Genomic DNA, 72,089 nt, shown 5'->3' on the forward strand with positions numbered 1-72,089 from the left:
TCACTTAGAATAATAATTTCCAACCCCACCCAGGTTGCGATGATTGCCATTAATTCATTTTTTTACAGCTGAGTAGTGTTCCATCGTACATATATTCCACAGTTTCTTTATCCGCTCATTGACTGCTGGGCATTTGGGTTGGGTCCACATTTTTGCAATTGCAAACTGTGCTACAATAAACATGCTTGTGCATCTGTTTCGTATAACGACTTATTTTCCTCTGGCTAGATACCCAGCAGTCAGATTTCTGGATCAAATGGTAGTTCTACTTTTAGTCCTTTAAGGAATCTCCAGACAGTTTTCCATAGTGGTTGTACTAGTTTACATTCCCACCAGCAGTGTAGAAGTGTTTCCTTCAAAAAAAAAATTGTCAGCCAGGTACGGTGGCTCACATCTATAATCCCAGATCTCTGGGCCAAGGCAGGCAGATCACCTGAGGTCAGGAGTTCAAGATCAGCCTAGTCAACATGGTGAAACCCTGTCTCTACTAAAGATACAAAAGTTAGCTGGGTGTGGTGGCACACACCCATAAGCCCAGCTACTCAGGAGCCTGAGGCAGGGAAATTATTTGAACCCGGGATGTGGAGGTTGCAGTGAGCAAAGATTGTGTCACTGCACTCCAGCCTGGGTGACAGAGTGTGTCCATCTCAGGGAAAAAAAAAAAAAAGCTGTCTTACAAGTAACAATAGTTAATATTTATATGGTATTTATAAGTCATACAGTATTATAAGTGTTTTGCATTTATTAACTAGTCTTAAAAATAGCTGTATGTTATTATTAGCCCAGTTTTAAAGAGGAAGAAACTGAATCTCAGAGAGGTTAATTAATTGTCCAAGGTCACACAGCTGGTAAATGGCAAAGCCAAGATTTGAATGTGGACAACCCATCCTCGAGAGTCAGTCTGCATACTTAATGGTCACAGTATGTTGTATTATATTGCATATCAAAAATGCACAGACTTTCAAACTCCAACTCCTCTTTCAGGAAGTTATTCAAAGGACATGATAAAAGGTGTGTATAAAACTATTATCTACAAGGTATTTATTATAGGATTAATAATAAGCGTTCAAATGACTTAAATATTCCATTGTAAAAGATTATGACATATTCAGGTGGCAAACTGCTATTAAGCCATTTTTAAATGTTAATTTTACTAAAACAGAAAACGATTATGCATAGGAAAACCTTGTGCTGGCTTTTCACAATTTGCACTCCTCCACAACTCTTTGCCCTTCTCTGTGTTCTCAGAGGCTAACCCTGTCACCTGGGCTCCCATCAAGGCTGGCTTCCAGCTAGGTTCTGCCAATAAGATGACCAAGAGGATCCTAAAATGAGAGGAGGGAAAGAGAGTTGGAGGTCAGGTTATTTCTCTTTCCAGTCTTGCTCTGTGCCTGTGGCAGTGGTTGCATCCTTTTTAGACTACAGTTCCAGGGTGAAACTCCCCCTCCAGGATTCCAGCTTTCACTGGGCTTCACTGACATTATTTTTTGCCAGACCCTCTCAGGCTAGGGTGGTAATGGCTGCCATGTCAGTTTCTTCATGACTCCACCCCCTGCCTGCTGGCTTCTGCAGCCTTACCCACACTCCAGCAAATCATCCCTTCATTGAGGTCTCAATTGAACCATCTGATTGGAATTCTGTTGCTGACAGAGATCCTAACTGTGAGAGGTGGGGAGTAGGAGTAAGATGGGACATTTATTTCAGCGTTTAAAAAAGTATAAAATGTATTAGAAAATGCCGCCACTGTTTGCCTCTGGGTGTGAGATTATGAGTTATTTATTTTCATCTTTGTCATAGGCTTTGGGGAAGAAAAGGGCTTCAGTCAAATCCTGATTTTAAAACTTCATGTTGAACACACTGGACAAATGTCACATAGTCACTTATAAAACAAATATAATAATGTCTACCTCTTCGAGTTTTTGTGGCTATTAACTTAGATAGTCCATGTAAAGTCCTTGCTGTACAGTAGGTGTACATAAAGTGGTTTTTCTCACAGCTTCTTAATACATGATTATCTGGAAGATGAAATTGCTTGACATATGATAAAAGTACATATCTAACAATGTTGAAATTACTAAAAGCCATGTAAATATATGTTTGGAAATTGTACCATGAGAGAAAAAAAAATTCCATGCAATTAATAATAATTTGAAATACTGTGGTTAGTGTTTTGAAATGCTCATACGTTACCGATTATCATATAGAATGCAGGTGTGAAAGGAAAGGAACAGAAAGCCATTCTTTGTTTGCATAGTTAGCTAAGAGGAAGTTCCATAGAGAAACAGAATTTTCTTCCAAGCATTCCAAACACCATTTCCCAGAAATGAATGTGTTCTTGATGGGTATTAGTATGATTGTCACAATGAGAACAAAAACCACATTCCAATGTATTCAGCAGAGACACAGTCCCTCTTTTGATAATAAATGTAATTTTAATTTCTCTTTGGAACTATTCACAGCCAGACATGCAAGTGCTCATCTTCTTGGTCCTGTAGCCCGTGTATGATTCACAGTATTCTTTCTAGCACTTTTCCCCACACACCCCCACCCCAATCACTGCTGGGTGACATCATTTAACCCAAAAAGACCAAGAGTATGAATGGTAACTTTTCCAATTGCTTTCACTAACAGTGAGCGACTGGATAAAATAATCAAAAATTTCACAATAAAAACAAATAAAATTAATAAGTCCTCCAAGCTGAAGTTTTGAAAAGAGCCAACACCACTGAAATGTCTGAAACCATGAGAGTTCACAAGTTCAATCATTATGTGAAACTGAAGGAAATGTGGCCAGACCCGCTGTCAGTTTAAAGAGTTATCACTACAGCTTTGCAAAAATGATTTATGTTCCCATTCAAATATACCAAAAGCTATTGAACTTAATTTCCTTTTTAAACATGTATTTTGCTGTCCTCAAATGCAAATGGGTGGGGAAATGCTTTAACCCACAGGGCATTTTTGGTTCACTTACAAATGTGTTTGCAAGCATTAGACTTTTCCCACAGATATGTGTTTATGGGTAAGATCTCAAGTAGACTGTCATTTCAAAGTTCTTACTTCTCTTTATTCATTCTCCTGTTCAAGAATCCAGCCATCTTCCCATCCCATCTGTCTCCTTCCTCATTATGTGACACTTTGTGCTGCCCTCCTAAAATCTTCTATGATGATTATCTTGATCATCAAAACTCAGTGCTATTCATTATTTCTTTAGTTGAATCTTTTTATGAGTGCTTTGATTTTTACAGGCATTTTTAGTCTAACATTGTGCAACTGACTTGCTATACTGACTTGAATTTACTCTGCAATACCAGCCAAAATCAGCTCAGCAGCAGAACACCCGGCTTAGCACCCAAGACCTTCACACTTCACTTAATTCACGGTCATGGGAATCTCTCATCCACAAAATAAAAGTCAAAAGTTACTTCCAGGCTAACTCTAAATAAATCTACCAGGGAAAATCAGCTTCGACTCTTATATCTGGCAATTGGTAAAGACTAAATTCTCCAAAACACCCAGGGTAAAATGGAGTGTCTGTTTGCACTGTTTTCCTGCTTTTTTGTTTGTTTAAAACTAATGGAAACAAGGTAGGTTAATATGGAAAACTTCCATGCCTAATGAAATATATAGTATGAATTCCTACGCATATTTAAAGATACACAATGTCTATGTGCATTATAACATCTTAATTATGAACTACTGTAGAAGATAACACAGTTCAGCCTCTAGCAGTTCAATGGCTTATAAGTAACTAAATGTCAGTTGGATGGAACAATTCTCTAATTATCTCTTAATGTGCATTGGAGAATATCAGAATAAAGAAGTTACAGGAGAGAATATGAATATAATTTGATGAATTCTAATTATTGCTGTCATGACTGATTGTTTTTCCTCCAGTCACGTAAGCTGATTCACAGCTAGTTTCTGTTACTTCTAAACTGCATATTACTAACAGCACATACTCCAAGAGGCCAGGCACATGTCAACCAACTGTAAGTACAAGGAACTCTAGTCCTAGAAAAAAAATAATAAAAGGCATAGTCTCTTGTGCTCAAGGAGAATTTTCCTTTCTAAAAGTTGTAAGTATAAAATATAAATTTAGCCTTCTTAATTCCTAATGGAAAAGCAAATACTTAAACTCCAAGACACAGTGATAAAAGGATTACTTTGTCACTGTCATTCCTCCCTCTCTGTAATGCTAGGTTGCATTAAGCCAAGAAGAAATATTGACTATTTGGTTCCAATTCACTTCTCTGCTGTAGTATTTGCTTAGACCATGCTCATGTTCTGTTACTATTACCTGTTCCCCTCAGCTACTGAATCAGATTTTAAATGACTTGGAATAGTGTAATATCACAGACAGAAGGTACTTACATATTTACTCAGTGAAGGAATGAATGACCTGATTGCAAATTATTAAATGCAAGAAAATAAGGGTGAAAACTATTTAATACTTTACAGGAAAATCCAAGTAACCCATTTCCTATATAAACATTGCTAGTCTGTCTTTCATATTCAACGTTCAGTTATTAAAATACAGCTCCCTCGCTCTCTCTTATCACTATGTTATGTACGCTTTCTCAGATCTAATAAGGTTTAGGAATATCCAGCACACTCTAGCTATTTTGTTTTCTACTTGGTATCCCTGAATTTGTTTTGCAGCTTTATCCTAAGGGCCAAGTTGAAAATAGAAAGAGAAAAAAAAAAAAGACTCAAGGTTTTAGCTACTGTTAATAACCCTATTTTCACATGTTCATGTATATTCATATTTCCTGGAAGCTGCCACCTACACAGGCTTCAGTCTCTTACAGTGCTGCTAAGTGAGTAAGTGACTACATGAGACAGAAATTCTTATTCTGAAAGCATTCATTGAGAAAGCTTTCTACTGTGCCATGTATTATTAACGTTCTGCTTCTAACTTCAGATTGCATTAAAAATCATCTAAAACCCCTATCTTTTATTTTTATCTTTTCTATCACAGCCAAATATAGAGAGAGCTAGTTGTTGCATATATAAGACAACCATAAAAAAACACAGACAAGCTTCAAAAAGCTGGTGGTGAATCTGTGCGTACATTCAAGCCCTAATGATGTCTCTTGCTTTCCTATTAGGGTGCTGCACACACTAGGCTCTCATACCTGACTGATTCTGTTTTACTCCCCCAAACTTGAACTACATGACCTGGTCTCAAACGCCATTTACCTTAACTCAAATTTAGTTATAAATATTTCCAAGTTTCAAAGAGCAGCTCAGATCTGGTTTGAGCCAAAATTGGTCTAGCCTTAGAGAGTATTTCGCCAGGTCCAAAAGGTGATACAAAAAGTTGGGGGCAGGAGGTGCATACTTGTGTGCATTTGCACAGAAAGTGCCTCAGGAAAATCTGTGTAAAAAAAAAAAGGCCAGTGGATTTTGCAAAGGGTTTGAAAACTATATCATTATCAACTTCCACTAGCAAATAACTTATCTAAAATGTGAGAGATTATTTTTCTTGTTTATGCTTGGTATGTATGTTTTACCACATTAATCAACATTCCTCATTGACTCTGAAATGTACAACAGTCCTTAGAATCTCAAATCTGAGAAGCACTTCTGCTCCTTAAAGTTCTGATAATAAAAATCTGCTGTATTTGTTTACATACTTATCCTGCTTTATCATAATTATGCAATTTAAATTTATAAATGATACAATGTAAATATGAAAAAACATTGAAATATGAGGGTTTTAAAAAATATGATAAAGATTAGTTGATTTTTTAAATTATTAATAATTTCTACCGAGATAAACATAGGTAAGACAACACTAACTTTTAAGGAAAAAGAAAGATCCTGAATTCCTATTACTCTAAAAATGCATTTAAGAGCTCACTCCACTTTAAAAAAAATAAAATTAGAAACTGCAGACTATGAATAATCACCTATTCAAAAACTCTGAACTCCAATTAATCGATACATATTGATAGGAGAAGCTTGACAATATAAGAAAATATTGCACAATGAACCAGTATGCACACGCACACTTGTGAATGTGTGTGTGTGACAAAATGAATTGTTTGATGCATTTACTATCAATTTTGCATATCTAGCTTTTTTTTTCAATGAGCTAATCTAGGCTTTGATAACAGGGCTCCATTATATGTAAAAGACATTTCTAAATTGTAAAACATCTATTGGCTTTAACAGCCATTCTTTTTTCACTCCTTTGCAATAAAGATTCCAGATCTAAGACAAGAGGTCCTCTGAAATTCTAACCTGGACCAATCAAGTTCAGGACAGTGTTTTTACCACTGCTTTAGGGAGTGGAGACAACACTATGTTAGGTTTCCACACTTATCAGAGCAACACTCTTTTTAGAGTGTTTTCCTTCTAGAAGCTCCGGTGACTACAACAAATCCCAGGTTTCATTCACCATCACAACAATGCCTATGTCTTTTCCTTACTCTCCCGGCCTCTTGTTCTTCCACTCATGCAGCCAGAATGCTAATAAGGCCAGTGAGAAGACCTAAGCACCCATGCCTTTGACTTCACTTTCCAATTCTCTTCTTTACAAGGGGGTCAGAACAGGTTGAGTCTAAGCTACCCTAAAGACCCAGTCATCTTGCTTTTTGTGAAATCTTAATGCACTCTCTCTCACTGGCTAAGGCTACTCCAAGCTTAGGAAAACCCCAGGCCAGCAACCCAGACCAGCCAGGGCCTATGCATATGGTCAAATGCTTTTATTCACTCTTTGTTTCCTATGGTAGTTGTAGGTGTGTTTTCTTTTCCATTAAGATGGTAAGTTTTTGTTTTTGCTTTTGTCTGAGACAGTCTTATTCTGTCACCCAGGCTGAAGTGCACTGGTAGAATCTGGGCGTACTGCAAACTTCATATCCCCGGCTCAAGTGATCCTCCTGCCTCAGCCTCCCGGGTAGGTGGGATTACAGGCATGTACCACCAGGCCTGGCTAGTTTTTGTATTTTTAGTAGAGACAGGGTTTCGCCATGTCGGCCAGGCTGGTCTTGAATTCGTAACCTCAAATGATCTACCTGCATCGGCCTCCCAAAGTGCTGAGATTACAGGCAGAAACCACTGCACCCAGCCCACGATGATAAGTTTCAAAATTTGTCATCATAAGAGTAAAGGAAAATAGGGAAAGGTCTATTGTCTGGCTTTGTAATAGTGTTCTTTAAGCTCACCTGGTATAGAAAGCAGAAACCTCCAGTCTTGCTTAATAGAGTCCTACAATGAAGATTAGGTCCAACATTAAGCCGATAATAAAGTTATTTTACCTTGCTCTTTTGAGGCACAAATTTCCCTCCGAGAATTCATACAAAAATGTAAGCTCAAGAAAAGGAAGGATCTGCATATTACTGTGGCCAACCACAATCACAACATACTATTTTTAAAAACAATCTCAGCAATCATAACCAACAGTAATACATACATCATATCTTATGACTTTTAGTTAAGTTAGCATTACCCTGCCAGGAGTTTGTAAACCTATCATTGATAGATTATAAAAAGCATACTTGATCACTGATGAATGTGTTAGCATGCTAATATTCTAATCCTTTAACTTCTGAAAGTGTTATCACCAGTATAAAAAAGCGAAAACGCAAACTTCAGAAGAAAGTATTTTGTGTATTTCTTAATGCAACTGTATTTTTATTCACTTTCTATGGTAACAGCTACATGACTGTAAAGCTAGCAAATTTTGAACACTTACTTACAGGGCCATTTCATAACTTCTAGGACTTTGAAAAACTTTTATAAAATTCACCATTTCAAATATAGACTATAACAATTTCTCAAATTGCCTATGTAATATTTTGAGGAGTTCCTATGTGCCAGATACTTTTCTAAGTGCCTTATCTATATGTATCAATTTAATCTAGAGCAAATGGCCATTTTAAATATTAATAAAAGAAGGCAAAAGAGTTTCAGCAAGTTGCCCAAGATCTCAAGCAGTAAGAGGCAGAGGTGAGAATCAAACCAGGTACTCAGGGTCCCAGAGAGCCTGCTCATACCACTATAGTAATCTACAGCACAAAATTAATCAAAACAATGTTTTGTTTCCCCAAGTGTATGTGCTAGGCAAGGAATTAAGTATGCCATCAGTAAAATTACAATTTAGTTGTGGAAAAGTGTAAGTCATAAGTGATTGAAAATTAGGTTCGACTTAATTGAAATGGCCTTGAGAAGAAATTTGTCTGATTATTGTTTACTCTCAGTCTGTTTTATAAAGTCTTTGTAAAAATTTAGAGGAACCTATATAAAAAACAAATACTTACATAATAAGAGTAAGAGAAAGTACCAATCACAATAAAAGCTCAATAAGGTTAAGAACACAAATAATAGGCTTAATGCACTTACTATTAAACTTTATTAAAGTGAAATTCCTGGTGGCCCATAAAGAAAAATTATCATTTACAATGCTCCCATTATACAGAAAAAGAAAACATAACCACCTCCTACATGTTAAAGAAAATGGCATTTGGGATGGTTTTTGTTCAACTTCAGAGAATCACAGACTCCTTAATGAAAAAAGTAGTTCGGTGTGATTTCAGCGACAAAAGAAGTATGGGCATGGTCGTTCTGGGCAGTGAGGAAAGAAGTTCAATAGGATCAAAGTATGAAATACTTTTGCGCATTTGAGAAACTGTAAATAGACTGTCATGGTTGAAGTAGTGTTTCCTAAGTAATCGTCTGTGAAATGCTCATCCAATAAAGAAGAAAAGGTTTCTATTATAAAAATAAGTGGAAGAAATGGTAGGTTAAGAAAACCAGTAACTGGAGGTTTCTTTCTTTTTTGTGGCTGTGATAAAACAGCTTGCACCAAACTAATCTACTTCAAAAACAGAAAAAAAACAATTAAAAATATATATATATATATATATATATATATATATATATACATATATATATAAAGCTCCTTGAAAGCATTGGAAAGCAGCCAAAGCAACCAAGATCTAAAGAGCCAAACTCCTAAAGGGAAGGGACTAAATAGAGGGGAGCCCTACCTTGGCCTACTGCTTTGGTCCTTTGGGAAATTTTCCACTTCATAGTTTAAAAGACAGAATCAAAACAGAGACAAGTGGCTTAATACTTGTCACTGTGCCACTAAATGGAAGAAACAAAAATAGGAGTTCAGAGACACCAACACAGCCAGGACTTGAGGGGCCAAGATACCGAGGAAAAGGGAACCATGCAGTAGTGACCTCAAAATTCTATGTGCAACTTCCACTTCAAATCATTTGCTGACCCTTTTGCTTATTTTTATTTTTTATTTTTATTTTGTTTTAGAATCTAGTTCTCACTGTTGCCTAGTCTGGCCTTAAACTCCTGGGCTGAAGGGTTCCTCCTGCCTCAGCCTCCTGAGAGCTCAGACTAAATCTGGCTATGTGCTGACTCTTTACGAGTGTAGTGCAAGCTGCTGAAGAAACAATCAGAAAGATACTGCTAAAATGTTAAAAAGTAGAGATGGTGCCATCTGGGGAAACATTAATTTGGGTTATGGGGTCTTTCTATAAAGAAGGGCACTGATTTAAAAAAAAAAAAAAAAAACCCAGGCTTTTTGCTGATACCTCTGAAGGAGTAAACTCCTGGAAAAAGGTGAAACTGAAATTGGGACTCAGTCAGATCAAGGTGATTTTTCTGAGCCTCATCTGCCTTCTAGAAGAAAATTAAAATCTCTCTGAAAGGATAAAGCATAAGCCAGAGCTTCTAGAAAAATTTATACAAATGTCCAGCATTCGTTTAACAATTACCAAGAGCCAGAAATCAGAATCATGAGACCAAAAATTGGGGTGAGTAGGTGGACAATATAAAGTTGACCCAGATAGTGAAATTATGAAGAAAAATACTTAAAATACCAATAATATGCTTAAGAAAATAGAGACAAAGATAGATAATTTGACCAAAGAACTAGAGTTAAGACGGATATGAAAGAACTAGAAAGAAAGAACTAGAGTTAAAGATAAATTTTAATCCTAGAAATAAAAAATAACCCAAACTAAGAATGGGACAGATGAATGTAACAGCAAATTAGACAAAGCAGAGAAAAATAATAGTGAACATAGGTGAGCAGAAAATATCAAGATTAAATATAGAGAAAAGAGCATGAAAAAATACAGAAAATAGCATAAGAAACATATGAAACCAAGTGAAAAAACCTAAAATGAATGCAATTAGAGTCTCAGAAAAAGCATGAGAGACTAGTCATTCTTTTTCTAGATAAAGCAGTATCTGAAGAAGTTCTAAATAACAATTTTGTAAAACTTTAAAATCTTCAGACAATGAATTCAAAAGTATTATGAGATTCAAGCAGTTCAAATATAAAGAAAAACACCAAGAAAAGCATACCTAGGCATATCCAACTAAGAAAATTCTTAAAAGCAGCCAAAGGAAAGAGGCACACTACTTTTAAAGAAATATTGATAGCACCAGGGCTGATGAATAAATTTTCAGTAAAAATGATGAAGGTCAGAAAGCAACATAACATTTGTAAAGTCCTAAAAGAAAATTATCATCAAGCTATTACTCTATGTCCAGGGGGAAAAAAGTCATTAAAATACATGGCAATCATAGCACAAAAGAAGAAAAGTGATGGTAGATGAAATAATATGTGCTATGATTTCAGGATTATTTTGGAAATGAAAAATATACTAACTTAAGGTCTCTAAAACATTAAGTATATGTATTGTATATAGGGGTTGAAATAAACAATATATTTTTAAATAATCCACGGGTCAACAAAAAAGCAATTTATATAAATAATACTTCCAACTAAATGGTAATAAGACATCAGAATTCTTGGGATACAGCTCAATCAGTTACTATAAAAAATGTACAGCCTTGTAAGACTGTTTAATTTTAAAAAGAACAAGTTATTACTATGAGGCATGAGAAAAGAAGACATCACTACAGAATCAACATATAATGTAAAGAAATGTACATTTACATGTTCTGTGGTATCTATTACAACTTAGTTCAAATCTGGAATTCTATATTAAGTAAAAGGTACAGAAAGTACAGCCTCACAAGTTTTATAAAGACGTACTTAGAGGGGATAAACTGTTAGAAAAAGTGCCCTTGAGGACTCAACTTACGATTACATTTGCATAGCAATGCTCAGTTTTCATTTATGTGAATTTTTATTTGGGATGGCTGAAACCTACATTTGCAGAGCAAGAATTGTGTTTTTACTTAGAACATGTATTTATTTGAATGATGGTGATTTGGAATGTGAAAAGCTTCCCTGTGGCCACTCCCCTTTTCTCAATATCTACATTAATGTGTTTATGAGAGAGTTTCAAGCAAAGGCAAAAATAAAATCAAATAAAACCATCTATAATGTTGTAATAATAATACTGTGGTGAAATTAGCAGCTTTGCATGTTTTGTTATCTGCCACTAAAGTGTCAAAGATAAAAGCAGTCATATTTTTACTCCAATGGCTTTAAAAAAAAAAAAAAAGCAGGTGAATACATCATGAATTAAGCATGACCCCCTGTTATTGAAGCTCATTTACATCTATAGTTTCTACATGAGGTGTTATTATGGGGTCTGTGGTGAACTGAAAAACAGCTCCCCAGATATATTCACATCCTAATTCCAGGCACCTGAAAATGTCATTTCATATGGCAAAATGGATCTGAAGATGTGATTAAGATAATGATCTTAAAATGAGATTACTCTGAACTACCTAGGTGGGGTTAATGTGATCACAACGGTCCTCATAAGAGGAACACAGAAGTGAGAGTCAGAGAAGGCGATGTGATGAGAGAGCAGAAAGTGGACTGATGCACTTTGAAGAGGGCAAAAACAGGCCACAAACCAAGGAATACAAGTAGCCATTAGAAGAGAAAGAGGCAAGAAAACAGATCCTCCCTTCAGAACATCCAGAAGGAACCAGTCCTGCTGACACCTTGAAGTTAGCCCAGTGAAACTAATTTTGAATTTCTGACCTCTAGAACTATGTAAGAATAAATTTGTGTTGTAAGCCATTACATTTGTAGTGATTTTTTTTAAAGCAGATATAGAAAACGAATAGAGCAGCCTAGTGAAATGGCTATCAAATCTGGTGCACAGCAGAATTTCATCTAGGAAGTTTGTGAAAAATATAGATCCTTGGATCCTATTCCTAAAGATTCTGATTCTCTATGTATCTGTGATGAGCCACAGGAATCCAAAATTTTTAAGAAGTTTCTCAGATGACTGCTGTGCTGCAAACCAGGGTACAAGTCAAAAGAAGGGTGTTTGGGAACAATTCACTGCCTGAATTAGTTGCCTTGGGCTGCTATAACAAATTAATACAAACTTGAAATCTCAAAACAACAGAAATGTATTCTCTTACAATTCAGAAGACCAGAAGTCTGAAATCAGTTTCACAGAGTGAAAATCAAGGTGTCCACAGGGCCATGTTCTCTGCAGAGGCTCCAAGGGAAAATTTTTTCCTTCTTCCAGTTTCTGGTGGTTGCCAGCATTCCTTGACTTGTGGCCACATCATGCCAATCTCTGCTTCTGTGGTCCCACTGCCTCCTATTTGTGCAGCAAATCTCCCTCTGCCTCTGTCCTACAAAGACACTTGTAATTGGAATTAGGGCATATCCAGTTACCAGGACCATATCCCCATCTCAAGGTCTTTAGCTGAATCACCTCTACAATAACCTTTTTCTTTATAAGGTCACATTTACAGATTCCAGAAGTTGGAATCTGATAGTTCACCTTGGCAATTTTTCTTCATAGTATAGTGCCTTAGTGCCCTTCAAGGTTATTTAGGGATTAAGACAGTAGAGCTGAAGAAACTTTCTACAATCTTTTCATATTCATATCCTTTTTGACCCTTTACAAATTATAATTATTCTATTAAAAAACAACCAGTCTCACTGGACTATTCTATTGATTAATGAGGGTGATAAGCAAGGAATCTGGGGATTATTGGAAAAAGTAGGTTCCTAGAATTGAGCAGCATTTTTATTACAAGTTTATACTCCCCTTTAAAATACTGGCTTCTCATAAGGGTGTTCCTGAACATGAAAGTACTGCAATAAAGGAATATTTATTAAAAATTTCTATCCCAGAGGAATTTACTGCATGTACTACAAACAGACTATAGGAAAACTTGGTTGGGAAGTTATTTTTAATGCAAAAGTTTATTTTAAATTTAAATAAATCCAAAGTGACTTTACCCTCTTTTTTACCTGTAAGCAATCAAGAAATTTAGACTCTATGGTTCACTGACATGAGCATTCTTGTCCTGATTGACTTTTTAAGGTTTTTCAGGTATATAATACAGAAGAGAGATGAGCTAGAAGTCTAAGAAGGATACAACAGAATTCAAAAGGCGGGCAAAAAAAGATGTATATTATAGTGATGATCCAAAGAAATAGTAATAGTATAGATTTTACTTTTTTAAAAAAGGCCTCTTTCAGAAGGGCTAATCCCCCATTCTAATATTTTTAACATCTGAAGAATAAGGCTTAAGACCTTTCCCAAGTGTAAGATGGTATCCCTTTTTCAAATGTACATTTTTATACCCTATTCCCTTAAAAACAATTTATAGCTCCACTTCCTTTTACTATTCTCTACGGAAAATCTAAGTAATTGTCTCCTTAAAACATTTCATGGCATGGCTCCCAATAATCTAATTTTCATTTTAGCAGGTCATTATTCCACCCTGAATAGCTTTTAGACAAAAATTTCTAATCTGTCTCACCCAAGGTTGGCCACACTTTTATTCTCTCTGTGTCCCTTTGATACTAAGGTATTTTACAGGATGCCTACGTGGTATTGTTCACTTGCCTGACTTCAGTCGGTAGAACGAGCTTCCAAGTGGGCTCTGAGCTGCTGTCAATCTACATCCTCTAAAATCCCCAGAGCAATCCCTGTTGGCTAAGAACTACCTCAGCAGAATGACCTAGGAAGCTTGCAAAAATGCAGATTCCAAGGCACTACCTCTGATCTACTAAAAACAATTTCTGGAAAAATAACTTGGACATTTGTACTTCTCACAAATAAGTCATTCTTTTTCACTCCAGAGCCTTGGGCCACTCATCAATTACAATATGATTAGAACAGTCTAATCATACTGGAAATACCTGCTTCATGAACTCTCTTTTGCTCATAAGCACCCAGGTTTTAATGGTTTGATGGCACTATTCTGAAGGAATAAACTTGTCTGGGTTGGTGCCATTAAGTTAAGCAACATCAACAAACCACTCAGAAACTGTGACGTATCATTACCGCACTTTAATGCAAACGTCGTTTTTCATTCTTGAATTCCTATCCAGTTTTATTCCTTCTTTTCAAACATTGTAACTCCATCATTTCCCAGAGAAATCCACTTTATCATTTCCTGGAGAAATCCATCCTTACTCTTCTTTATGTTAGTGCTCAGTTTCACTGTCTATAAGCTTCTCCCTCATGTCCTTATCCCAGACCAGTAATCCCTTCCAGAAAAAGTAGGAGGGTGATTAGACAAAGAAAAATCAAATTTCTAGAGGACGTATTATTTGAAAACTTTGTTCTGACAAATGGAACAAGCAAAAGTAGCAATTTACCTGCTGTGAGCATATTTCAGACCACAGAACTTACCAGCAGGACCTAATTTCTTCTTGGTTAGCCTAATAGAGAAAGCTAATTACAAGGGATTATTCTTAGGAAAGTAAAATCTAGTTCTGTGTTGTGTGTCACAGAGAAACTCCTAGCTGCAGAGATTTTTGGTCGATATAGCAACATGAGAACAATTGAATCTTGTTTTGCTCTACTGAGAATAAACATTTTTTTTCCAAAACCAGTTTAATTTTGTCCACCACTCTACACAAAATGCCATTGACAGGAATAATTACTGTCCACGCTCGTCACACACAAAAATACTGTGACCTCTTGAGCAAGACACTGAGAAAGAAAACCCAGTCATAACTGGGACAGAGAAGACAACTCTGCCTTAACACAAAGTAAAGCTCCTACATACAAATGGTCTCAGTAAAGTGCTTCACGGCAGAATATTTTTGGCCAATTTACATGGCATTTGGATTTGAAGTTATATGTCATTTGGGGAAGATTACTATAATTAGAAAAATGGCCTAATTACTTTTCTGGCAACAGTGAAGAAAGAGAACAGACTTTTCGGCTTATAGCGACAAGTCCTTGAGAAACCTCAAAAGGTTTTGGGATCCTGTTTGACAGGAAAGAACATCTCATCTGAGCCTCTTGGATCTGTTGAACAACCAAGCTAGAAAGCCAAAACCACAAGAGAGGAAAAAAGAGCAAGAAAACAAAAAATCCTTCTTCCTATTGGATTTTGAAACGGAGCCGACGGAAATGCTCCTTTCCATGACATTGCGAAGCTTCACCTGCTGTGCCCTGTAAGATGCACAAATGGAAAACAATGGAGTTGGGAGGGAAGCGTGGATTTTCACGGCAATGAGACTTGGAGGAAGGTTTCATGCTAGTGTTGTTTGATGGCTATGTCTGTTCTAACTGTAAATAATATGACAACATTCAAGATTCAGAAATTGAAAGAGTGCCTGTTACTTGAAGTCTCAAGTTAACATTCATGATATAAAAGGCAAAATCATACAAAGTTCCTCTTTTCCTGTGCTGAGGAAGAGAGACCCTGCGGCACTGAAGAAACACCCGTTCCCCAAGCCTCAGCTTCACGGGACATCGTCTTTTACCCAGAAGGAAAATGGGGATAGCAAGAGCTCCGTTAGAGAAAAATGACCCTGGGCTTTCACTATTTAGGTTCTGTTTCCTGCATTTAGCAATCGGAACACCTGCACTCCAACAAATATGTCTTCAAAAAAGTACAATTTAAAATGGTCATGAATTTTTAAAGGATATAAGAGTAAAATCAGGATAGTGAAGCAACTTCAAAATGTACGTGGAAGAAAGAAACAAACCACACCATCAAAAAGTGGGCTAACAATATAAAGAGACGCTTCTCAAAAGAAGACATTCATATGACCGGGAAACATGAAAAAACGCTCAACCTCACTGATCATCAGAAAAATGCAAGTCAAAAGCACAAGGAGATACCATCTCATGCCAGTCAGAATAGTGATTATTAAAATGTCAGGAAACAGATGCTGGAAAGACTATGGAGAAATAGGAACGCTTTTACACTGTTGATGGGAATGTAAATTATTTCAACCATTGTGAAAGACAGTGTGGCGATTCCACAAGGATCTAGAACCAGAAATACCATTTGATTCAGCAATCCCATTACTGGGTATATACCCAAAGGAATATAAATCATCCTACTGTAAAGACACATGCACATGTATTTTTATTGCAGCACTATTTACAATAGCAAAGACATGGAACCAACCCAAATGTCCATCAGTGATTGATAGACTGGATAAAGGAAATGTGGTACATATACACTGTGGAATACTATGCAGCCATAAAAAGGAATGCGATCATGTCCTTTGCAGGGACATGGATGAAGCTGGAAGCCATCATCCTCAGCAAACTGACACAGGAATGGAAAACCAAACACTGCATGTTCTTACTCGTAAGTGAGAGTTGAACACTGACAACATATGGACACAGAGAAGGGAACAACACACACCAGGTCCTGTTGTGGGGTGGGAGGTGAGGGGAGGGAACTTAGAGTAAGGGTCAATAGGTGCAGCAAACCACCATGGCACATGTAGACCTATGTAACGAACATGCACATTCTGCATATGTAGCCTGATTTTCTTTTAGAAGAAATAAAAAAAAAAAAAAAAGAATCATCACTTAAAAAAAATGCACATGGAAGAAGGATGGTGGGGCTGGTGGCTGGAGAGAAACAGAAAGAGTTATTAAATGATTGCTGCTTTCAAGTCATGAACTGTCTAATGAAAATGTTCCCTTGGTAAATGTGGCTCTCATTATCCTGTTTCCTATCATTAGTGACTTCTGAAGTGTCCCCTCCCCTTCCTAAGCACTTTATCTAACACAGAAAGGAGAAGCTGCACTTCAAGCTGTGCTAAAAGTGAAACAGCAGCTCCATCCTTCACCACACTTAGAAGAGTCATCATAGTAAGGCCCCTTTGATCTAGAATTCTCAGGGTTTGTTTTTCATTTGTCAGGCTAAATGGAAAACGTAAACACACATAAAAGCATTACCCCCTCCACCAAAATAGTGATTTTTTAAAAATCTTTTTCCAATTTCAACCTAGCCTTTAAAAATCATTTATTCAATTACTTTTTACTTTGTATCATCCAACTCGTGACAATTTTACAGCATGAATAGTCTCATTCCATTCCAACCACGGTCTCATTCATTTTATTTGTTTTCCAGGACAAAAAGGATTTGGTACACAGTATCAACATATTAATCAAGTAAATCTGGTATTCTTCCTTCAGTGGTAATCAATTCTTCCACAGTTACAAATCCCAGGTTAATGTTTCATGAGTGTTAGAAATGTTAACTAACTGAAATATAATCTTTCAGTGCAGTTGGAAGGTGTCTACTACACTGAATGAACTCTTTATAAAAACACAAGTTAGGGAATGCTGGGAAGATGGCCGCCTAAGAACAGCTCAGGACTTCAGCTCCCAGTGAAGGTGCAGAGGGTGAGTGGACGCCGCATTTCCAGACGAACTCTTATTGCCCACAGACCAGGAGATACCCAGGCAGAGGGGTCGCCAGCGTCGCAATCCCAGCCGGTGCGGCTGTTTTGGCCCCGGTGGGGCTGATTCCGCCCGCGCGGCTGCTGTGACCACGCCCTGTTGCTGCGGTTCTCCGTACAAAAGCCACTGGTCTGGGAGCCCTCTTAGCTGGCGAGCAGAGCCTTGAGACGGCAGAATAGCCCATTCATCTGAAATAGCGAGCCAGGCCAGGAGATTCCTAGGCAAAAAATCCGCCAGGAGCCGGCTCCGCAGTTCGAGCCGACTCCGTGAGTCGCAGTACGGGAGATCCCGGCGCCTTTTCAACAAGCGACCAGAACGCGGGGTCGTTCAACTTAAAAGACTCTGAGTCAGGGAGCCAGGTGATCAGGCTCGGTTGGTCCCACCCCTCCACCCCCAACAACAACGAAAACAAAAACAGTAATTGGAAACCCTCTGGGTTGAGCCCTTCAAACCAAGCACAGCTGAACCGGGACAGTCCGGCTCCGTGGGGGAGGGGCTTCCGCCATTACTGAGACTCTCCAGTGCTACAGAGGCAGGCTGCCGTTGCCGAGGCAACCTGCCACAACAGAGAGAGTCCCCCATAACAGAGGCGGGGCCACCATTGCCCAGACAGTTCTAACTACGCCCTTATAAAAAGGACTACAGGGAAGAGCTCAGGGCAGCTGGGCGGAGCCCACAGCAGCTCAGCAAAGCCCCTGCGGGCAGGCAGAGGCTAGGCGTGCTGCTAGCTGGGCGGGTCCGACCTGAAAGAAAAATAAAAAAAGGCAGTAGTGCAACGGAAACTCATAAAGCTCCAACTCCCTGGGAAAGAGACAGACAACAGGTGGATAAACCCACAAAAATGGGAAGAAACCAGCGCAAAAAGGATGAAAACTCCCGAAACCAGAACACCTCTCCTCCTAAAAGTGATCACAACTCCTCACCAGCAAGGGAACCAGACCGGATGGAGAAGGAGGGTGATGAAATCACAGAATCAGACTTCAGAAGGTGGGTAGTAAGAAACTACAATGAGCTAAAAGAACATGTTCTAACCCATCACAAAGAAAATAGGAACCTTGAAAAAAGATTGGACGAACTGCTGACGAGAATGGACAGCATAGAGAGGAGTATAAGTGAACTGATGGAGCTGAAAAACGCAACACGAGAACTTCGTGAAGCATGCACAAGCTTCAACAGCCGAATTGACCAAGCAGAAGAAAGGATATCAGAGGTCGAAGATCAACTCAATGAAATAAAAAGAGAAGGCAACAACAGAGAAAAAAGCGCAAAAAGGAATGAACAAAATCTTCAAGAAATGTGGGACTATGTGAAAAGACCTAATCTACGTCTGATAGGTGTACCTGAATGTGATGAAGAGAATGAATCCAAGCTGGAAAATACTCTTCAGGATATTATCCAGGAAAACTTCCCTAACCTAGCAAGGCAGACCAATATTCAAATCCAGGAAATACAGACAACACCACAAAGATATTCCTCAAGAAGAGCAACCCCAAGGCACATAATCGTCAGATTCACCAGGGTTGAAATGAAAGAGAAAATGCTAAGGGCAGCCAGAGAGAAAGGTCGGGTTACCCACAAAGGGAAGCCCATTAGACTCACAGCAGATCTCTCAGCAGAAACCCTACAAGCCAGAAGAGATTGGGGGCCAATATTCAACATCCTTAAAGAAAAGAACTTTCAACCCAGAATCTCCTATCCAGCCAAACTAAGCTTCATAAGTGAAGGAAAAATAAAATCCTTTGTGAACAAGCAAGCACTCAGAGATTTCATCACCACAAAACCTGCTCTACAAGAACTCCTGAAAGAGGCTCTACACATATAAAGGAACAACCAGTACCAGCCACTCCAAAAACACACCAAATGGTAAAAAAGCATCAACACAATCAAGAATCTGCATCAACTAACCAACAAAACAGCCAGGTAGCATCAAAATGACAGCATCAAATTCACACATAACAATACTATCCCTAAATGTAAATGGACTAAATGCCCCAATCAAAAGACACAGACTGGCAAATTGGATAAAAAGCCAAAACCCATCAGTGTGCTGTGTCCAGGAAACCCATCTTACATGCAAGGATACACAAAGGCTCAAAATAAAGGGATGGAGGAAGATCTACCAAGCAAATGGAGAGCAAAAAAAGGCAGGAGTTGTAATTCTCATCTCTGATAAAATAGACTTTAAAGCAACAAAGATCAAAAGAGACAAAGAAGGACATTACATAATGGTAAAAGGATCACTGCAACAAGAAGAGCTAACGATCCTAAATATATACACACCCAATACAGGAGCACCCAGATACATAAGGCAAGTTCTTAATGACTTACAAAGAGACTTAGACTCCCACACAATAATAGTGGGAGACTTTAACACCCCATTGTCAATATTAGACAGATCAACCAGACAGAAAATCAACAAGGATATCCAGGACCTGAATACAGACCTGGAACAAGCAAACCTAATAGACATTTACAGAACTCTCCACCCCAAATCCACAGAATATACATTCTTCTCAGCACCACATCACACCTACTCTAAAACTGACCACATAATTGGCAATAAATCACTCCTCAGCAAATGCAAAAGAACAGAAATCATAACAAACAGTCTCTCAGACCACAGTGCAATCGATTTAGAACTCAGAATGCAGAAACTAACTCAGAACCGCACAGCTTCATGGAAACTGAACAACTTGCTCTTGAATGTTGACTGGATAAACAATGAAATGAAGGCAGAAATAAAGATGTTCTTTGAAACCAAAGAGAACGAAGACACAACATACCAGAATCTCTGGGACACATTTAAAGCAATCTCTAGAGGAAAATATATAGCAATGAGTGCCCACATGAGAAGAAAGGAGAGATCTAAAATTGACACCCTATCATCAAAATTGAAAGAGCTAGAGGAGCAAGATCAAAAAAACTCAAAACCTAGCAGAAGACAGGAAATAACTAAGATCAGAGCAGAAATGAAGGAAATAGAGACACAAAAGACTCTTCAAAAAATCAATACATCCAGGAGCTGGTTTTTTGAAAAGATCAACAAAATAGACAGACCACTAGCCAGATTAATAAAAAAGAAAAGAGAGAATAACCAAATAGATGCAATAAAAAACGATAAAGGTGATATCACCACAGATTCCACAGAAATCCAAACCATCATCAGAGATTATTACAAACAACTCTATGCACATAAACTAGTAAACCTGGAAGAAATGGATAAATTCCTGGACACCTGCCACCTCCCAAGCCTAAACCTGGAAGAAGCCGAAACCCTGAATAGACCAATAACATGGTCTGAAGTCGAGGCAGCAATAAAGAGCCTACCACCCAAAAAAAGCCCAGGTCCAGATGGGTTCACAGCTGAATTCTACCAGACATACAAGGAGGAGCTGATACCATTCCTTCTGAAACTATTCCAGACAATCCAAAAAGAGGGAATCCTTCCCAAATCATTTTATGAGACAAACATCATCCTGATACCAAAACCCGGCAGAGACTCAACAAGAAAAGAAAATTTCAGGCCAATATCCATGATGAACATAGATGCAAAAATCTTCAATAAAATACTGGCAAACCGATTGCAACAGCATATCAAAAAGCTCATCCACCATGATCAAGTAGGATTCATCCCAGGGATGCAAGGCTGGTTCAACATACGCAAGTCCATAAACGTAATTCACCACATAAACAGAACCAAAGACAAAAACCACGATTATCTCGATTGATGCAGAGAAGGCTTTTGACAAAATTCAACAACGCTTTATGCTAAAAACCCTCAATAAACTAGGTATTGACAGAACGTATCTCAAAACAATAAAAGCTATTTACGACAAACCAACAGCCAATATCATACTGAATGGGCAAAAACTGGAAGCATTCCCTTTGAAATCTGGCACTAGACAAGGATGCCCTCTCTCACCACTCCTATTCAATATAGTACTGGAAGTTCTAGCCAGAGCAATCAGGCAAGAAAAAGAAATAAAGGGTATCCAAATTGGAAAGGAGGAAATCAAATTGTCTCTATTTGCAGATGACATGATTGTATATCTGGAAGACCCCATCATCTCAGCCCAAAATCTCCTGAAACTGATAAACAACTTCAGCAAAGTCTCAGGATACAAAATCAACGTGCAAAAATCACAAGCATTCCTATACACCAGTAATAGACTTCAAGAGAGCCAAATCAAGAACAAACTGCCATTCACAATTGCTACAAAGAGAATAAAGTACCTAGGAATACAACTAACAAGGAACGTAAAGGACCTCTTTAAGAAGAACTACAAGCCATTGCTCAACGAAATAAGAGAGGATACAAACAGATGGAGAAACATTCCATGTTCATGGTTAGCAAGAATCAACATCGTGAAAATGGCCATACTGCCCAAAGTAATTTACAGATTCAATGCTATTCCCATCAAGCTACCAATGACCTTCTTCACAGAACTGGAGAAAAACACCTTAAACTTCATATGGAACCAAAAGAGAGCCCGCATAGCCAAGTCAATTCTAATCAAAAAGAACAAAGCAGGAGGCATCACACTACCGGACTTCAAACTATACTACAAGGCTACAGTAATCAAAACAGCATGGTACTGGTACCAAAACAGAGATATAGACCAATGGAACAGAACAGAGGCCTCAGAGGAAATACAACATACCCACAACCATCTGATCTTCGACAAACCTGACAAAAACAAGCAATGGGGAAAGGACTCCCTGTTTAATAAATGGTGTTGGGAAAACTGGCTAGCCATGTGCAGAAAGCAGAAACAGGACCCCTTCCTGACACCTTACACCAAAATTAACTCCAGATGGATTAAAGACTTAAACATCAGACCTAATACCATAAAAACCTTAGAAGAAAATCTAGGCAAAACCATTCAGGACATAGGTGTAGGCAAGGACTTCATGACCAAAACGCCAATAGCAATGGCAACAAAAGCCAAAATAGACAAATGGGACCTAATCAAACTCCACAGCTTCTGCACGGCAAAAGAAACAGTCAGTAGAGTGAATTGGCAACCAACAGAATGGGAAAAAATTTTTGCAGCCTACCCATCTGACAAGGGGCTGATATCCAGAATTTACAAAGAACTAAAGCAGATCTACAAGAAAAAAACAAACAAGCCCATTCAAAAATGGGCGAAGGATATGAACAGATACTTTACAAAAGAAGACATACAGGAGGCCAACAAACATATGAAAAAATGCTCATCATCACTGCTCATCAGAGAAATGCAAATCAAAACCACATTGAGATACCATCTCACACCAGTTAGAATGGCGATCATTAAAAAATCGGGAAACAACAGATGCTGGAGAGGATGTGGAGAAATAGGAACACTTTTACACTGTTGGTGGGAATGTAAATTAATTCAACCATTGTCGAAGACAGTGTGGCGATTCCTCAAGGACCTAAAAATAGAAATCCCATTTGACCCAGCAATCCCATTACTGGGTATATATCCAAAGGATTATAAATCATTCTACTGCAAGGACACGTGCACACGAATGTTCATTGCAGCACTGTTTACAATAGCAAAGACCTGGAACCAACCCAAATGCCCAACGATGATAGACTGGATAGGGAAAATGTGGTACATATACACCATGGAATATTACGCAGCCATCAAAAACGATGAGTTCACGTCCTTTGTAGGGACATGGATGAACCTGGAAACCATCATTCTCAGCAAACTGACACAAGAGCAGAAAATCAAACACCGTATATTCTCGCTCATAGGCGGGTGTTGAACAATGAGAACACATGGACACAGGGAGCGGAGCACTACACACTGGGGTCCGTTGGGGGGAAATGGGGGAGGGGCGGGGGGTGGGGCGGTTGGAAGAGATAGCATGGGGAGAAATGACAGATACAGGTGAGGGGACGGAAGGCAGCAAAGCACACTGCCATGTGTGTACCTATGCAACAATCTTGCATGTTCATCACATGTACCCCAAAATCTAAAATGCAATTAAAAAAAAAAAAAAAAACACAAGTTAGGCCAGGTGCAGTGGCTCATGCCTGTAATCCCGACACATTGAGAGGCTGAGGTGGGAAGATCACAAGGTCAGGAGTTCTAGACCAGCCTGACCAATAAGCTTAAACTCTGTCTCTACTAAAAATACAAAAATTAGCAGGACATAATGGCATGCACCTATAGTCCCAGTTACTCAGGAGGCTGAGGCAGGAGAATCACTTGAACCTGAGAGGTAGAGGTTGCAGTGAGCCAAGATCATGCCACTGCACTCCAGCCTGGGCAACAGAGCGAGACACTGTCTCAAAAAAAGAAAAAAAAAAAACCCACAAACGAACAACAAAAAAAACCTACAGGTTAAGAATTACTTTCAATGGAAAGCATACAGGCCTTTTTTATTGTGTTGCTATAAACAGGTTAACCAAAGATGGGTTATCATCCTGGGTCAGTAACTTTGAAATCAAATTGTTATTGTTATAAGTTGAAGTGAGTGTCTTCAAAATTTATATATTGAAGCCCTAACCCCCAGTACTTCAAAATGAAATTGTATTTAGAGATAAGGCCTTTAAAGAAGTGATGAAGTTAAAAAGAAGGTTTGTTGTTTTTTTTTTTTCTTTTTTATGGTAGACCCTAATTTCGTCTGACTGGCACCCTTATAACAGGATATCTGAACACACAATAGAGAACCAGGGATATTCGCGCTCAGAGGAAAGACCATGTGAGGACATGGTAAGAAGGCAGCCATCCGCAAGCCAAAGAGAGAGGTCTCAGGAGAAACAAATGCTGCCAACGCCTTGACCTTGGTCTTCCAGGCTCCAGAACTGTAAGAAAATAACTTTCTGTTGCTTAAGTGCCTCAGTCTTTAGTACTTTGTTACAGCAGCCCACACTGACTAATATATAAACCATCAAGTAAAAAGAGTGATCTGGAAGCAAGGCCTTAATACCAGCTTGGAGCTGACAATACCAAGAACTAGTGTAGAACAGACAGCAAGAAATAAAGTCAATACACAGGAGATGAAGGACACAAGACACAGTTCTTTTCATGGCTGCATAGTATTCCACGGTGTTAGGGAATCAAAACAAGAGACAAAAGAAATATACCCCTTGGCCTCCAATCTGCGAAGGGACAGGGTGGGAAACCTGGCAGTTTCTTCCATTAAACAAGGATTCTATCAAACACAATGCTAGAGAGTCTTCACTTCACTCTGTGCAATATAGTAGGAATGTGATCCATTCTGGATTTTATGAGATGTCGGTGAGATAAGAGTATGACCTGTTGGTATAGCAGGAGATTAGGCATTAGATTAAGATGACTTAGGTTCTAATTAAGGCATATTTCGAGACATCTCAATGGTTATAACAGGGATGGAGGCTGACAGAATCAACCCAATGAGGAAAATGAGAGAAAAAGAGAATGGACTAAGAAAGTAAGTGAAATACAAACCTGGAACACTGAGAAATCCATTAATTTGAGCTTACTTCAAAGTTCCTTGATGACTTCTGTGTCTGGAAGAATAGCACTTGGAAATTAAGCTGATTATAGGACTCTCATATTACACTGACTGATGCCTGAGTCTGTCTGTGAAATCTGTTTATCTCTTTGGCTAGCCTCTGGCCTTGCATGGAGTGCTCACTCCACAAACACTGGTTGAGTGCTTGAGTGGGTGCAAGAATGTGGGGAGTATCAGTAAGAAATGCAAAGCTAGCGGCTTTGTCACAGTGAGTTTCAAAACGAAGAAAAATGAACTGATATGAGTTGACTGTTGATAATGTTATTTCAGTATTATTTGAAAAGCATGTGAATTCAATGAAAGGCAGAGATGAGATGTGCCTGCAAGTTGAATCCTGGCCCTAGACATACACTTGACAGGGTTGACTCCCTGTGTTGACTGTGCATGTCTTAGGGAAGAAAATCAAGAGTGTCTTTAGCCATAAAGTCATATGTGTGTTACTGGGAAGGGCAGGAAAATACTTAAATTAATTAACATAAAGTTATGTGAATAATGTGAGCAGAATTGAGACCTTAAAAATAATCTATAAAGAAGCTCTCCATTTCCCATTTTCCTCCTTTTCTTGGTTTCTCTCTCCCAAAGGGTGAACCCCCATTTTTTTAATCCTGGTAGACTCTTCTCAGAATCACCACATTTTCTTTGTTAATCTTTGAGGCTGCCATCTATAACACATTAGTTAGGGTGAAAAAAAAATCGATTGAAAATTGTTTCTCATTATTCAAACAATTAGACATTATTTCACAAAATATATCTTCTTCATTGCAAAGAAGATGAGAAGCTCATTCTTACCTACAGGCAGCCTCAGATGACTAGTAACACCAACTAGATTATTTAGAACCTGTGTTTCTGTGGTGGGTGAGTTATTCACAAGCAATTCAACAGAGTACCTTCTTTGAGCAAAAAAGTATACCAGGGACAGTGGGAGATAGAAAGATAAACGAGATATGGCTTCTGACCTGCAGGGGCTGACAATCAAGAGAGAAGACACATATACAAATATTGCTAAAACCAATCAGATGATGAAAAGCACCATAGTCTAATTCGGGCATGTGCCGAAGGCATTTAAGGAGGCAATGATCGATTCTCAATGAGGATGAAGGAGCAGCTTTCCTGAGGAAATTGTATTCAACTGTGAGAATTCTACTTGATAGGGCAAAAGTCAATACCTGATGAGAAACCTGTTTTCATATTGGTTTGAAATTCCTTTAGGAGCCTGGTCAAGAATGAAAAACCTTCAGTTGCAGAGGAAACACATGAGTGTCATGTTAACTTATCTTGATGCCTAATTCTTTTGAAATTAAAAACCCAGAGAGGCATACATATCCAGGATTTTTTTTTTTTTAATAAAGCCTCAGTGACTCATGAGTAGTTTCATTCCACTTATTTTTTGAAAGTCAATTTTAACGGAAATATTACAAGATAAATATTAAGAGATTGCTTCAGGGCATCCCGCCTCAGAAGTCTGAAGCTGCCACTCTCAATACGTCAGACATTGCCTGCTGTGATTTTGAAGCAGCCATAGCCTTTTTATTTTTTCTTTTTTTTTGGTGGCTGTTATGTACTGTACTAACATTGTTCATTGAGTGCCACAGAACACCCTGTACATGTGCATATGTGTGCTCGTGTGTGCACACGTGTGGTCTGATACAAGATTTGAATCTGAATGGAAAGCAGTGAACTTCCAACAATAGCCTGAAGAAAAGATAAGACTAACAAGGAACAGTCTGATTCTTCCTGACTTAGAAATTGGCTATGACTGTTAAACTACATAGGGATCCAGATGAGCCAGCTAAACACATATTTGGAATTGTTTTCTGCAGTCTCCATGGCTACCCCTGGGGTTGCCTAGTCTTCTCAGAACCTTGTTTTCACACACATGAAGGAGCGCAACCACACCACCCACAGACTCCAAAATTTACACTGGCTCCTCATTCAGTTAAGGATCTTTCCTAAATTGCCTTCCTTGTTATTTTGAATTTTCTCCTTGATCTTCCTCCAGTTCCCTGAAATGGCTTCACCTCTGTCAGCTTCTCCCTCACTCTGTGGCTTCAGTATCAACCATCAAGACCCAGAGAGGACTGGCTTCCTGTTCAGCCAATCAATCCCTGTCAGCTGACATGGGGGCATAGCGACAACTCTCCTTGCTGCCTTGTTTCCCAGCCCAATTCTTCCTGCTCATCCCTACCAAACTACTTTTCTCACAGAGAGGTTTTTATGACATCCTTGCTCTAAATCTATTTACAAGATTCAGCTCAAAATCATCAGCTGGATATAATGGACCCCCTACAATCTGGTATCTTAAACCTTATCTACTGCAATTGCTCTTGCACCTTGATTCCAATTAGAAATGTCTATTCTCCAGCGCACGCCTGTAATCCCAGCAATTTGGGATGCTGAGGCAGGTGGATCACGAGGTTAGGAGATCGAGACCATCCTGGCCAATGTGGTAAAATCTTGTCTCTACTAAAAATACAAAAATTAGCTGGGTGTGGTGGTGCGCTTGTATTCCCAGCTACTCAGGAGGCTGAGGCAGGACAATCACTTGAACCCTGGAGGCAGAGGTTGCAGTGAGCCAAGATTGCACCACTGCACTCCAGCCTGGTGACAGAGCTAGACTGTCACAAAAAAAAAAAAAAAAAAAGAAGAAAAGAAAAGAAAAGAAAAAAAAGTTTTCTATTCCCTATTTTAAACAACCATTAATTTCTCCAACTCGATTCATCTGTTCAAACTATTTTCCTTGCCTGCAATGGCCTCCCAACATTTTTCCACTCCATTTAAGTACAGTTATTTATTGTTATTTGTGGTAGTTATATGCTATAAAGTCACCTTGAACACTGAATTAGTGAATACTAAAGCATTGCTCTTAGGGGAAATACAGGGTTTGGTTCCCGCCAGCCTCTGGTCACAACATTTTTGTCAATCGATCAATACATAATCTTGTTTTATGTTTTTTGTTTAATGACGTCTTATTTAACATACATAGTGTTGTCTCGTTAACGTTGATCTTACAACCAACAGCACTGTGACTCATGACTGAACGAAGCTTAACTAACACCGTATTTTCTCCAGAAGACACATCACAGCCCCCTTGTGGTTAGGAACACTAGACAGCAGCCCAACACTATGCTTGGGGGATGTTTAAACAGAGAAATCATCAACAAAAAGTACAAAAATGCTAAAAACCTGGCACTAAGTAGACTGCAAGAAGGACACTTGATTATAGCATGAGAACAGAAATAAGCCAGAGTGTCACCTTATTTAGCCTCAGCCAGGAGTGTGCCCCTTGGGCGAGTCAACTCTTTCGCCCCTCTGCATATGACCTCAAATGACTGCAAATGGGTCACAAGTATGGATTTGAGGATTGCAAATAAACACGAGCAGTAGGCAAATTTCAAATAATGAGGATTAAGCATATTACCTATTTATTAAGGAGGCCCGAGAGCTGCAGAAATGGTCTTGGACTTTAAACGTAAAACTTGGATGTGAGGATTCCTTACTATCGGTATGAAAATTAGCCAGTAATTCCTCTCTCGACGCCTAAGTTTCCTCAACTTAAAATGGCAGTAATAACGTGAAACTCAATTAAGAGATGATGTACGTAAAATCCACGTTTCCATGAGGCACTATATGAATGTGAAGTGGTATGGAAGGAAGGCCCGTCCTCCACAAAAACCTTCCTGATTAGCCTGATGGATTTCTACCTCCCTTGAATCCAGAGCAATTATTACTTAAAATGCTTTTGTCATTTACTGTGTCTGTTTCGCATTTTACACTTCCTCAATTTGTATGATTATTTCAATTTTTACTTCTCAAGCAGATGCCAAGTTTCTTGAGGACAAGGAACTGTTGTTTGCCTGTCTCACCCACACCTGAGCAATTCTATTCATAAATGAATGCATGAACACAAAGCACACGTAAACCACTCCACAGACTTCTCTCGGAATCCCGATGTCAGGAGAATGGGGTTCACAGATAAGCGGCATCCTTCATCATGCCAGGCTAGGGCTCTTAGCATCTAACTGGCGAGCAGTCAGACCATCAAACTTTTGAAACCTACTTGCAAAAGAGCTTATCTTTCCCCAGAGATAATTACCTGGCACTGAACCAAAGCCATTTATATATAAGTTAAGAAAGTTGAGTTAACTTTCTGATAACTTCCATACTTCATTCAGCTTTTTATTTTTTAGGAGACAGGTGTCTACACTATGATACCCAGGCTGGACTGGAACTTTTGGGCTCAAATAATCTTCCCACCTCAGCCTTCCAAGCAGCTGGGACTACAGGTGTGCACCACCACACCTGGCTTGCTTTAGCATTTAGACAGAGACGAACCCCAATTATGCTAAACTCAGAAGAGCAAATCTTCTCATAGTGCAGATGACCTAGAAACCCTAGTGAGACTTTTACCCCTCATGAAATTGCTATGCAGTTTTTTTTCCAGATATTAAACATTTATTAAGCTGCCTCTGATTTAAATTAATGTTTGGGTGTTAATTAGAACCCAAACATTAGGATATTCTCCCCTTTTCTAGTAAGTTATGCCATCTTCAACCCCTTCCAATTCTTATTCACAGGAGCCCACTTTCGCAAAATTCCATGATGGAAAAAGCTGGAGAGGGGAAAAAGAGAGGTGATATTCAATGGAAAGCCGTCAGTCTGGTATAATAGGGGACGATCACATCACACGGACAGCTTGTGACATGCTCTTGGCTGTTAGTCTATCCTTCTACTTTCTCAGTGATTTATTCAAGGGCTCTGCTTTGTTTCACTTGCAAACTATTTTAACATTGCTGTGGATAAACAGAGTGTCACCAGATTTCCCGTCTTTCCTGGGTCATTTTTCCTGGTTATATAAATGTTTGTCTTAATCCTCCTTCTTCCTCTGCACTTTTCAAAATGTTTTTTTATGCTTCTAGTCTGCACAGGGTCAGTGTGCTAATTACCAAATGAGATGAAGATGAAAGAGTCTCCATATTCACAGGCCAAATAGCTGGCTGTAGTCTTTAGGCAGCATCATATTTTTTAAATAACATTCATAGTTATCCATCCAGGCACCCTTCACCCTCACATGTTGTTTCAGATCCTTAACTGACAGCTCCAAATGGGCTCAGACCAGAAAACTCCACGTCAAGGATCCAATAATGCCAGCCTCTGCTTTTGTGGTTTTCAGAAGTGGAGGAGGTGGCAGGCAGGTATGCTGATTTATCAGCATGTTTTCTTCATCTCTGAACTTGCACACTGGGGGAGAAGTCTAGGTTAAATGTGAATGCTTCACAGTTTTCCCACCATCTGAACTGTGTTATATTTGGCAAATCGTTTTCTGGAAGGGGAACAACGCGTTAAGCTCTGGCCATGACAGAGTTTGTGATAAGCTTAACTGAATTCAAGAAGGAACGATCTATGCCAACTGTTCTTACACTCTTTCAATTTCTCATGCATCCAGGGAAGAAAAAACTCAAACAAAGCTTGAATATTTCAAAAGAAATTTGACGTATTAACTGTGTTAATTAATCCTGACACTGTTCTGAAATGACTTTATAATTATAAACAATCTTGATTATTTCCAGAGAGAAATATTTAGACTAAAATTTTCATGCTCAAAACAGGTTAAAAAATTCCATAAACTTGGGTTTTAAAAAATATTCCTTTCAACCCCAAAGTAGACCAAAAAATAGGCCATTTTTTGCTGTAAATTAACATAGCAGAAATAATCACATGCATTAACTTTTGTTTCTGAGAACTGCTTATATTTTCGTCAGCTTCACTACCAGAACATTTCTATTTAAAGTGTTTAATGATAGAGACTAAAAATTCTATAACCTAAAATCTAGCAGCTTCCACGTTTTTCTCAACTAAGCACAGCATACCTTTTGCTATGGGGAATAATTCTAGCTGTAAGGAGATGATTCATTCATGAGCAACCAGCCTCGGCATTCCATTTTATCTTTAGTGAGGCTGACAGACACCTGATCTTTACTCAACCATGTTTTGTACAAGGAAGAAAATACCTATAGAAACTTTTCTTTTTTATTATTATTATTATTATTCTGGCCCATAGCAATATTATTTCAAACGATTTTAGACTATCTTAGAAGCAAGGCCAGATATCAAAAAAATGGCACAGGCCAGTTTACATTAATCAATTTTTTTTCATTTACCATTAGAGTTGCAGTGTGCATTCCATAACCAAGAAACTCTTAAAGGTAGGTAAGTGACCAGATACCAACTCAGGTAGGACTTAAGAGGTGTAAGAAAGACCTTTGCTTTCCCTTGGTCAGCATCAAGTGCCTAAGTAGTATTGTTAAACTGATATTAGAAGGATGGGCATTAAAGTGAGTATGAAGGTAAAATGCCTTTGAGATTCTCATAAAAATAATGAACTTGCTTTCTTAAAAAGATGATTATATGTACAATTTGGCAAATGTGCAGATGATTTTTTAGTTCACGAAACTCATCTATAGGATTGTAACAGTTGATGGACCTCAAAGTAAGAATCTGAGAATTGAGGCATTTTCCTCTAGTAAAAAGCAAACGTTTCTAATATCCAGAATCTACAAGGAACTTAAACAAATTTACAAGAAACACCACCATCAAAAAGCAGGTGAAGAATATGAACAGACACTTCTCAAAAGAAGACATATATGTGGCCAACAAACATATAAAAACAAGCTCATCAGCACTAATCATTAGAGAAATGCAAATCAAAACTACAATGAGAGACCATCACATGCCAGTCAGAATGGCGATTATTAAAAAGTCAGGAAACAATAGATGCTGGACTGTGGAGAAATAGTTGGTGAGAGTGTCAATTACACTGCTGGTGGGAGTGTCAATTAGTTCAACCATTGTGGAAGACAGTGTGGTGATTACTCAAGAATCTAGAACCAGAATACCATTTGACCCAGCAATCCCATTACTGGGTATATACCCAAAAGATTATAAATCACTCTACTATAAAGACACATGCACACGTATGCTTATTGCAGCACTATTTACAATAGCAGAGACATGGAACCAACCCAAATGCCCATCAATGATAGACTGGACAAAGAAAATGTGACACATATACAACATGGAATAGCATGCAGCCATAAAAAATGATGCATTCATGTCCTTTGCAGGGACATGAATAAAGCTGAAGGCCATCATTCTCAGTAAACTAACACAGGAACAGAAAACCAAATACTGCATGTTCTCATTCAAATGTGGGAGTTGAACAATGAGAACACATGGACACAGGGAGGGGAACATCACACACCATGGCCTGTCAGGGATGGGGGCAAGGGGAGGGAGAGCATTAGGACAACTACCTAATGCTTGTGGGCTTAAAACCTAGATAATCTGTTGATAGGTGCAGCAAACCACCATGGCACATGTATACCTATGCAACAAACCTGCACACTCTGCCTATGTATCCCAGAACTTAAAGTAAAACTTAAAATAAAAAGCAAATGTCATTGAATGAAGCAACTTCAAATTGTTTGAATCATCTGTACACATTGTTTGTTTTCCAGTAAATTCTTATTAAGCACCTACCCTCACATAAAGCACCATGCAAAATGCTGTATACCCTTAGGTTGTCTCAGTTAGCAGAACCTCAACATTCAAAAGCAGGCTTGGATAAGGGGCAGTATATTGCTTTACAGGAACAGAATTATTGTAACCAAAGGGTTTTGTTGTTGTTTGTTGTTATTGTTATGCTCAAATTTAACTTTTTACATGCATTTTTTAAAGAAAGATTTCTTCAAGTCCAAAAAACATGTTAACTTTTAATTATGCAATCATTCACTGACTCAGTCAAGGGAGCATTACTATCAGTTATCCTTTCATATTCATCAAGGTTCTCCACAGCAACAGAATCAATACATAATATATCGATATACAGAAAGAGAGGTACTATGAAGAGTTGGCTCATGAGATTACGGAGGCTAAGAAGTCCTACAAACTGCCATCTGCAAGCCAGAGGCCCAGGAAAGCCAGTGGTGTAGTTTTGGTCCACACTCAAAGGCCTGGGAACCAGAGAAGCCAATGGTCCATGTCCTAGTTTGAGTCCAAAGGCTCAAGAACCAGGAGTACCAATGTCCAAGGCCAGGAGAAGATAGATGTCCCAGTTCAAAGTAAATTCACTCTTCTGCCTTTTTATCTAATCTGACTCTTAGCAGATTAGATGATCACCACCAGCATTGGAAAGAGTGAGTCTTTTTTGCCTTTTCCAATTTAGCTTAAATTCACAAGGGTATGATCTTTACTCAGTTTCCTGGTTCAAATGCTGATCTCTTCCAGAAACACACTTACAGGCACACCAGAAATAATGTTATAAAAGCTATCTGGGCATCCCTTAGCCCAGTCAAGTTTTCACATAAAATTAAGCACCACAAAGTGTCTGCAAAAATCCTAACTGACTCAATATGAGGAACATTATTATCAGTTACCTATTCCAAAGTCTGGGCTCAATCCTCATACAATATTGCCTTCAGCTGTACAGTAGTACCCATAGTTCTGTTGGAAGCATAGTCAGAAAGAGGCTTTCAGAGTTTCACTTACATCAGATACTTGACTTCTGGTGCTGCAATACAAGCAATTTTAGAGATTAATGCCTATAATTAAAGGGACTAAAAAAGCTGCTGAATCCTAGCTGACTGCAAAACACAAATTTAACACTTAACATTAAGACCCTTTAGCTGAGAATTCCCAAGATTGTTTCAGCTGTTTCTGCTATCTTTGAAGATGGAATTTCAACATAAAAAAGCATTTTTCAGGTAGGTGAGTTTGAATCCTGTCTCTACATACTATTTCCTGGCTCTGTAACCCGGGCAAGGCAGTCAACACTTCAAACCCTATAGGATCCCTATCACGGAGGCTCTAGTAAAGACTAAGTCTTCTAAAGGGTTTAGTGCAACATCTGACAAAGAGAAGCATTCTACAAATAGAAATTTTTTCCTTATGTTACGTTATCCCCACTGATCTTTCCAACCTCTGAAACTGAGATAGGATCTGGCTCAGGAAAAAAAAAAAAAAAAATTGCTCAAAGTCACATAGCTAACATTTCTAGAAGCTAAAACTGGACACTAAGTCTCTTTATCCTTTATCAGCAAGCACACTACTAAATACAACGTGGGTGCATATATAAACATGTGAACAAGCCAACTTGTGAACATTGCTGGTATGGTCATAAATAGGACAGGGTCTTTGTTTTCAGGATGGAAGAGAGTCCAATGAGAGAAATCTCGGACATGTACATTTATGTATATAACGTAATTCTTCAGCAGTAAACACAAGCCCATGATACTCTAGGAGAGAGAATATGGAGGACTGGGTTGGCAAAGTTTTCTACAAACAGTGACACTTGATCTTGGTACATCCTGAACACATCTGAAGTCAGGACACCAGGATAAAATTAATCACTTACAAGCAATGAAACTTTAAATTCCTTAATATTTTCCAAATTATAGTTTTTCATTTGAAAAATAGGGGTAATAACCATCTCATAGAATACCTGTGAGTATTAAATTAAGTAATTTTGGCTAGAGCCCTTAGCATCATATAATTCATCATCCAGGCCAGGATTCATTTAAGAATATAAGAAGATACTATTAAAAATTACACCAGGACAAGGTGCAAAAACCTAGACACATGGGCATCCAATTTATCATGGTATCTAATACACAGATAATATTCAAAATACATCAGTTATTTTCTTTGTTCCTGAGTCTTGAAGAATGTATAGTAATTTCTCAGGCAGAGGAGAGGGGTAAAATATGTAACTGACAGCGGAAACTCAATGAACAAATGAATATTCTAATACAAAATGTTATGAACAGTTTCATCAAGTTTACTCAATCACATAATTATAAAATATTACAGCAGGGAGGAATCAAGATATTAAATCCAAACACTTCATCATAGAGATGAAGGAAATGAATCTCCAAACGGTTAAATGACAAGGATATTTTGTTTTAGAGCCAAGACCAGCACCTAGATTTTCTGAATGCTCTCCCAAGGACCTCACCATCCCTCATCTCTAAGAAAGATTTCTCCTAAATCAGAGTTCTCATAGAAATGAAAGCAAATCCATAACTCTCCTCAACAGCTTATCTCACAGTTCTTAAATTCTTACTGATTCAATCCAACCAACTTACGATTCCAACTAGTGCTGTCTTTGGGGACAATGAGCAAAACCAGCAGCTCCCTTAGCCAAAGAAGAGGAGTGATTTTACTCTGCTACCTGTTACTTACTATGTTATGAATGAATAAATACCTTCTTCCTCATTTATGTAAAATATTTTCTTTAAGTTTGGAGATGTCATTCATAAGATATTTTATAGAGCAAAAAGTTTAAAAATAGAAGTTCAAAAATGATGCACTTCATATTGAGCTAGTTCTTCCAACTAATGAAGTAACTCGCTAGGAAATTATTAATATTTTTCTGCACAGCATGAATAAACTAGCAGATACACATCACCATCATTAACAGTGGTTCTCAAAAGGGGATGGAAGATAGGAGATTATTAGGGAGATACGTATATTTTTTTCTCAAAGATCGCCAAGTTATTCTCATATTCTCCTTTTATCCTCCCTATATCCCACCAACACACACACACACACACACACACACACACACACACACACACACACCCCAAGCCATTTTTCATAACCTGGAAGAAAGTTCAACATTAAGAATGTTTCCACCTGAAAAATAAGTTGGATAGAGATTTCCATCTGTGTTTTCTTGTGTCATTGAGACCTTGCTCAGTAGTTTCCTCTCAAAGTTTTATAGCCTCATCCTCCAAGCTGTTAATTACTCAGTCTCCCGAGCTCCAAGAGCATTTGCATTCACCCCTATTACCACCTCAGCCATCCTCTCTATTGTAAAAATTGCTCAGGTCTCTCTGCTCAGTAGATTGCTACCCTGAAATATGTACCAGGCTACATATTGCTCTGTAAACTCAGGCACAGCCTGGCACATAGTAGGATTCCAAATAATCTCCAATTGAAGGAATTATATGAGGTGCCTAGCAAACAATATACTAATATAGAATAATACTTAGGAATGTTTTTAGCACAAAAGAGATGGTCTGTGTATAACCACTGTAAGTCGTTTGGAAGACAGTGTAAAACTACAAGATACAATTCTCTGTAGTATGGCAAATTGCTACACTGCTTTCCTTAAATGGTACTCAGTGGCCTGGAAGCTAATGCCTGTCCCAAAGTGCCTGGCCCCTAGAGAGTCACTTAATGTAACTAGAAGCACTGAAGTTATTTCATTACATGAAATCATTTTGGTTTTAGAAGTGCTGCACACAAGTATTTCTTACCTTACTGAGCTTATTATTTGTAACCCTAGGGAAATGATTAAAAAAAAAAAAAACTTACATGATAGAAAAATGACAGCGAGAGAGAGAGAAAAAGAGAGGGAGAAATGCTAAGGTCTGTGAAAGAAAATGTTTAGGAGGTAGAATGGATATAAGGAACGACCAAAATCCAGCCTATTAAATTAAACACATTTAGTTTTTAGACTTTCAGGTCTTGAGAGAATGCCTAAGATTCAAGAGAAATTTAACTATATACATATTGGCTTTCTTAAACATGCTTTTTGATTTACAGAAGTGACAAATACTTGCTACATGGTGTGGACAAAGGACGGACTGTGAGAGCTGGACACCATGGCTCATGCCTGTAATTCCAGCACTTTGGGAGGCAGAGGTAGGCAGATCACAAGGTCAGGAGTTCAAGACCAGCCTGGCCAACATAGTAAAACCCCATCTCTACTAAAAATAAAAAATAAAAAATAAAATGTTTTAAATAGCCAGGTGTGGTGGCAGGCGCCTGTAGTCCCAGCTACTTGGGAGACTGAGGCAGAAGAATCGCTTGAACCCAGGAGGCAGTGGTTGCAGTGAGCCAAGATCACTCCACTGTACTGTAGCCTAAATGACAGAGTGAGACTGTCTCAAAAGAAAAGGACGGACCATGATATAGACAAAGTTTAAATTTCACCTTACATCATTTTTCACAGAGTATAAAAAGTTGTCAGAGTCAGTGAAATAATTGCTGGATTTTTGGTCCTAGAGCAGTTTTATTTTCCTTATGGTCAAACTCAGTGGACATGGTCATTTATCTGTTCGTCTATCCTGACATTAATTTCTTAAAATCCTTTATAACTGTGTTGTGCAAAAATAAACAGCAAGCAAACTTCCTTGCACTATCAGTAGAGGTTTAAATTCAAAAACCTGTTCTTCAAAGCACCAGATGTAGTCACTGATTTCACAATAAAAGGATTTTAGTATCATTTCCAATACTACCAGCACCTCCAGAAAATAAAAATAAAAGCACCTTTTTAATCTATTAGTTGATTCATACACCAATGTATTCATTTATTACTGAATGTGTTTGTTCCAAATTGTCTCTCAGAGTTTCATGAGTTTTAAATGCACATTTCAAGGTGTGTAAACTGAATTATAAACATTCAAGCACTATACTCATATATTATTCAATTTTTTTTTTTTTTTTTTTTTTTTTTTTTAAATGGAGTCTCACTCTCATCCAGGCTGGAGTGCAGCGACAGGATCTCAGCTCACTGCAGCCTCTATCTCCACCTCCTGGATTCAAGCAATTCTCCTGCCTCAGCCTCCCAAGTATCTGGGACTACAGTCACATGCCACCATGCCTGGTTAATTTTTGTATTAGTAGTGATGGGGTTTCACCATGTTGGCCAGGCTGGTCTCGAACTTCTGACCTCAAATGATCCGCCCGCAGCCTCCCAAAGTGCTGGGATGACAGACATGAGCCACCGCACCCAGCCTTATTATTTCTTTATTAAAGAGATACCTGAAGAGCATTCCTGTGTTATCAGTGACTTCCATTAATATCATCAGCAAGCAATTATTGAGCTGCTGTTTATATCTAATTGGGCTACTAGTTGCTATAATTAGCCATGAAACTTGATTGTAGCCTCAAGGAGCTTCCATCACTGGATATCTTGAAATAAATGTAGGGCAGAGGAATTAAAATAATTGAGCCTGTTTGTCTTAAGAAGAAGGAATCTTTTACCTTATGTTAATATTTTAAAATATAGTCAATCTCCCTACTGATGACCCTACGAGTTCACTTTTTTCCCTTTTTAGTTTAGTGACCATTATATAAATATGAATCTAGTACCCTATTGTATACAAACTTCTATATATAATGATGGACACTCCAGAGAACTCAATAATGATACAAACATTTCAGGCTTTAGAACATAAATCATAAGTTCTATTGGCTGCAGAGAAATATTTTGCCTTTCAAGCTCGGGATTTTCATATTTAATTCAACATTGTGTTACACCCACCATCTGCCTACTATATTGTTGTAAGCACTGCAGATTTTAAAAAATATAAATATGTTCCCTGCCTTCAAGAAATCACAGCCTTCAGAAGATTAATAAATAATAATAGTCTAAAAAAGTTGGCAAAGACAGAACTTCATGCCTTTTTATGCTCTTCTATTTCTTTCTCAGAGAATGGCCCCATCATCTACTTAGCCATCCCAAGAGTCACTGTAGACTCATTCCTCTCCTTTAATCCAAACATTTAAACAGAGTGCAAACTTTATTAAGTCCACCTTTTAACTCCTCTCAAAGCAATTTCTACTACAACTGCCATGTCTCAGATCTGCTTCTCTATCCATCTGGAATGCTGCAATAATCCCTGTATTTATCAGGATTGTTTTAATAGGAAGGAATAGAAACCTAACTTAATATAGCCTAAGGACAAAACGGAGAAAGGAGAAAATTTTCTGAAAGAAGGAAAGTTGGGTAGTCCATAAAACAAAAAGAATAACTGTGGGACCCAGCACAATTAAGCACACAGTGACAAGAAACCACGACTCTCTCCACCTGCTGTCTCTGTTTCAATGTGGACTATGTCCTACTGCAATCAGTTTACCCGGGCATCAGGAAAGAAGGCTGTCCTGGGTTGCAGAGCCCTCTCCCATATCCCCCAAAATTAATGTCTACCTAGAACCTGTAAATGCAACCTTATGTTGAAATAGTATCTTTGCAGATATAATCAAGGCAAAATGAGATCAAGCACCAGGCAAGATGGCTGAATAGGAACAGCTCTGGTGTGCGGCTCCCAGGGAGATCAACACAGAAGGTGGGTGATCTCCACATTTCCAACTGAGCTACTTGATTCATCTCACTGGGACTAGTTGAACAGTGGATGTAGCCAAAGGCAGGTGAGACCAAGCAGGGTGGGGCATCACCTCACCCAGGAAGGGCAAGGGGCAGGAGAAATCCCTCTCCTAGCCAAGGGATGCCATTAGGGACTGTTTACTGCACTCCAGCCCTTCACACACTTTTCCCACAGTCTTCACAACCTGCAGACCAGGAGATTCCCTCCAGCACCTACACAACCACCAGGGCCATGGGTTTCCAGCACCAAACTGGGAGGCCATTTGGGCAGAATCTGATCTAGTCACAGCAGTTTTTTGCTTCCCCGCCCCCCATACCCCAGTAGTGCCTGAAGTGCCAGTGAGACCAAACTGTTCACTTTCCTGAAAAGGGGGCCAAAGCCAGGGAGCCAAGTGGTCCAGCTCAGCAGGTCCCACCCCCACAGAGACCAGCAAGCTAACATCCACTGACTGGAAATTCTCCCAGCCAGCACAGCAGTCTGAGCTCAACCTGGGTTGTTTGAGGTTGGTGGAGGGGAGAGGCATCCACCAGCTGCCTGGAATACCAAACTGGATGTGGAGCCCAACACAGATCAGCAGCTACAGGCACTGTCTCACTAGACGTTCTCACTGGCCAGAGCATCTCTGAGAAAAGGCAGTAGCCCATCAGGGACTTATAAATAAAGCCCCCACCTTCCCAGGATGGAACACCTGGGAAAGGGGGCAGTTGTGGGTACAGCTTCAGCAGACCTAAACGTCCCTGCCTGGCAGCTCTGAAGAGAGCAGCGGATTTCCAAACAGTGTTCAAGCTCTGATAAGAGACAGACTGCCTCCTCAAGTGGCCCTGTGACCCCCACGTATCCTGACTGGGAGACATCTCCCAGCAGGGGCTGACAGACCCCTCATACAGGAGAGCTCTGGCTAGAATCTGGTGGGTACCCTTCTGGTACAAAGCTACAGAGGAAGGAACAGGCAGCAATATTTGCTGTTCTGCAGTCTCTGCTGGTTATTCCCAGGCAAGCGAGTTCTGGAGCGAACTTCCAGCAAACTCCAGCAGAGCCACAGCAGAAGGGCCTGACTATTAGAAGAAAACTAACAAACAGAAAGAAATAGTTTCCATATCAACAAAAAGGACATCCACTCAGAGACCCCATTCAAAGGTCACTGACTTCAAAGACCAAAGGAAGATAAACCCACAAAGATGGGAAGAAACCAGCACAAAAAGACTGAAAACTCCAAAAACCAGAACACCTTTTCTCCTTTAAGGGATCACAGTTCCTTGCCAGCAAGGGAACAAAACTGGATGGAGAACGAGTTTGATAAACTGACAGAAGCAGGCTTCAGAAAGTGGGCAATGACAAGCTTCTCTAAGCTAAAGGAGCATGTTGTAACCCAATGCAAGGAAGCTAAGAACCTTGAAAAAAGGTTAGACGAAATGCTAACTAGAATAACCAACAGAGAGAAGAACGTAAACGACTTGATGGAGATGAAAAACAGCACGAGAACTCCGTGAAGCCAACATAAGTGTCAATAGCCGAACTGATCAAACAGAAAAGGATATCAGAGTTGAAGACCAACTCAATGAAATAAAGCTAGAAGACAAGATTAGAGAAAAAAGAATGAAAAAAAAATGAACAAAGCCTCCAAGAAATATGGGATTACGTGAAAAGACCAAATCTACATTTGATTGGTGTACCTGAAAGTGGATGGGAGAGTAAAACCAAGTTGGAAAACACTCTTTAGGATATTATCCAGGAGAACTTCCCCAACCGAGCAAGGCAGGCAAACATTCAAATTCAGGAAGTACAGAGAACACCACAGATACTCCTTAAGAGCAACTATAAAGCACATAATCATCAGATTCACCAAGATTGAAATAAAGAAGAAAATGTTAAAAGCAACCAGAGAGAAAGGTTAGGTTACCCACAATGGGAGGTCCATCAGACTAAAGAAAGATCTCTCGACAGAAACCCTACAAGCCAAGAGAGTGGGGTCCAATAGTCTACATTCTTAAAGAGAAAAATTTTCAATTCATATCGAGCCAAAGTAAGTTTCATAAGCAAAAACGAAATAAAATCTTTTACGGACAAGTAAATGCTGAGAGATTATGTCACCACCTGGCCTGTCTTACAAGACCACCTGAAGGAAGCACTAAACATGGAAAGAACAACTGGCACCAGCGACTGCAAAAAACATACAAATTGTAAAGACCACTGATGCTAGGAAGAAACTGCACTAACTAACGGGCAAAATAGCCAACTAGCATCATAACGACAAGATCAAATTCACACATAACAATATTAACCTTAAAAATAAAAGGGCTAAATGCCCCAATTTAAAGACACAGACAAGCAAACTGGATAAAGAGTCGAGACCCATCACACGTGCAAAGACACACATGGTTCAAAATAAAGGCATGGAGGAAGATTTACCAAGCAAATGGAGAGCAAAAAAAAAAAGCAGGGTTGCAATCCTAGTCTCTGATAAAACAGACTTTAACAAAGATCAAAAAGGACAAAAAAGGACATTTCATAACGGTAAAGGGATCAATGCAACAAGAAGAGCTAACTATCCTAAATATATACACACCCAATGCAGGAGCACCCAGATTCATAAAGTGACAAGTTCCTAGAGACCTAAAGAGACTTAGACTCCCACACAATAATAGTGGAAGACTCTAACACCCCACTGTCAATATCAGACAGATCAACAAACAAAAAATTAACAAGGATATCAAGAACTTGAACACAGATCTGAACCAAGTGGACCTAATAGACAGCTACAGAATCCTCCACCCAAAATCCACAGAATATACATTCTTCTCAGCACCACATCGCACCTACTCTGAAATTGACCATATAATTGGAAGACCCTCCTCAGCAAATGCAAAAGAACAGAAGTTATAACAGTCTCTAAGACCACAGTGCACTCAAATAACAACTCAGAATTAAGAAACTTACTCAAAACTGCCCAGTTACATGGAAACTGAACAACCTGCTCCGAAATGACTACTAGATAAATAACAAAATGAAGGGAGAAACGAAGATGTTCTTTAAAACCAATAAGAATGAAGACACAACATACCAGAATCTCCGGGACACATTTAAAGCAGTGTGTAGAGGAAAAATTATAGAACTAAATACCCAACAGAGAAAGCAGGAATGATCTAACATCAACACCCTAACATCACCATTAAAAGAACTAGAGATGCAAAAACAAACAAATTCAAAGCCAGCAGAAGACAAGAAATAACTAAGATCAGAACAGAACTGAAAGAGACACACAAAAAAAAACCTTAGAAAAACTCAATGAATCCAGGAGCTGGTTTTCTGAAAAGATCAACGAAATAGATAGACTGCTAGCCAGACTAATAAAGAAGACAAGAAAGAAGAATCAAATACATGCAATAAAAAATGATAAAGGTGATATTACCACCAATCCCATAGAAATACAAACTACCATCAGAGAATACTATGAACAACTCTATGCAAATAAAATAGAAAAGGTAGAAGAAACTGACAGATTCTGGAAACTTACACCCTCCCAAGACTAAACCAGGAAGAAGTTGAATCCCGAAAAAGACCAATAATAAGGCCTGTAATTGAGGCAGCAATCAATAGCCCTACCAACCAAAAAAAGTCTAGGTCCTGATGTTTACACATCCAATTTCTACCAGAAGCACAAAGAGGAGCTGGTACCATTCCTTCTGAAATTATTCCAAACAATACAAAAACAGGAATCCTCCCTAACTCATTTTATGAGACCAACATCATCCTGATACCAAAACCTTGCAGAGACACAACTAAAATAGAAAATTTCATGCCAATACCCATGATAAACATTGACACGAAAATCCTCAATGAAATACTGGCAAACCGAATCCAACAGCACATCAAAAACTTCTCCATCATGATCAAGTTGGCTTCATTCTGGGATGCAAGGCTAGTTCAGTGTCGCAAATCTATAAATGTAATTAATCACATAAACAAAAACCACATGATTTTCTCAATAGATGCAGAGAAGGCCTTTGACAAAATTCAACAGCCCTTCATGCTAAAAACTCTCAATAAACTAGGTATTAATAGAACATAGCTCAAAATATTAAGAGCTATTTATGAGAAACGCACAGCCGATATCATACTGAATGGGCAAAAACTGGAAGCATTCCCTTTGAAAACCGACACAAGACAAGTATGACCTCTCTCACCACTCCTATTCAACATAGTATTGGAAGTTCTGGCCAAAGCAATCAGGGAAGAGAAAGAAAGAAAACATATTCAAATAGGCAAAGAGGAAGTTAAATTGTCTCTATTTGCAGAAGACATGATTATATATTTAGAAGACCCCATCATCTCAGCCCAAAATCTCCTTAAGCTGATAAGCAACTTCAGCAAAGTCTCAGAATACAAAATCAATGTGCAAGAATCACAAGCATTTCTATAGACCAATAACAGACAAACAGAGCAAACAGAGAGCCAAATCCTAAGTGAACACTTACTCACAATTGCTACAGAGAGAATTAAATACCTAGAAAGACAACTTACAAGGGATGCGAAGGACCTCTTCAAGGAGAACTAGAAACCACTGCTCAAGGAAATAAGAGAGAACACAAACAGATGCAAGATCATTCCATGCTCATGGTTAGGAAGAATCAACATCATGAAAATAATCATACTGCCCAAGTAATTTATAGATTCAATGCTATCCCCATCAAGCTGCCATTGATTTTCTTCACAGAATTAGAAAAAATCACCTTAAAGTTCATATGGAACCATGCTACCTGATTTCAAGCTAAACTGCAAAGCTACAGTAACCAAAACAGCCTGGTACTGGTACCAAAACAGAGATACAGACCAATGAACAGAACAGAAGCCTCAGAAATAATGCCACATACCTAAAACCATCAAATCTTTGACAAATCTGACAAAAATAGGCAATGGGGAAAGGATTCTTTATTTAATAAATGGTGTTGGGAAAACTGGCTAGCCATATGCAGAAAGCTGAAACTGGATTCCTTCCTTACACCTTAGATAAAAATTACCTGTAATCCCAGCACTTTGGGAGGCCGAGGCGGGTGGATCACGAGGTCGACAGATCGAGACCATCCTGGTCAACATGGTGAAACCCCGTATCTACTAAAAATACAAAAAAATAGCTGGGCATGGTGGTACGTGCCTGTAATCCCAGCTACTCAGGAGGCTGAGGCAGGAGAATTGCCTGAACCCAGGAGGCGGAGGTTGCGGTGAGCCGAGATCGCGCCATTGCACTCCAGCCTGGGTAACAAGAGCGAAACTCCGTCTCAAAAAAAAAAAAAAAAAAAAAAAATTAACTCCAGATGGATTAAAGATTTGAACATAAGACCTACTGCCATAAAAACCCTAGAAAAAAACCTAGGTAATACCATTCAGGACATAGACATAGGCAAGGACTTCATGACTAAAATACCAAAAGCAATGGCAACAAAAGCCAAAATTGACAAATGGGATCTAATTAAACTTAAGAACTTCTGCACAGAAAAAGAAACTATCATTAGAGTGAACACACAACCTACAGAATGGGAAAAAATTTTCTTGCAGTCTAACCATCTGACAAAGGGCTAGTATTCAGATTCTACAAAGAACTTAATTAAGTTTACAAGAGAAAAACAAGCAAGTTCATCAAAAAGTGGGCAACAGATATGAACAAACACTTTTCAAAAGGAGACATGCAGCCACAAACATATGAAAAAAAGCTCATCATCACTGGTCATTAGAGAAATGCAAATCAAAACCACATTGAGATACCATTTCATGCCAGTTAGAATGGCGATCATTAAAGTCAGGAGACAAGATGCTGGAGAGTATGTGGAGAAATAGAAAGGCTTTTACACTGTTGGTGTGAGTGTAAATTAGTTCAACCATTATGGAAGACAGTGTGGCAATTCCTCAAGGATCTAGAAATAGAAATACCATTTGACCTAACAATTCTATTATTGGGTATATACCCAAGGAATTTTAAATTGTTCTATTATAAAGACACATGCACACGTATATCTATTGCAGTACTGTTCACAAGAGCAAAGACTTGGAACCAACTCAAATGCCCAACAATGATAGAACGGATAAAGAAAATGTGGCACATATACACTATGGAATACTATGCAGCCATAAAAAAGGATGAGTTCATGTCCTTTGCAGGGACATAGATGAATCTGGAAACCACCATTCTCAGAAAACTAACAAAGGAAAAGAAAACTGAACACTTTATGTTCTCACTCATAAGTGGGAGTTGAACAATGAGGACACATGGACACAGGGAGGGGAACATCACACACTGAGGACTCTTGGAGTTTTGGGGGCTAGGGGAGGGATAGCGTTAGGAGAAATACCTAATGTAGATGACAGGGTGATGGATGCAGCCAACCACCATGGCACATGGATATCTATGTAACAAACCTGCACATTCTGCACATGTACCCCAAAACTTAAACTACAATAAAAAAAATTGGTTTTAACTTATTAAAAAAAAAGATGAGATTATACTAAGTTAGGATGGGCCCTAATTCAATCACTGGTATCCCCCTAAGAGGGAAATTTGGACAAAGAGACATCCAGGAAGAAGATGGCAATGCAACAATGGAGGTGGTTACTGGAGTGATATTTAATTCAACGTTGTGTCTAGAAGCCAAGTAATGCCAAAGATTAAAGGGAACCTCCACAAGCTGGAAAAGACAAAGAAGAATCCTCTTCTGCAGCCTTCAGAACACCACCCTGCTGACATGTTCATTTTGCACTTCTAGCCTCCAGAACTGCCAGAGAGTAAGTTTCTATTTTATAAGCCACCCAGTTCGTGCTATTTATTTCCCAATGCTGTAGGAAACCCATGTAACACCCAGAGGAAGACCCAGGTTTTCATCATTTCAGTTCAGGAATTCTAAAAGAAAGAGAATGTTTCTGTGGTCCATATAAGCATATTTACAAATCCTAACCCCAGAATTTGGGGGACCGAACTGCCGTCACACACTGTTGATTAGACAGATCAGAGTGCCAAGGGATAGGACACCGTCACTGCCCATGCCTAAGAAACGTGTGCCTCTCTCCTAGGAAACGTGTTTCACTACATCAGGAGTAGGGAACTGTGACTGGGCATTTCCCCCAAAAAAAACATCTGGCGTAGGAGAGGAGCAGTTACCACACCAAAAAGGGAAGAGTGCTGACACCAACACGGGGCAGAGACGCCGAGCAAACAAACTGACACCAACAATGGCTTCGCAGGTTCTCCCTCTGCATCTTACCTTGTCCCCTATTAGTCCACCCTCAAGGCTCTGCTAGGCTAGTCTTCCACAAAGACATCTCTCACCATGTGGCCTCCTCAAAATCCATTAACAGTTCCCTTTAATTTTCAGAGTAATGGATATCCTCATCTTGCTCCCGACCCCTGTGCCACATCCAGCACTCCCCATACTTCCAGCCAGACCGAACCTCTCAGTTCTCGCCACACTCCAGATTTCAAACTTCCATCTCCTTACTCCTTCCTGGAATGTTCTTTCTATTTTCACTTTCTCCACTTAGTTCAGTCCTGTTCATCCTTTCAAGATTACACTCAACTCTCAGTAGTAACCTGCTTCTCTACTCATCCCCTTGAAATGGGAAAAGTTCCCTTGTTCCCTTAGCAGGCTGTGTGATGAGGGTGGGGTTCGCTTCTTCAGTGCTCCGCTGCTCAAACCTCTAGGGGAGCAAAGAGACTGCGACCCCAGGGCAGTGTCTAGAGGTGAATGTTTACAGCTCCTGAAGCCCCAGTGGGCCTGTGTTGCAGGGTGCTTAGTTTGCTGTCTATAGGCAGCTTTTGTTAACCAGCTCAATCAGACCCTCTACCTTGTTGCAAGGACAGAGGGTTTTCTGTATCCTGGGTTCTTGCCTTGGGATACTAGAAGAATCGGACCACACATGGGCTTGGAGGATGAGTGCAAAGTTTTACTGAATGGAAGTAGCTCTCAGCAGATGGGGGAATTAGAAGGGAAATGGTCTCCTCCGGAATTGGGCTGCTCGGTGGCCCCAGACTCTCTTCTGACTGCCCTGGCCAAATTCCGTATCTTCTGCGTTTAAATGGCCTGTTGGCCTGCCAGTGCCTGTCTTCTTTTTCTGCTGGTGGGCTCTCAAGGACCAGCCGCCGTGTCTTCTGCCAATGTGCTTCTCTCACATCTGGCAGCCTGTGTATCTGCCCACTAGGGTCTCAGGGTTTGTTGTTGTTGTTGTTGTTGTTTCTGAGACAGAGTCTCGCTCTGTCGCCCAGGCTGGAGTGCAGTGGTGCAATCTCGATTCACTGAAACCTCTGTCTCCCAGGTTCAAGCGATTCTCCTGCCTCAGCCTTCTGAGTAGGTGAGATTACAGGTGCCTGCCACCTCACCAGGCTAACTTTTATATTTTTAGTAAAGATGGCGTTTCACTATATTGGCAAGGCTAGTCTCGAACTCCTGACCTTGTGATCCACCTGCCTCTGCCTCCCAAGGTGCTGGAATTACAAGTATGAGCCACCTCGCTCTGCTGCATCTCAGGTTTTTACAGGACCAGGATGGGGGCATGGTCGGGCAGCGTGGCCTCGGAAAATGTAACATTCGGGCAGGAAACGCCTGTCCTCACCCAGGTCTGTGGGGGTGGAGTCCTAGCCAGGGACCACGTCCTCCTCTACCCAGCCCTTCCCTTCCCAGCACTTCAGTATCAACCTCATCTTCTAGATTCGTATCTCTCATCTGTAATACAAGAGCAGGAATTATTAATTTCCAGGAGAAATCCCTTCAAACCTTCTCCAATAATTGAAGGGTGGATTTCTGATCTCTTCTATGGGCCTCATGGGGCTGACAAAAACCATAAAAATACATCAAATGACTTCTGGCAAAATTATCTTTCTCTAGCAATAAAATGCTGTCTAATTCTGAAATCCTAGTCTTGCTATAACTTAAAAATTTAGAAGCTAGAAAGACTTGTTATGCAGCAGATAAAATAAATGTTGCCATAAATCAAATAAAAGTGAATCCATTAACTCAAAAACTAAGCGAGAAAAGGAAGATGCAATCTACAGACATGATTAGAGAATTATCGTGAAAAGCCTGAGCACCTCTTGGATACCAAATCTCATTCTAGGATCTGGAAATCCCATCTAGTTCATCTTGGCAGCATCATCATAAAATTCCGATTTGATAGGAAAAAGTAGCACACGAAGCTAGGATCACTGATTTATACCTCAGCACTGAGTGTAACACTTAATACAGTAATACAGTAAATAAGCTAAAGCCTCAAACTGGTTTGGTTCAAATCCGTGTTCTGCCATTCCAATATGTGGCGCTGGGAGCTTATTCAAACTCCTAACATTTCTCATCTGTAAAAGTGGGATGAAAATACTACCTCTTCATAGGACCCAAGCACTTAAAACAGTAGGTGACATATAGTAAGTGTTTGGTAAATCTTTGGATTACATTCTCTCCAGTCTTTTTGCAGGACCACAAAGAATAAAGGAAAAGCAAGGGAAAGGATACAAAGAGCATGGGGCAGACCTCATGCAAGACAGGGGCTGGCAAAATAGTGAGAAGGAGGACAAAGATGCTGAGCCTGGGCTCTGGAGGCACCCTTGTTTTAGCCAGGACTGGCATTAATTGGAAGCAAGGTGAATGACAAGAGGTCTCAGTATTCAGGGCCCGTCATTTCTCTGTGATGGCCTTTCTCCACTTAGAAGCTCCTATGGATGACTCTGAAAGTAGAATTTCCACCTTCAGATGTTTTACTGTTTCTCCACTCTTCTGGCAGGAAGGGGAAACTTTCAGGAATGCAACTCACAGATGCTCTAGAATCCGGCAAGGAAAAAAAGTTCTTGCGGGGATGTGCAATTCACCTCACCGCCCTGCACAGAATGGTGCAAGGGAGAACGAGTTGTGGCTTTAAAGAAATTACCCTTGAGTAGAATATACATTTTTGTTGTATTTTTTTGTGGTTATATTTTAGAATCCACCACAGCAACGTATGAGACTATGGAGTTAAAGAAACCTAGAGAAACCCATCAATTAATTGTACTGTTTGTGAATTTGTATAAGTAATAACAAAGATCTCTTAAAATGTTCATTTCTTACTACCATAAAAGGTTAAACTGAAGTTTATTTAATAAAAGAGGAAATATGAAGTACGTTTTTGGAAAAAAAAAAAAAAAAAAAAACTGGCCAGGCATGGTTGCTCATACCTGTAATCCCAGCACTTTGGGAGGCCGAGGCAGGTGGATCACGAGGTCAGGAGTTCAAGAGCAGAATGGCCAAGATGGTGAAACTCCATCTCTACTAAACGTACAAAAATTAGCCACGTGTGATGGTGGGCACCTATAATTCCAGCCACTTAGGAGGCTGAGGCAGAGAATTGCTTGAATCTGGGAGTTGGAGGCTGCAGTCAGCTGAGACCGCACTCCAGCCTGGGCAACAGAGCGAGACTCTGTTTCAAAAAAGCAAACAAACAAAAAAAAAAGTCAACGGCCTTGTATCTGCCAATTACTTTTAAGGCATTGTGTGCTTGGGTACACACCAAGGTAGGAGGTGCTGTTTGTATATTCTAAAGTACAAGGACGACACAAAGTAGGATTTGGTTCATCCTACAGGGTGGGTGAGTCAGCTCATGGCAAAATTTTATTCTGTAAAAGGTTTACTACTGACAAATGTTTTGTTTCTAGAAATGTGATTAGACTGGAGATTTATAAATGTTTTGGCTTTAAACTGTCAACATGGAAATTTAGAGAAATTCAACAAAAATGAAACTTTAAAAAAAGATTTGTAAGTCACAAAAAGAAAGTTTTAAATGACAGTTATGAAAACAAAACCACACAAACTGTTAAGAGATATCATTTTAGACATGCTTAGTATATTCATCAAGGTTCTCCAGAGAAATGGAACCAAGTATGTGTAGTGTGTTTTGTGTGTGTGTAGTGTGTTTTGTGTTTATGTGCACAGAGACAGAGAGAGTGATTGATTTTAAGGAGTTGGCTCTCGCCATTGTAGGAGTCAGCAAGTTCAAAATCTGCAGGGTAAACCAGTAGGCTGAGGCTCCAGGGCAGAGCTGATATTGCAGCTTGAATCTCAAGGCAGTCTGCTGGCAGAATTCCTCTTCCCTGGGAGAGATCAGTCATTTTCTCTTGAGGCCTTTAAGTGATTGAAGCCCTCCACTTACATTATGGAGGGCGAACTGCTTTACACAAAGTCTGCTTATTTAAATGTTAATCTCATGTAAAAGATACCTTCACAACAACATCCAGACCGGTGTTTGACCAAATATCTGGGTACTGTGGTCTAGCCAAGTTGACATAAAATTAATCATCACAGGTATTAGCCTTTCTTTCCCAGTTCCCAAGGAAATGTCATCACTTTAACTAACTGGATACTATAGATACTAGTTAGGATAGTGTCTCCCCTCTCTCTGCAATATATATGTATATAGTAACTTTTCACCTACAAATTTTGGGGTTTTTTGCACTCTCCTTTGTAAAAATAAGGCCCACAGCCCCAAATTCTCTGAATCCAGGATCAGTGGGTTTCTAATTCCATGTGCATTTAAGACATACTGTGGAGAACCATGCCTCAGAGTCATCTCCCGAACATTGGTGTGGATTTTTATTAGTCAGCTGCTTAAAGTCAAAGGATGCAAATGGAATGTGACATACTATTGCTCTTAACTCATATTGAACTTAATACATTATGATGTGAAGGACAAACTAATGCAAAACCATATGTACCAAGAGCAAAGAATGGATTAGGGGAATTTAAGTCACAGTCAATATAATATTAATGCCAAGGTGAGCAATGCACTATATTTGCTTTTATATTGCCTGTAGTGTCTTGGATGCTACCAATTCAAAATTTTCAATTGCCTTCCTAAAAATTCGACTGGAGAATTTGCTCTAAAATATTTCATATTCCCAGAATACTTTATGTCGGTATCACCAAGCCCTTTACTACTGGGTGCCAATTACTTCTCATGTTTGTCTGCATGCTGTGTCTGTGCCCTTTTCACGAAGGATTTCAATCATTTTAGAAAGACAAGAAAAAAATATAATTCATTATTCCCTGAATTACTGGAATGTGAATACTGTGCTAGATCCTAGAACCCATTGATGGACAACAGACATTTTAAAACCTCTACCAGAATGTGGAGAGATAAGAACGTTTTTACACTGTTGGTGGGAATGTAAATTAGTTACACCATTGTGAAGACAGTGTGGCAATTCCTCAAGGATGTAGAATCAAAAACACCATTTGACCCAGCAATCCCATTACTGGTTATATACCCAAAGGATTAGAAATCATTCAACTACAAAGACTCATGCATACGCATGTTTACTGCAACACTATTAACAATAGCAAAGACTTGGAACCAACCCAATGCCCATCAATGACAGACTGGATAAAGAAAATGTGGCACATATATACCCTGGAATATTATGCAGCCATAAACACAAATGAGATCATGTCCTTTGCAGAGACATGGATGAAGCCGGAAACTATCAATCTCAGCAAAGTTATACAGGAACAGAAAACCAAACACTGCATGTTCTCACTCATAAGTGGGAATTGAACAATGAGAACACATGGACACAGGGAGGGGAATATCACATACAGGGGCCTGTCGGCAGGGTGGGGGGCTAGGGGAAGGATAGCATTAGGACAAATATCTAATGCATCTGGGGCTTAAAACCTAGATGATGGGTTGACAGGGTCAGCAAATCACCATGGCACATATATACCTATGTAGCAAACCTGCACATTCTTCACATGTATTTCAGAACTTAAAGTTTAAAAAAAAAAAAAAAAAACTTCTACCAGCCTATAAGGACACAGGGGTGAGAAAAACCCTCCAGAGCTTACAGACTAACATAAAAAAAATAAGTATTTAATTATAGTTTGTTGTGCTTTTCAGAAAATATACAAGTAAGTACTTTTCCTTAAAGCTACAGGTTCTCATGAGAGTGAGCCAAGGAGGAGCAACTAGAGGATGGAGTGGAGGATCAGACAAGGCTCACCCAGGAAGTAAGATAAAAGCTGAGAAACTGAGGCTTGAGAAGACTTTAGGCAGGGTACTAGTAAAAGGAGGAGCATTCCTGAGACAAAAAACATAACGGTGCAAAGGTCTTTACCTAAGAAGGAGCAGGACAAGTACGAGGGACAGAGAGAGTAGGAGCGAAATAGAGTGTGGCTGCACAAAACAGGGTTCCATCAAGCCAAGGCTCACTAGGCCATCTTAACCTAAAAATGCAGCTGAGACCCGTAAGAGCCATGTAGGCTGGAAAATCTAAAAAAAGATTTTTCCCTCCATTCATTTAAGAGGTTTAAGTCACTTGGGAAAAAACATGTATCCTGAAATATCAATAAATTATATGTAACTTCTCTCCCTTTATACTTAAAGTTCCAAATCTACAGATATAATCTAAGTATTTGTGCTTAAATTATTGAAAGCACATTTATAAATCTCTAATTTTAGAAAACTAAATATTCTCTCTTAACTACAGTATAAGTTTGTGGCCATTACTTCTAGCAAATCTTAAGAAACATAGGAAGAATGTCATAGAAGCTTTCAAATGCAGCAAAACGCATTTCAACAAAATACTAAAATTTAAGTAAAATACAAGACAGAAAAATTTAATCATACTAATAGAGTCAATAATGAATTTTCTGCCAAGATATCTGAAAGCACACTTTAGTCTAAAACAAAGAATGTTACTTTTTTCCACTTTATTAAAGTGTATTAGGTACAAAGAAATGAATCTGCAGAGATAATCCGAATCCAATATAAAATGCAAGTGAAAGACGAGAGGAATTGCAGACTATAGTTTCAGTGAGAATAAGTGAAGGATGTTAGGAATGCTTCAACCCAGATGCCCCTGTATATAAATTTATGGACACAGGGCTAAACCATAATGCTGTCAGAGGGAACTTAATGCACTGAAAATTTGCTTGAATGGGAGCAAATTCCAGCATGTATCTTTAGAAAAGCCATGATGCCAGATTCCTAAGCCATCTCCCTAACCGTGGTTTTTGGTCTTTGCTCTTTTCTTCCCTCGATCATTGCGAATCCAGGAGCCGTGTTATCTGAATAAAAGCAATTAGTGCTTTTTTATTACCCTCTGTTGCCTTGGATGCGAATGTCTTCATTATTCTGTGTTGAGACTGAGAATGAGAACTGCACCACATAAATCAAGATATGCACTGAAATTCTGAAACTAGGAGTGGGGAGCAAGGGTTTGTTTCTCACCAGAAAATGACCACCAAGCTCTCTCTCTGAGTCTTCAGATGCTAGGACATGATCCATTTGTTGAACATCTCTCATAAACTAGGGCTAAGGCCAAAGTTGCAGTAAGAAGCACTGTTCTAGGTCAGACACTAAAATGGTGGAAGAAAAAATACGTTCTCAGCATCTTAACAGCTGGTAAAATTCAACATATGTCTTATGAGTAATAATGAAAGAAAAATTAATTTTAAAACTCAAAACGGAATTGGGACAGGGCAGGGGAAAACCCCTTTGGGAGACAAAAAGTCAACCCTGATTATCAGGAAACCATAAATTAGCAAAGGAGAGAGAGAAACAAGTTACTTGTTTTTACTATGAAAGGAAGTTAAATAGCTGCAGTTCCTTCAAATCAGGAACAGATTTGAGCAGTCATAATTTGCCAGAATGAGTGGGGCTACCTAAATTACCTAGCTGGATGAGGGTCATTTGATCAGAGTAACTAAAATTGTATTAACTCCATGTAATCCTCCAACCAAAACAAATCAACTCAGAACCTCTCAGTGGTCTAAGCTGATGACAGTATTGCTTGTCTTTAACATACTCCTCCTTCAGCACTTGAAAATGTAACCAACAACACAAAAAGTAAAATAAAAAGCACATTTTTTGAAGCATTTTAAAAATACAAAAGATATTTTAAAGGCCTTGGATATTCTAAAACAAGTAGCCACACATTTGGAAAGAAAAAAAAAAAAAAAAACACCATAACAAAATTCAGAGCGGCAGCCCAGAGTAATACAGAAAAACTATTAATAATATTTAATATTAATAATAAATGAATTAGGCAAGGTTGCAGGGTACAAGATTAACATGCAAAAATCAGTTGTGCCTCTATACACCAACAATAAACAAAAAGGAGAAATTAAAACAATTCTATTTACAAAGTACAATGATTACAATCACAAGTTTTGAAGTCAGGCTTCTTGAGTTCGAGGCCCAACTGCCACTACTAACTGGGGAATCTTCTGGAAATTACCTAATCATTCTGTGGCTTAGTTGCCTTATCTGTATAAATGGAAATAAACCACAACCTATTTCACAGGGTTGTTGTGAGAATCAATCAGCGAATGCATGTCCATTGTTTAAAACTCACATGACACAGTAAGCACTTAATAAATGTTACATATATAAAAGAAATTTTAAAATACGCAAGCTCAAGGAACAATAATAAGCCCCAAAGCCTCCATTATTTATCAATGCTTTTGAAGTTGGCTTTGGTGGATTTGCGGCGTTCGTTTTGTTTTTGTGATTTAGCTGTGCTGCTTCAGACCCCAAGGCAGGTGAGAGGTAATGGTGATACGCAAATGGACCTCAATAAAGATGATTCAAGGAGAACCACTACATTCTCTATTAGAATGCACTAATGAGCAGGTAGTCAGTTCTGAGACCCTTTGTCTCAATCATCTGCACATCTCATCTCTCATCAAGTCCTGTGATTCCACCTTCAGTACCGTTTTCCCATCTCCCTCTTCTACTTTCTCCCTACTCTTGACTACCCTGTTTCACATTCTCAGTCTCTCTTTCACCGACAGTACTGCCATGGCCTCCAAACTCATCTTCCTTTCTCTGATCTCATAACTCTCAAATCCCTGATAACCCCTACCTATCCACCAGGGATGATCCATCTGAAACCATTTCCCTGTTTCAATGTGTCAAAGTCTTTGCCGTGCCATGCCATCCTACGTTTCTGCCTTCCATGGCATCCTCATCCATTACATCATCAAACAATTTTCCTTTTACACTGGAACTCGCAAAAATGATCTAACTTGTCCTCTTCCCATTTGTAGTCTTGCTTCTTCTTCTTCTGTTTTGGTGAAGATGGTAAATTTCATGTTCTGTATTTTATCCACAATTAGACAAAAAAAGCAGATGCGATTTTGTACTAAGCAGTTCTGGTACGTATGTCTTTCAGTGTGTCACAGATGGCCCTTCCTCAAGTGTCTAAGTCACCTTGAGGGGAAAGGCTCTACTCTAGTTTGCTTGCTTTGACCCTCTATGTTGATCCTGCAAATCATCTCCCTAGAGAGTTCAGTTGCGACTTGAACAGTGATCATGACGGTGGTGGTGGCCTATCTGGAGCAGCCGCTGTGGGAACACAGGCTGTAGCTGGGGAGGTGTGGCTGGGGCTGCATGCTCCACAGAGCTGGCAAGGGCTGGGAACAAGCAGAAGTTGAGTCCCCTACCAAGTTGGGACTGCAGTTGCCCAGCCACGAGTCCAAACCCGGCCATCTCTACACCCTCAGAGACCCAGGAAGCCCCATCTCCCCAGGCTTGAAAGCATCTGCTCCTGCTCCCTGTCCTCTTCCTACTCCTCGCACCCACTTCAGGGCAAAACAAAGTTGTGGCCCAGCCTAGCCCAGGTAGTTGTGTATGTGCTCAGGACAGCGCTGACATACCGGCCACCCCCTGCTCCACATGGGCCTACAGGTGCCCCTCAGCACAGAGAGCCTCGGCACCATGGATGGCATATTTATGGCACTAGGAGGCAGAAAGCCTCCTAGGCTTGAAGGGGTAGGTCCCCAGTGACACCCCACCTTCAGGCCAGGGACAACATGAAGCTTGGGGGCCAGACTGCTAGTTCCAGGCAAAATCCACAGCCTGGAGTGGTGACTTCACTGATGACTGGCCAGTCCGATCGTGCATTTTCCAGGCCAGCCGGTGGCCACCGATGGACCAATCAGCATGCACTGCCTTCATTCTGAGCGCATAAAAAACCCCAGGCTCAGTCACATTCACTCACTGGTGGGGACAACTTGCCGGCTCAAAGGAGCTTCCCACTTTGGATCTACCGACGGCTGTTCTGTCACTCAAGGACGCTCCTCTCGATTTCGCTCACCCTCCAGTTGTCCACTACCTCATTCTTCCTGGATGTGGAACAAGAACTCAGGACCCACCGAATGGCAGGACTGAATGAGCTGTAACACAAACAGGGCTGAAACGTGCCTCCCACTTACCACACTGTGGGTGACAAGAAGGAGAGAAGAGCTGCAACCCTTCTCTCCAGAGCCAGCGCCGTGACACACTCTAACAACCTCTTGGGGGCTCTACGGTTCCCGACGTTTCTGAGCTTTCAGGCGCCATCACATTCCCCTTGTCCACGGGCTGGTGCCCACAGCAGAAGCCATTTGCAGTACGTCTGGTCTGGCCACAGCCTCACACGGAGCCAGTGCCTATGCCAGGAGCGGCCCGCCCCGCCACAGCCGCCATGACTGGCTGTGCGCAATGGCCCAACCTCATGCTCACCCGCTCACACACCTCTCACCGCTCCAGACCCGACTTGCGTTTGGCAGGCATGGGATCTGAGCCAGTAGTGCAAGCCAAGCACGCTCTGCCAGATCAAGTGGGCAGAATGAGCCCGGGGAGTACAAGCAAAACCCAAGCAGAGGCACTGCTGGCCACATAGGTTTTCTGGCTGGTGAAGCAACACCTTAAGGACCTCGTGACAATCATGAAGGTGAGTCACCATTTGTAAAATTCTGGTTTATAAAAAGCATTCGTGCTCACGACTGCCACATCATGGAAGCATAATCTCCTTCCGCAGCCTGAAAGTCCCACCTCCATTTTTAAACCTGTTGCCCAGGCTGCAGTGCAGTGGCACGATCATGGCTCAATGCAGCCTTGAATTCCTGGGCTCAAAAGATTGTCTCACCTCAGCCTCCCAAGTAGCTGGAATGACAGGCATGCTGCAGGATAAAGAAAACGTACATACACACCACGGAATACTATCCCGCCATAAAAGAAGAGAGAATCGTGTCTTTCTTGGGAATGTAGATGGAGCTGGAGACCATTATCCTTAGGCAAACTAGCAGAGGAATAGAAAACCAGATACCACAAGTTCTCACTTAGAAGTGAGAGGTAAATGATGAGAACACATGGCTACAGAGGGGGGAAACAGCAGACACTGGGGTCTAGTTGAGCGGGTAGGGTGGAAAGAAGAGAAGGAGAAAAAAATAACTACTGGGCACTGGGCTTCGTGCCTGGGTGATGAAATAATCTGCACAACAAATCCCTGTGATACAAATTTAGCTATATAACAAACCTGTACATGTACCCCTCAACCTAAAATATAAGTTAAAAAAAAATTGCAGTCTGTCTCTTTTGATGAAGAGATAAAGCATGGGTGTTCCAATCCTCGAAGAGTGGGGGGAAAAAAATGTAATGATGTGAGTCCATCATATCCATGGCTGGCTATTTTTTTTATTTCTTGTAGAGACGAAGACTCCCTATGTTACCAAAGCTGGTCTTAAGCTACTGGGCTTGATGCTTTCACCTTGTCCTCCCAAATTACTGGCTTACAGTCATGGGTCACTGCATCTGGCTTTGGACTATTTTTGTTGTTGTTGTTTTCAGGTTACTGAGGTATAATTGACAAATATATTGTACAAATCTAAAGGGTACAACATGATTACTTTATATACATATACATTATGAAAAGATTACCTATGAACAGATACTTTACAAAAGAAGACATACAGGAGGCCAACAAACATATGAAAAAATGCTCATCATCACTGCTCATCAGAGAAATGCAAATCAAAACCACACTGAGATACCATCTCACACCAGTTAGAATGGCGATCATTAAATCTGGAGACAACAGATGCTGGAGAGGATGTGGAGAAATAGGAACACTTTTACACTGTTGGTGGGAATGTAAATTGATTCAACCATTGTGGAAGACAGTATGGCGATTCCTCAAGGACCTAAAAATAGAAATCCCATTTGACCCAGCAATCCCATTACTGGGTATATATCCAAAGGATTATAAATCATTCTACTATAAGGACACGTGCACACGAATGTTCATTGCAGCACTGTTTACAATAGCAAAGACCTGGAACCAACCCAAATGCCCAACGATGATAGACTGGATAGGGAAAATGTGGTACATATACACCATGGAATATTACGCAGCCATCAAAAACGATGAGTTCACGTCCTTTGTAGGGACATGGATGAACCTGGAAACCATCATTCTCAGCAAACTGACACAAGAGCAGAAAATCAAACACCGCATATTCTCACTCATAGGCGGGTGCTGAACAATGAGAACACATGGACAGAGGGAGGGGACCACTACACACTGGGGTCCATTGGGGGGAAATGGGGTAGGGACGGGGGGTGGAGAGGTGGGAAGAGATAGCATGGGGAGAAATGACAGATACAGGTGAGGGGACAGAAGGCAGCAAAGCACACTGCCATGTGTGTACCTATGCAACAATCTTGCATGTTCTTCACATGTACCCCAAAACCTAAAATGCAATTAAAAAAAAAAGATTACCACAATCAAGTTAACACATCCATTAACTCACATCATTACTTTTTTTTTTTTTTTTAGACATGTGTTCTCATCATTTACCTCCCACTTCTAAGTGAGAACATTTGGTATCTGGTTTTCTGTTCCTCTGTTAGTTTGCTAAGGATGATGGCCTCCAGCTCCATCTACATTCCCACAAAAGACACAATCGCCCTTTTTATGGCTGCATAGTATTCTATGGTGTACATGTACCACATTTTCTTTATCCAGTCTATCATTTATGAGCATTTAGGTTGATTCCATGTCTTTGCTATTGTGAATAGTGCTGCAGTAAACAGACAAGTGCATGTGTCTTTATGTTAGAATGATTTATCTTCCTTGGGGTCTATAGCCAGTGATAGTGAGGAAGGAGACCCAGGCATCTAGGATCACCTCCCCCTTGACTTCTACACTGCATTTCAATAGAAGAGAAGGCAGGCCAACTGGCGCCTCCTAAATCACCTTCCTGTAAATAGCAGGCGTGGTGTGGGGGATCTCTCTGGAAGATGTTGTTTTTACTTAAACAAGATCAAAACCACACCCCACTCCTCCATCAACCAAGACCCTTTCATATGTGATTTCTAAAGCTATAAATCCAAGACCTTTTCATATGTGATTTCTAAAGCGGTAAACCCAAGACCCTTTCATATGTGATTTCTAAAGCAGTAAACCCAAGACCCTTTCATATGTGATTTCTAGAACTTGTAAACTCAAGAACCTTTAACTTGTAATTTCTAAGGCTGTAAATCTAAGATTCTTTCATGTGTAATATCTAAAGTGTAAGCCTATATAAAGGCAGAGCTTCTCTTTGTTAGGTGAGCTTGGTCACTTCGACAAATTGTAGCCCAGGTCCTGGTTGTAATAATAATAATAATAATAATAATAAACACTTCTTCCTTCCCAGTTCAGTGTTCAAGAGGTCTGCTTCTCCTGCTTCAGTATAGTTTGGGTAATGCCTCCAGCTTTGCAGGACCAGAACTAAGACAAAAACCCTATGACTATCTCAATAGATGCAGAAAAGGCTTTTGATAAAATTCAACATTCCTTTGTGTTAAAAACTCAGCAAGCTATGTACTGAAGGAACGTATATCAAAATAAGAGCCACCTATGACAAACCCACAGCCAACATCATAAAGAGTGGGAAAAAGCTGGAAGCTTTCCTCTTTAAAACTGGCACAAGACATGGATGCCCTCTCTCGCCACTCCTATCCAACATCTATTGGAGTCCTGGCCAGAGCAATCAGGCAAGAGGAAGAAATAGGAAGAGAGGAAATCTAACAATCCCTGTTTGCAGATGACATGATTCTATATCTAGAAAGCCCTCAGTCCAAAAACTCCTTCAGCTGATTAACAACGTCAGCAAAGTTTCAAGATACGAAATCAACATACAAAAATCACTGGCATTCCTATACATCCACAACCAAGCCGAGACCCAAATCAAGAATCCAATCCCAATTCACAATTTTTATAAAAAGAATACCTAGAAATATAGCTAACTAGGGAAGAGAAAAATGGCTGCTATGAGAATTACAAAACACTACTCAAAGAAATCAGAGATGACACAAACAAAAGGAAAAAAATTCCATGCTCAGGGATCAGAAGAATCAGTCATTAAAATGGCCATACTGCCCAAACAACTTATAGATTCAGTGCTGTTCCTATCAAACTACCAATAACATTCGTCGCAGAACCAGGAAAAAATAAAAATAAAAACTATTTTAACATTTATACGAAAGCCAAAAAGAGCCCGAATAGCCAAGGCAATTTTAAACAAAAAGAACAAAGCTGAAGGCATCATATTACCAGACTTCAATCTTGCTCCATCTTACTCCTTTATGCTCAAATCTCAGGGTAGTAGGTGGTAGTTTAGTAATGTTAATCAAGATAGTCCCCTGTTGAAAACACATTGATGGCTTTCTATTCCATTTGAATAAAGTCCTCACTCTCAGGGTCTACAAAGACTGCATTCTCACAGTCTGCAAAGACTTTCCTGGTCAGGCCGCAAGGCTCCCTTGCAAGAAACTTTCAAGACTGCTTTCAGTGCGCTGTACTCTTCTTGCTGGTTTTCACTTAATAACCTTGGTTCATGCTATTTTTCCTTACAAGAATTGCCCTCTCTCCTACTCTCATTCTCTTTAATTGGCCAACACCTAATCATTCTTTAAGACTCATATTAGGGGCCACCTTCTCCAGAATCATTAACTTGAACCCACACTTCCCCAAAAAGATTATCGCAGGCTTTTGTATAATGTCCTCTGAGTATCTCCAGCATTCCACTTGCTATCAAGTTTTATCATTTTCCTTTATATGTCTCCCGACCCTGCAATTTTCTTAGAAATAGGACTTGCCTATTTATATTTGTATTCTTCATGCACTGTATAGTATCTGGTACAATGTGAAAACAAGAATCCAACTACTGTGGATCACCATGTAGATCCAGCACCCAACACAGGACTTGGCATACAGTAGACACTCAATAATATTTGAAAAGAAAGGAAGCAAGGAAGGGCAGAGGGTATGAGAGTATTTCCCCTAAGAGATGCTGATCCAAACAAGTCATGAAGGAATCAGTCCAATGTATCCAAATGTATCAAAGTATTCCAATAGAAACGTTACAAATGCTTAAGCCTAGAGATAAACCACAATAATGAATTCAGGGAACTGCAAACAGTTTATAGCTAGAGAGTCATGTCATAGGTGGTGACACTAGATAGGTAGTGTAATATCTTGTCATAGTCCACATCACACTTCACTGTAATTATCAGTTAATACCAGTTCTTTCTATGACACCACAAGCTCCATGGGATCAGGGACAACGTTATTTTGTTCTTTTCTTTATGTATCACTTCCTCATCAAACACATCTGTGCTCAAAAATTATTTTTCGATTTTTAGGTGGCTTTGCTGCCCCTCATGGTAACTTCACACTATCACACAAGCCAATAAAGAGTCACCAAATTATCATATAAAGACTGACAGGATTATGTGTAAGAAAGCCCACCCTGGCAACAGTACCAAAAATGAAGAAAAAGAGGGCTAGACTGGAAGTGGGAACACAATGAAATGTGCCCTTACGCATTTTCATTCTAGTCAGATAATTAATTTCTTTAAATGTCATAGGTTTGCATGTAATGTCAAATTTTGAAATATTTGTAAACGATGAACTCTGTCGTCATTTACTTGTATCACTGCTAACACATACAGTATCCAAAAAAAAAAAAATCATCCTCTTCCTTCATTCAGCATGGCCAAACTACATGCAGAGATACTAAAAGAATTCACTAAGTAGATACTTATTCTGATTAATCATATACATGAAAGAGGTCAGGGACTCTGCTAGGCACCTACAACTTTTAAAATTATTTAGAACTTCATGAAAAAAGTAGAATATTACAGAGATGCAAGTAGACATACAAGCTAGTGGAACAGAAATGAAGTCCAAAAATGAGCCCAAATACATACAACATCTCATATTAGTGAAGAAAAGATAAAAATACATGATATGAGGACAATGAATCACCATCTAGAAAAAGATAAAGTTGAATCCAGGGGAATTACAAATTCAAATATGGAAAAATCAAACCATAAAATTACTAAAAGCAAACATGGACAAAATGCCTCAATAACTTTGTACAGAGGAAGGCCTTTCTAACCAGCTATCAAAATTCAAAAGCCATCAAAGATTGACAAATTTATTATATTACAAATTTTTAAACTCCTATTAAATACTTTCAGCAAAGCCAGAAATAAGTAACAAACTGGGGGAAAAAACTGTGACACGTCACAGACAACAACCTAATAGAAACAACTACTAGGAAGTCAAAGAGAAAGACACTCACATCCTTAAACCTGTGCAAAGATACTCACCATCACTCGAACTCAATTTAAATTCAAAACTGCACTAATATACGACTTCGCATGTACAAGAGGGTCAAAAGCCTAGCATTTGATAACATGCTTTGTTGGCAAAGCTGAGAAAGAAGAGCCTCCCGTTTTGCTGATTGGCATGTATAGTGCCCTGTGGAAAGCCACTTGGCCATCACTATCGAACTTTAAAGTACATGATCCCTCAACCTAGCAATCTCAATTACAGGAATTTATCTGCAGATAAACTTCCCACATGCTGGATGACATACATATAGGTTGGTGCAAATGTAATTGCAGTTTTTGACATTAATTTTAATAGCAAAAACTGCAATTATTTTTGCACCAACCTAATATGATGCTATTCACCACATTTTTTGTAGTAGCAAAAAATAGAAAACAACTCAAATATGTATCTATACAAGACCGATTAAACAATGATATCCACGTCTCTTATCTCTAGATAGGAATAGGAGAAGACGTCTATAATATATTAAGAAAAGCAAGTTGTGTAAGAAATGGATGAAATATGGATATATATATTAATTTTTGCTTTTATTTGTATATTTCTAAGATACATACAAATTTAACTAAAGAAGATGAGGCAAGTGTATAAAAATGAACTTATCAATAACAGTTAAGAGACTTTTCAATGCTACCTCCTTAATATTTATTTTCAAAACCCATAGGAAAATGTCATCCATTCAAAAAAGTTTAAATTCTAAAGGGTCAATGGACAAATAATTGCCAAATTTCCTTAACTAAAATTTAAATAATTTGTACAAAAATGGAGAACTGAGAACTTAAAAATGTTATAGAAGTGAAAGATCTAGTGATAGATTTTGTGTTTATAACACATCATTACATCATTTCTCCCTATGACGTGACTATTTTTATGACAGCAGGTTTCTTGCAAAATTGTCCTCCATACCATTTTGTCTGGCCAGCAACAGGTGGTTAATAAATTTAGCAACCTTTTGTTTTGAAACAGAGTTTTGATCTTGTTACCCAGGCTAAAGTGCAATGGCGCCATCTTGGCTCACTGCAACCTCTGCCTCCCGGCTTGAAGCGATTATCCTGTCTCAATCCAATGTAGCTGGAATTACACGTGTATGCCACTACACCCAGCTAATTTTTGTATTTTTAATAGAGATGAGATTTCATCATATTGGTCAGACTGGTCTCAAACTCCTGACCTCAGGTGATCCGCCCGCCCTGGCCTGTCAAAGTGCCGGGATTACAGGTATGAGCCTCTGCCTCCAGCAGGAATCTTTAAAGTAGGTAGAGAAGGAGCTTAAAAGCTGATGTGAGCTTATTTTCACACCTAACAATTCATTCAAACACAACTATGTAGTGTTTTCCTTTTAAAAATATGTGTCATTATTTACATTTCATTATTCTTAAAGTAACAATGTTTTATGCAATAACAAAAAGAACCAAAGGAAATTGGTTTGAATTAAAAGCAGACAGAAAAATAGAGAGCAGATCTCAACCATTTCAAGAACTGATGCATACAATCAATTTCAACAATATTAATGTGTCAAAAAGTGGTAACTGAAGCCAGCCTGCCCTCCCCACAAAGGGGTGGAGAGATATGAATGCTTTCTCCCTTGGGGAAACCTTTCCTGCCAAACCACCCCAAATGATGGCAAAAAATACACCAAATCTGCCAGTACTAAGAAATGAAGGGCAAACACAAATACATTCAAAAGCAATCAAGCATTTGGGAAAAATAAAAATGAATAAGTTGATTCTGACCAAATTTTAAATGCTGAAATAAGTAATTTGGAAATAAAATCACAGAAAATATCACATACTAGGAAGGTTAGATTGAAAACATCTGAATATATATAATATTTCCTCAAAATTCTTATCCAGTTAACAAAGGGACAATATGATTCTGTGAAATTTATGGAAGCGTTTCAGTAAGAATACAGAGCCCCATTTTATAGAAAAAGAATTGTGGCTTCGAGAAGTGATGTAGTTTGCCTCCCACAGGATAAACCTGTAAATAGTGAAGCCAGGATTTCTGGAGCCCACATTCTTGACTAGTAAACATCAAAAAGTGGCAATAGATAACTAATGAGGAAAAAGAACAACAGATGCATACACACACACAAAAAAAAAAAAAAAAAACAGCCATCTGAGGACCGTTTATTAGATATGCAAACAATTCTCCACATCACAGACCATTTGTAGATTTTCATCCTTTTACATAACAGGAGCAATAAAAAGCAACAACAAAAGTTAAAATTTATTGATGACTCTGTGCTAAGCTCTTTGCCTACAGTATATCATTTCTTCCTTACAACACACTATGATGTTAGTGCCATTATCATCCTCATTTTAAGATAAGAAAATTGGAACTTAGAAAAGTTAAGCAACTTATTCTCATTCAGCTTCCAAGTGGCAAAGCCAAAATTCAGACTTGACTCTGAACCTGTACTTATCTTAGAAGCTGTAACGCATGAATGCCGAGAGGTTAGGCTCTGGGAGGGCACTGTCTGAAAGTGAATCCTGGCACTACAGCCTCTTAGCTGGGCCACCTTGGTTACAGAAACATTCTGTGCCTTTGCCTCAGAGGCTTCATCTGTACCATGAGACTGATACTAATACTTACTTCACAACGTTCTTATTAGAATTAAATGGGTTAATACAAGCAAGCCCTTAGAAGCATACCTGCACACAATGTCCTATATAGTCACAAATATTATGATTGTCACTGTTATATCATGCACACTTTGAGCTATCTTCTAGCACCAAAAATAAATGTTCATGAGATTTCCCCGAACCATTAGGGAAAGTTGAATTTATCTGTAATAAGCTTAACAGAAAGTTTTCACAATATTTTAGAAATTCTTCTATGAAAAATATTCATGTGCTTAATGGAGCCTGCCTTAATTATTCCAAAATGTCATTATAAGGAACAATGAAGTTAGATAAATAAGCCAATATTTTTTGTGAGAACGTGATTTGACTCACAATAATGAGGGCCATGTACCAACATTTGATGACATTTTTCTGCATACTTTTGATTACCAAAGGGTTGGCAATTAATATTAGTTATTTTTTAAAAATTATAGCAACCTAATTGTGGAATATTCTAATTCTTTTGGAGCTTATCTTTGCTATTAAAAAAAAACAATTACTACATGCTAATCTGAAAAGTAAAATACCATGATAACCTAAGGTTTCATCCCTATTCAACATAGATGCAAAAAAAAAAAAATTGTTTTTGTCTCAGTCTGCATGTACTATTTCCAAAGCACAGTGCACTACCTCATGTAAATTCTAAACAAAATAATAAATTCTTACCTTAGAAATAATGACAATATTTTTAGAGAAATATCCTATTCCACTTCTATGTAATCATTCAACAAGAAAAAATTTATCTAAATTTAGAGACATGTTGGAAACAAGATTTTACTGCATTCCAAATGGGTCCAATTTCCCAGCTGGACCACTTCTTCCTGTTTGCATAGATGGATGTCCTTTAATTAACTGCTTGCCTGACTTCAGATGGCCTTACGCATAAAAATTGTTTTTGTTTCCTGTTCAATACATGTCAGACACACTTGTCTGTTTCACCACACTGGAAAATTAAGTTAGAACACACATGTTTTTAAAGACATGTAGAGGCCACAAAGAAATGAGGGAGAAAGCAATCACTCCTATTGTCATTGAATAAGAAAGAAATATGAAATTGCTATTTTTCCACAGAAGAAAAAACTAAAAAACCTAATATTTGCTTATTTTTAAACTAAACTTATAGGTGGGAGGAAACATACAGTGTGTTTAATTATAAAGAAGGAGAAAGACAGAGGAAACTATTTGGAGGCCATAATATCTTAACCCCTGTGACAATGTCTGCACACTTTTCAAGTTAGAAAGTCATAACATGAGCAAGGTGTGGATAAGCAGCAGTCTGCTTTGCCTTTATCTTGTGTTATACTTGAGGTTTCTCACCATGCTGTCTTTTACCAATACCTTCTTGCAATGAGAAGACAAGTACAGACGGCCACAACAGGACACAGAATGGGTGAGATACCTAAAATATAGTGCAAGGCGATACATCCCATCAAGAGGCTCCTCATTCAATTGACAAGCTACATCATTTCAAGGAAGGGTACTCCCATAAGATTGAAACAAATGGAAAAGATGAATGAAATAGAAACTGAAAACTTTACAACCCATTAAAGAACTAAAAGTCTACATAAAATAATATTAAAGGAGTTTTGTTCAAGGCGATTCAGTAAATATTTTGTCTACTACGTGACTTGCTCTGTGCTAAATGAGCCATCCAACATCCTTGAGTACATTTACACATACATGTAGTCTTCTCCCCAAAGAGATTTTCAACTGTAAAATTTATATTAGAATTTAATGATCAGAAAAATAATGGAAGAATCTATTTTAAAACTGGGTGGAAGTTGGAAAGGACCCGAAATCATCCCAGACCAGGAGGATAATGCAATACACCAGCAGGTCAGGGAAAACAAAGCTTATTCCAGGAAAAATCAGTGTATCAGACCAGGTGGGGTTGACGCTCCAGAGGCAATGTAGAAATTGGAAGAAGTAGGAGAGTCTGAGCAGAGCCCGGTTTCAAGTCCCACCTCTAACCCTGGCTGCTTAACTCCAGACAAATTGCTTCTTAGCTTCAGGCCTCAGATTTCCCATGCATAAAGGTGGCAGTAATATAAACTGTTAATGCTACCTACCTCCTGAGATTTTTGTGAGAGCTAAATTAGGCAATATATATTTAAAAAAGAGGGCTCTCCCTGGCATGCAGTAGATGCTCCATCGAATATATTATTAAACTGGAGAATAACAGCAGAAATGGGAGAAGTGTGGAAAAGTAGGATGGTATTACCTAATCTCTCCAGCTAGGAGAAAGAGCTAAAAAAGAGGTATGCAAAAATGCTCAATATCACTAGGAACTGTGGAAATACATGCAACAGTGAGATAACATTTTACCCCTCAGATTAGAAAAAAAATGAAAAATATGTAAGAAAACAGGCATTTTCTTGCACAATCGATACTTGTGTAGATTGAGGACAATTTCAGGACAGACAGACAGTACGCACATGTTGTCTGAACTAGCAATCATACCAAAATAATTTATATGCACGAAAGAATTTCTACTACCCTAGTCCAAACAACCATCATCTAGCATACTGCAATAGATCTCTTTATTAGTCAATTTTGCTGCAATAATAAACCCTAACATCCTAATGGCTTACATTATTTCTCATTATGTTATGTATAAGCTCAAGATTTGCTACAGGCTGTGGTCTTCTTCATATGCCTTCTCATTCCAAGATACAGCATGAAAGAGGATCTCCTATCTGTTATTCTCATGGCAACAAACAGAACCAAGGAGTAGAGCTGAACCATGTAATGTAAGCCTTTTCATAGGTCATGTCTGCAAATGTTCTGTTAAACAAAACATACTATAAACATTCTATTAAACAAACATTACATGGTCTAAGCCTGACAGTTTGATGGGTGGGTGGGTGGCATAGTGGAGGTAATCCTCCAACAGGGTGTCTCTGCATATCACACAGTAGCAAGTCAGGACACATAATCCTCCTTTAGGAAAGGAATCATTGGGAACAAGACATACACTCACAACCCAACTGGTTTGCCTGCCACACAGCAGCCAGAGCAAATCAATAAAAACAAGTCTGACTGGTGCTCCTCTTCACAAAACCTTCCAACAACTCTCCATTTCACTCAGTAAAAACCAGACGTCCCCACGGCTTAAAAGTTCCTACATGGTTGGACTCTCCTCCCTATCCCACCACCTCTCTGATCACTCTCCACTCCAAAGTTCCTCTTTAGCCTCTCTGGCTTCCCACCTATCTCAGTGCCTTTGCACTGATAATATATTTACTTCATTCCTATTGCTACTGGATTCTGCCTGAAGCCCTCTGCATCCAGATATGTCCTGGCTCACCTCCTTATTTCTTTAGTTTTCACTCAAAGGGCAACTTAAGAGTAAACAACTGGTGGTTATATCAATCTATACATGTGATAATGTGATAAAACTACATAGAACCACACATACAGACACACGCAAACCCGTGCTTGTCAAACCTGATGCAATGTCAATAAGGTCTGTAGGCAGTATTGTCAGTTTGTCTAGATGTTTGTATTAGTCCATTCTCATACTGCTATGAAAAAATACCTGAGACTGGTTAATTTATGGAGAAAAGAGGTTTAACTTACTCACAGTTCTGCATGGCTGGGAAGTCCTCAGAAAATTTACAATTACGGCGGGAAAGGAATCAAACACATCTTTCTTCTCATAGTGGCAGGAGAGAGGAGAATGAGACCTGAGCAAAGAGAGAGCCCCTTATAAAACCATCAGATCTCATGAGAACTTACTCACTATCACAAGAATAGCAGGAGGAAAACTGCCCCCATGTTTCAATTACCTCCCACTGGGTCCCTTCCACCACACATGGGGATTATGGGAGCTAAAATTCAGGATAAGATTTGGGTAGGGACACAGCCAAACTATATCAATATTGTGCCATAGTTAATGTAACATGTGACCACTGGGGAAGGTGGACAAAGGGCACGTGACCTGTATTTTTGCAACTTCTAATGAGTCTATTATTCCCAAAACATTGTTTTAAATGAGGAAAAATATTAATGATCCATCACCTTGTTATAACACATACAATGGCACCCTCAAAGCATCTATTCCTTTAATCTGCTCTATTACTGTCCATTGCCCTATAGATTTACTTGTATTGCTACCGATAATACAGTTACTTCATTACTACTTCTACAACTAGAAAATACATGCTATGACATTAGAGGCTTTGTCTATTTTGATTCCTTAACACCAAGAAGAAGGCCTAGCACACTGTAGGTACTCCATAAACATCTGTTAAAGGAAATGAATGTGCCCAGCAGTTAGAATTGCAAACTACCTGAATGCTCATAAATAGAGAAATAATTAACTTTTGATACACAGTAGCATACAGCAATTTAAAGAATAAAGTAGACCTATATGTACTCACACAGGAAGATCTCCATGATAGATCCCTAAGAGTGAAAATAAGTTGTAAAAGGTTGGCACGGCATGATCCCAATTAGTGAAGCAGAAAAGCATCATAACACTTAAGAGTCGGGACTCTAAATGCACATCCTGGTTCCATTCCCCACTTGCAGGATGGCCTCAGACAAGTTATGAAATCTCATTTCCCTCAATTCCCTCATCTTTGAACTAAAAATTAAAACATGACAGGAATTAAATGAGTTAAAGTATGTAAAGCCCAGACACAGTAATATATACCATCTACAGTACTTGGCATATGGTCAACATTTAAATTGTTAGCTACAACTATTCTTTACGTATCAAATTCTACAAGCATATATTTATACATGTTTTAAATTTATAGAAAAGGGACAAGAATGACAGACAGGAACGTGTTAAGAGCAGTGACCTCTGGGGAGAGATTAAGAGAGGGATGTGGAATAATTTTTTTTTTAATTAAAAAAAAACCCACACACCCCAGAGCCAAATACAAATTGTTTTAATTACATAAATGAATCCTTTCTTCCATGACTATGGATTATCAAAGATGAAGTACATCTGTACCACCTAAATTCAGAGTAGAGTTTACAGGGCCCAGGACCCACAAACACAGCTGAGGTTGACTGCCCCAGCGCTCTGCCCTCCTGCTCCTAATTGCTGACAAAGCCTGACATGGGCTCTGGTGCTCAAGGGGTACAGATGGAAAGGAGCCTATGAGCACACACTTCTGTTTCCCTCTCTAATCTCTACCCATTAGGGACTCTATTAAATTGACCCTCACACTACAAAATACTGTTTCCAACTCAGAATTCTGCTAAGGATTTCTGCCACTTGCTGGCTTCCAGCTGGTTGGTCAAGTCATTTCTATCTGACTCAGGTTATATTTTGTCTTTTGAAAAAATATCTCTACATCTCAGCATTATCTTCGCTTATTGCTCTATGCTGCTACGTAATTTTATGTATTTACCTTCTATCTCATCTTTAAAATTCTTGCTTCTACTTTTTCTTCTAGTCACACACTTTTGCTTAATCATTTTTGTTCATTATCAGTATTTCTCTCATGTATTTTCATATTAATTTTACCTGCCTTTGTTTTCAAAAAAATAACATGATCAGGACAATTTAATTTTTATATATATTTTATTGCACTTTAGTTTCTGGGGTACATGTGCAGAACATGCAAGATTGTTGCATAGGTACATACATGGCAATGTGGTTTCCTACCTCCACCCCCATGACCTATATCTGGCATTTCTCCCCAACTTCCTACCCCCCGCTGTCCCTTCCCTAGTCCCCCTCCACAGACCCCAGTGTGTGATGCTCCCCTCCCTGTGTCCAAGGGTTCTCATTGTTCAACACCCACCTATGAGTGAGAACATCCAGTGTTTGATTTCCTGTTCTTGTGTCAGTTTACTGAGAATGATGGTTTCCAGATCCATCCATGTCCCCACAAAAGACATGAACACATCATTGTTTATGGCTGCATAGTATTCTGTGGTATATATATGCCACATTTTCCCTGTCCAGTCTATCATCGATGGGCATTTGGGTTGGTTACAGGTCTTTGTTATTGCAAACAGTGCTGCAATTAACATACGTGTGCATCTGTCTTTATAACAGAATGATTTATAATCCTTTAGATATACACCCAGTAATGCTGAGCTGTGAGCTCGATTGTTCCATTCAGAGCTGCTGGGCAGGTATGTTTAAGTCTGTTGCAGCAGAACTCATAACTGCCTTTTTTTTCCCCAGATGCTCTGTCCTGGGAAGGTGGGGCTTTATTTATAAGTTCCTGACATGCTGCTACCTTATTTCAGGGATGCCCTGCCCAACGAAGAGGTAGCCTAGTCACAGTCTGCCAGCAGAGGTGTTGATGAGCTGCCATGGGCTCTGTCCGGCTGCTATGTGAACTTCCTTGTGGTTTTGTTTATAGAGGTATAGTTAGAACTGCCTCTGTAATGGCAGACTGCCTGGGTAGTGGTGGACTGCCTCGGTAACGGCAGACACCGTTCCCCACAACGGAGAGAGTTGAATCACATCACCTGGCTCCCTGTTTCTTCAGTTGAATGGGCAACTCTGTCTCCCAGGCGTTCCAGGCACCAGTTGAAATGGCTGCCCAGATTTCTGTGAGATTTTGCATGGAGACCCGCTGCGCTGGCTGAAACAGCTGTGATGGAAACTCGTGGTGCTTTTCCACCTGGAAATCTCCTTGTCTGTGGACAGTAAAAACTCATTTGGAAATGCGGTGATCACTCACCCTGTATATTCTCACTGGGAACTGTACTCCAGAACCATTCCTATTCAGCCATCTTGGTTCTGGGATCCATTTTAATTTTTATTTTATTTTTGTCTTCTGAC

This window comes from Saimiri boliviensis, chromosome 7, assembly GCF_048565385.1.
Source record: "Saimiri boliviensis isolate mSaiBol1 chromosome 7, mSaiBol1.pri, whole genome shotgun sequence".
Lineage (NCBI taxonomy): Eukaryota > Metazoa > Chordata > Mammalia > Primates > Cebidae > Saimiri > Saimiri boliviensis.